This window comes from Urocitellus parryii, chromosome 11 (assembly GCF_045843805.1).
Source record: "Urocitellus parryii isolate mUroPar1 chromosome 11, mUroPar1.hap1, whole genome shotgun sequence".
Taxonomy (NCBI): domain Eukaryota; kingdom Metazoa; phylum Chordata; class Mammalia; order Rodentia; family Sciuridae; genus Urocitellus; species Urocitellus parryii.
In genome coordinates, this window is record NC_135541.1 from 83,853,817 (window position 1) to 83,914,764 (window position 60,948).

The 60,948-nt window shown below is 43.6% G+C and overlaps 1 protein-coding gene and 1 non-coding gene across 2 annotated transcripts; both read left to right on the top strand.

The window, feature by feature from the left end:
• Window positions 1-27,056: 27,056 nt before the first annotated feature.
• Window positions 27,057-53,517, top strand: LOC144249320 (PRAME family member 12-like). The gene is made up of 7 exons (XM_077791576.1): window positions 27,057-27,115; window positions 27,698-27,821; window positions 27,935-28,053; window positions 50,956-51,252; window positions 51,513-51,849; window positions 51,955-52,088; window positions 52,947-53,517. The coding sequence occupies exons 1-7, from the start codon at window positions 27,057-27,059 to the stop codon at window positions 53,515-53,517; spliced, it is 1,641 nt and encodes a 546-aa protein (XP_077647702.1).
• On the top strand, window positions 48,650-48,843 carry LOC144249435 (U2 spliceosomal RNA). Its single transcript, XR_013342232.1, has one exon. It is a non-coding gene; the product is annotated as a U2 spliceosomal RNA (small nuclear RNA).
• Window positions 53,518-60,948: the final 7,431 nt, after the last annotated feature.

Consider the following 60,948-nt stretch of genomic DNA (forward strand, 5'->3'; position numbering starts at 1 on the left):
TGGGACTCCCGCTATGGCTGGGGTGCTATAGCTATGACAAAAGTATAACGGAAGGCTGGGGCCTTCCCCCATCCCCAGAGGGGGATGAGACTGGGCGGAGCACAACCCGCGGCTGCAGGAGCATCAGGTCCAGGACTAGCAGGGTGCCTTGGATGCCAGCACCTTGGGATGGGAGAACGCTCCATGGCAAGGTGCTGAGAGGGGCCTGTGTGGGGCTTCGGGGCCTGGGCATGGCGGGCCAAGGCGATGTGGCTGGGTGTGGCGGCTTCACACATGCTGGACATTCCCAGGGTCATGTGGTGCCTGGAGGCAGACTGGATGGTGGCAGAGTGGCCAGCAAGGACCTTGCTAGCAGAGTGCCACACCCCACCCTCACCCCCACCCATACCCCCACTTCACCAGAAGCTACTGAAGCCCAGGCACCAGGGCTCCGCAGGAAGGTGGAGGCCCCATAAACTGGGTTGAGGGGGAGAAATTTTTTCCATTTGCAGCAATGTAGATAAACCTGGAGGATATTATGCCAAGTGAAATAACCCAGACACAGACAAATACTGCTTGATCTCACTTATATAGGGTCTAAAAGTCAAACTCATTGAAGAAAGTAAATTCATTTGGCTAGAGCTATACAAATTCATCAATTCCACACTTTCTAGAAAGAACAATACAGACGCAGAAGACACAATAAAAAATGAAACAAAAATTGCTAGATTAATCCAAGGAAAGACCTCATAATGAAATTTTGAGAACACACACCCAGTCTAGAAAATCAAACAAAACACCCCAATTTCAGTAAGATTAAAAATCCTGCATGTCCAGAGCCACAGTTTAGTCGGAATGACTCCTGGCATTTTGCCAGAAGGAATGGTAGAAAGGTGACCCTGCCCCGAGAATAGGGCCACTCTGGGGCTCTGTGATTAGGGCAGATCCTGCTGCCTCTGGCACCCTCTACTTTGGAGTGCCCCTGGAGTTCTCTTGGTTCCAGGAGAATTGGCACAAGGACCCCTGTGGAGGGAGTGTGTTCCTAGGAAGTGTGTGTAGAGTGCTGGTGAGAGTTCCAAAATAAAGAGTTGCTGTTTGAACTTACAAGGCTGTGTGGCGGCTCGGTTATTTTGTGCCCAGCCAGACTTCAGCACCCTGGAGGACATAGGAAATTAAAATCAGTTTATGAACTGTGACCTACTGAAAAAGGTAAAACTAAAAAGAAAGTGAAAGGAACTGGGGTTGGAGTAGAGGAAGGAAGACAAGATGGTACATAGTGGATTTTTAGGGCAATGGAACTATTCTACCTGGCACTACATAGTAGTACTGGATGGTGGATACATTCTGCATGGTACTGTAAGATGGATACATCTCATCACACTTGTTAAAAGAGTTGGGAATGCAGCTTTGTGAATGAAGGACAACTAAGCATGAGATTCAATCCCAGTCCTGCAATTATAAAAAAATGGAGAAAGCAACAAGGGAATAGGAACTCAGAAGTTGATGTGAACTGTGGCATCTATACCTAGTCCAAACTATGCCTTTCAGAAGAAGGTAAAAATGTTTCTCAGAGATGCATAAAACTAACACCTTTCTGAATAATACAAAGAAATATACAATAACATGAAAAAAATAAATAAAAAGTTAGCTCTTAAAAATTAAGAAAAACTGAGGTTATCTGTTATTTAAAAAGTGCTGTATATTTGGAGAAAAAGTCTTTTTGCCCTTTGTGAATATTCTAAAAACACAGGTGAAAATAATAGCTATGAACAGTTTCTATAGTCACATATTTTATAATTTTATGGGCAGTTTCCTCAAGAAACTTGTGGCTCTTAGTATATATACCACTGTGTTAACTGAGGCATTGCTTGCAATAGCCAAGATACAGAAATAACCTGTGTCCCCCCACACATGAAGGGATTCTTTCAAAAGGTGATATGGTGGTATACATCCACAATGAAATACTATTCACCCTACGGAAACAGGAAATTCTGCATTTATAACAATATGGATGACAGTATGTTAAGTGAGGAGATTATGTTAAGTGAAATAAGCCAAGTAGTGGGAGAAAAAAACCTATGCTCTCACTTAACATGTGGAATCTAAGAGTCAAAATCATAGAAGTGGAGAGTACAATGGTGTTTACCAAGTCTCATGTGTGTGGCAGGGAGGCAGGAGGCAGCCAGGAGGGTAGATGGGGAAAGGGGAGACTTTGGTAAACAGGCATGAGGTTAAGTTAGATAGGAGGAGGGCTATAATTAGCAATAATGTGTGTTTCAAAATAGCTAAGACAGAATTTTTAAATGCTCTCATCACAAAGAAATGACAAATACTGAGGTGATGCATATGCTAATTTATCTGAAACATCACATGGTACCCCATAAACATATGTGAGTAGTTTCTTATTAAAAATAAAACTATAAGAAGGAATATTTACTGTTTTTTTAGATACACATAAAGCATTACATAAACCACAAAATTTTATGATTTAAGACTTCACTCCAAAGCTTTTCTTATGTCCCTGCTTAACATATTTCTCTTGTCCTGCTAAACTCCTGGAGTCTTCTACATGTAGGTCTGTAGTAGTTTCATTGTAAAGAAAAGATACAAGAGCAAGGGATAAGAGTTTAATGTAATTTTGATGTGTATTATGAAAGTATTTTGCTGGTATTACCACAAAAGTTCTTACAAAAGAGAAGTACATAATTCTAGAGGAGTAAAATGTATGGGGGTTTTCTGTAACAGGAATATTAAGTAGTGGTGTGAGAAAAGCCTGTATAGGCCACCAAGACATTCTTGGAGAGACAGTTAAGGAGAAGAATGCAAAATGTTTACATTATTGAGATTAAAATGAAAGAGCAAATATGACACAGTTGGAGCATGACAAAAACAGCACCAAAAAAATGCTGCAAACTTTAGTGTGAAGCTCCATTCTGGCTGTCTGGGTTATCCTTACAATAATGATATCACAAACATACAAACTCCTGCAGCTGAAGTAAATTACCATCAAAGAAACAGCAACACTAGTAGCTAGCTTTACTTTGAAGGAAGGTCTGGGGAGGAGCCTGGAAGGGCTGTATCTACACATCTGTGAAAGGATGAGATTCCATGGAGGCTGTATATAAAAGGCCTGTACTGAGCACACATGCTGGGGTATTTCTTTAGTGGAATAGTTTTTCTTTTCCTTTTTGTGTCATGAATTTTATTTTCAATATTTTTATTGGTGTATCATAGTTATACACATTGATGGGATTTTTGTTACATATTCATACACGCACACATTGTAAGAATATAATTTGGCCAATATCATTCCTTAGCACTGTTCCCTCACTCCCCTTCTCCCACTCACTGGTCCCTTTCCTCTTTTTGACCTCCCACTGATTTTTAGGAGATTCACCCCAACTTTTGTTTTCCTTTTTCTCTCTAGCCTCTACATATCAGAGAAAAACATAACAACACTTGATCTTCTGACTTTGGTTTATTTTGCTTAACATAATTGTCTCTGTTTCCATTCATTTTCTTTCAAATGACATAATTTTATTTTTATTTATGGCTCAATAAAGTTTCATCATGTATGTACACCACATTTTTTAATCCATTCATCTGTCAGTGAACACCAAGGCTACTTCCATAGATTGGTTATTGTGAATTGTTTTGCTATGAACATGGATATACATGTAACCTTATAATATGATGACTTTAATTCTTTAGGATAAACACTGAGGATTGGTATAGCTGAGTCATATGGTGGTTCCATTTAAGGAACCTCCATACTGATTTCCATAGTGCTTGTACTAATGTACAATCCCAACAACACTGTAAAAGTGTCCCTTTCTCTCCACATCCTCTCCAGCATTTATTATTATTAGTATTCTTAATGACTGCCATTTTGACTGTTGTGAGATTTGCATTTCCCTAATTGCTAATGATGTTGAACATTTTTTCATATATTTGTGGCCATTTGTATTTTTTCTTTTAAGAAGTGTCTGTTTAATACATTAGTATGTTTATATTTATTAATTGGGTCATTTGATTTTTTTGAGTTCTTTATATATTCTAGATATTAATCCTCTCTCAATACAGTAGCTAGGCAAAGATTTTCTCCCATTCTTTAGGTTCTCTCTTTCCATTCTTAATTATTGCCTTTGCTGTGCAGAAGCCTTTTAATTTGGTGCCATCTCATTTATTAACTCTTAGCATTATTTCTTGAGCTTTTGGGGTCCTATTGAGAAAGTCATTTTCTATGCCTGTATGCTGGAATGTTGATCCTATATTTTCTTCTTGGAGTTGCATTGTTTCTGGTGCAATGATGGTACAGTTTTACTGTGGAATTTCCTGCTATAATGATCACAATTGGTACAAATAAGCTTTATATTTATGCATTACATTGCATTACTTGACCTGTCTGACACCACCTCTCACATCTAGAAAACCTAGAATGAACAGGTAGCTGAGTTAGAGAAACTGCAAAAAAAAAAAAAAATTTAAAACATCTTCTTAATTATTTTTAATACTAAACAGATGTTTCTTTGAAGGCAATATAATACAGCAGAGAGTTATATAGCAGCTAGGTTTTATACAAGTTAGAGTAGCAAAAAGAGTTTTCAAATTCATTTTGACTTGTTACCAGCTGATATATTAGTTTTCTCAAATGAGGAAATGCTAAGTGCTAATGTTGCAGTTATTACTGAGTTCCTGGTTGCTGGAGGAAGCCTGGCACTTTATTAGTATAATGAATTTACAATTCTTAACTTATTTAATTGCAAATACATATTATCTGTATTATTAGCCTAATGATTATTTTTCCATTAGTAGAAATTGTAAGTGTCATTTATAGTGGCTCATTTACAGTTGCTTATAAAAGATTCTTTATTAATTTAGTCTAAAGCAAAATTTTAGGACCAATTACCTTCTTTTGCAAGCTCTATGAACAATCTTTTGTATGGAAAATAAAATGGCTCTGGCACTTTGTGGATACATTGGGTGGTGTTAGAGCTGCTGTCTTTATTTGACAAGAACAGTCCAAGCAAGATAGTCAGGTGAGCTTGCTAGAAGTCATTTATTAACAATAAGGAATGACCAAAATGCACAGATAAGACATAAAGTGATATTTTAAAAATATAAAACATACTGGGAACCTGAACAGGTCAAAAAAGATTAACAATAGAAGATAAAATGTTAATAATTTGTTTAGACATCAGCACTAGAGAATTCCCAGAAACTGCTATTGAAATGTGGTTGCAGTCTGTGGACAAGGAAATATATAAAATTTTATATATTTTATATATTTAAATATATAAAATATATTTAAATATATAAAATTTCAGAGAGGATGTTACTAAATGAGCTTATTCTAATGCTATGCTACTATGACACATATGAAACAAAAACAAACATGCAATGTCTAAAATCAACATTATGTGTAGTTCCTCATTTCATTAGGCTAAAATAGGTCTTGAGTGTAGGTTAGATTCTAAGCCACAATGCATGGAAATACCAAATGATTATGAGGAGTCTGAAAGTTTCTTCTGAAACTAACTACCAGGGTTAAGACAAAAAAGAAAAAAATGTAAAACAGCAAATGGACTTCCAATCTTTAGTTTGTTTTTGATACTCGTATCCCTATTTTTTTTTTCTCTCTCTCTTTTTAGTTATTAATAGTCCTTTATATATTTATTTATACGCGATACTGAGAATCAAACCCAGTGCCTCACACATTCCAGGCAAGTGCGCTACCGCTGTGCCACAATCCCAACCCCCTATTTTCTCTTATGCTATACCTTGGCCCTAACAATGTTCCAGTCTCTATCTTTAAAAATAAACACATAAAATAAAAATGCTACTTGTTCTTGTTTTATCCCTTTTACCTCATTCCATTTTTCTCCTTCTCTTCATCAACAAACCTCCCAAAAATACAGTTACACTCCATGTTTCTGAGCTTCACCACTTTCTCACTCACTTAGTCCTGGAAACCTGGTTGTTGCTCCTAGGACTCAATGAAAGGTCTCCTTCAGAGCTCGATAATATATTGTCAAATAAAGGCAGCAGCTCTAACCCCACCCCATGTATCCACACAGTGCCAGAGCCATTTTATTTTTCATATTTTTATTCGTGTATCATGCCCCTCATTTTCCTGAAACAGGTCTCTTTCTACCAAAATTCCATCCTCTGGCCCGTGGGTATTGTTTTATTTGCTATCCCTCAACCATCTACATACCTTCATACACCTTACTTGCACCTTACATTCAGAGATCCAAAAGAAATATGTATAAAAAATAAAGGCAGTAGATTGTAAACAATAGGGATATCTAAAACGAACAATCCTTAATTACACTGCAATCCTGAAAGAATATTATGTATGGCACTATTAAAATAACATATGCTAAAGTTCTTAACAACATGGAAAATGCTTATTTTATAATGTCAGTTTTAAACAAAACAAGTTAAAATACGTGTATGCAATTTAGTTTCAACTATGTAAAGAAATGAATCAGAGGAAACTAGAAAGCTATACTCCAAAATGTTAATAGTGATAACCACTGATGGGTAACATTTTTCCTTCTTGGTAATTTTATGCATTTTCCAAATTTTCTATACTGATCTTGTTATAATTTTAAACTCAGTAAAAAGTGAGTTCAACATCATATTGCTGGGATGGGATTATGGCTCAATGGTAGAGAGTGCTTGCCTAGCATGTGTAAGGCACTGGGTTAGGATCCTCAGCACAACAGATAAGTAAATAAATTAAATTGAGGTATTGTGTCCATCTACATCTAAAAAAAAATTTAAAAGTTCATATTGGCTACAGAAGTTGAAAGGAAAGTGACCACAACACTCAGAGCAACCAAGAGATCTTTATTACAGCAGTGCAACAGAGGAGAAAAGAGAAAGAAAGAGAGAGAGAGGGAGAGAGAGAGAGAGAGAGAGGGAGAGAGAGAGAGAACACAAGAGAGAAACAGAGAGAGCAAGAGAGGGGGGGGGCCGGCAGTAGGGAGTTTTTATAGCCAGAATCTAATGGGGTCTCTGGGTCTGCAAGCTGCCTTGTTGGCACAAGGGGGTTAAGTGTTCAGCCTTGAGTGGCAGGCTGAGTGTTCAGCCTTGAGCAGGGGGGCAAAGCGCTCAGCCTTGAGCAGGGACTTGAGCATTTGGGCTTGAAGCAAACAGGTGATAAAGAACCAGACAGAGGGTTTGAGAGACAAGGTCATCCTGCAGCTACCTTTGTTTGGCATGCCCTGCAGACAGCTTACTCAGCCTGCCCTGCACCTAACATTCCTCCCTTTTTGCTTTTCTAAGTGACATGGCAGATGGTGTAGAGTCCTCTGGCTATTTCCTGCTTAATGGTGGGTGGAGTTGGGCTTAGAAGGGGAAGTGGAGGAATGTTGGGGGTGGGGACAGGTCTGAGAACACCAGGGCAACCAAAAATTGCTGCAGTCTCGCTGGGCACAAATCACAAGCTACTCAAGCAGGAGCAAACTTTATTTATTTTCTGAACTCCTGAGAAGGGAACGCCGCCCACGCGGCCCTTCTAGGCACACCACACACCAACCGGAACTCCCACCACTAGAACTTTACCAACCAAGGCGAACTCCCCAGGAATCCCCAGGAGAACTTCAAAGTAGCAGGCTTCCCAGGCGGACAGCAGGGGTCTATATACAATTGAATACACAACCTGTTTCAATCCAGCATCATCTTAATGGCTTGCCTCTCAACCAATACTTCTGGCAAAATGCCAGGGGCCATTCCGACTAGGCTGTGGCTCTCAACAAAAAATAACACTCAGTGGCTATAGATAACTACTTTGGTAGGGGTAAAGTCCATAAAAGTTCCTTGAAGCCATAGGTTGTCAATGGCATCAAACTATTTCTGATCAAAGGAAATCTTTGGCATCAGTCATTGGTCTTGTTGTAGGGACTCTAGGAAGTATTGAAGTGGCTTGATTGAATCCAGTAATGTTAATGGTGACAGCCTGATTACAGCCAGTGGAAGAGCAATTGCCTTGACCCATAAAGTGAGAGTGGGTGGTGTCATCCTGGTGGCTTGGTTGTAGAAGCAGCATCTGTGGTTTGAGATAAAAACTTGAGAAAGAATAATGATTAGTAAAAGAAGAGGGTTGGTGAGAAATTTTGAGTTTGGTGGGTATGGTGGAAGTCCAGGACTGGACATTTGAAACAGGTGCCTTTTAAGGTGGGAGACATGGTACCAGGGGGAATGGCCCAAAAGCTTGGTCACCATTGGGGTAGTAAGTATGACCGTACGAGGTCCCGTCCATTAAGGCTCCAATGATTGAGAATGCAGTTCCTGAAGTAAGACTGAGTCACCCAGTTGAAGAGGGTCCAATTCAGTTTGTGGTTGTGTTGGGATTGAGGCAATGAATGTCACAGGAAGGCACTGGTCTGCATGTTCCCTTAGGAGTTTGCGTAGAAGTGTGAGATAGGACAGGTAGGACACAAGGGGAGGAGGAGTGATTGGAAAGCTTTGAGTGGTTAAGAAAGGGCACCCATATAGTTGCTCTAAGGGGCTAAGGCCTGAGGGGGCTCTTGGGGCTATCTGAATTCAGGTGAGAGCCAACAGTAGGAAATTGGGCCAGAAGAGCCTGAGTTCAAGCAAGTTTAGTGAGGTGATCCTTGAGAATGCTGTTAGGCCTCTCAACCTTACCCAAGGACTGGGGTTGGTGGGCGATGTGGAGCCTCTAAGTGATGTTGAGGCCTTTGGAGACTAGTTGAAAAACCTGAGAAGTGAAGGCGGGACTGTTGTCTGACTGGATGGAGGTGGGAAGTCTTAACCTGGGAATGATCCCCTCAATGAGGATGGAGACAAGTGTCAGCAATTCCCCTGGATGTAGGGAAGGCATATATCCAACCTGAAAAAGTATCAACCAAAGTAAGTTGGTAGGGAAGCTATTTGTGCCTAGGCATGTGAGTGAAGTTGATCTACCAGTCTTTGCATGGCTAGTGGCTCCTCATCTGACGTGTGGGGAGTTTAGCTTTGTTGCTTCCTTGTGGGATACTGTAGAGCAGACAGAACAAGCAGAGTGGGCCTGCTGGACAGTAGTTCTCATTCCTAGCACGTGAAAGAGGGGTTGTGAAAACTGGAAAAAGGGGTTAGAGAGAGTTTTAGATAGGCACAGAGTCTCTGGAGTTAGAGGAGTTGGTCATGAGTCCCAGGTCTCTGTCTTGGGCATCAGGGGCTGGTAGTTGATTGACTGACTGGTTGGTGAATTTATGTATCTGATCTTGCAGGAACTTCTGTAGGCAATTCAATTGTCATGGTCCTATTAGGAGAAACGTAAAGAGAACTAATAGGGGTCCTGCGAGGGGGAGGAGCCAAGGCCATATTTGACTGAACATTCCCCATGGAGACTGTTGGCCTGGTTGCTGTCTCCTCTTTTCTAGCTGTTCTTTTCCTTCATTACTCCTAGGAATGTCTGTGTTTTGGCTTAACTGTTTGGTAGGTGTTTAAGATCAAGCTGGTCAAAATTGACTTTGTTTCTATCTATTGTGAAGAATCAGCCGAGTTCCCATAGGGGTCACTCGTGGGGGAACTTGAGAACAGCTTCTTAGTTCTGCAAGCTTGACCATGTGGCTTCCCTTGAAAGCATCAGGGATGTCTCTTGTCTCTAATGAACCTCCTCTTCATAGCAAATGCACTGATTGGCTTTTCATTCTCCAGTGGTCTCAATAGTCTCCCTGATCAGAAGGTTATGTGACCTAGAGTTGCAAAGCGCTTTAGAAAAATTCCCTGTTCCCTAGATTTCAGACTGACTCAGAGGGCAAGAGCCAAATATTGGTTTTCTTGGCCATTTTAATTTAAGTTTAAGTCTTGATCATAAACATCCAGCAATGTTAGTTTCACCTTAAATTAAGAGAGTTGGGCTTTAGCTGAAGTTTGGCCTAGTTTGGAATCATTCTGACATGTAGTAAGATGCAAGGCATAGCCTTATCTCAGGTAAGCCAGGGCTCTTTATAAATCTTAGGTAAAGTGTTCTAGTATTGAAGTTGATCTTTTTTTTTAATATATTATTTTATAAAGTTTACATATATTGTTGCTTGATGTCACATGAATATTAGCTAACACAATATGATATTACATTTAAATTGTACCCAGTGTATAGAACTTTATATTAATCTTATTCATAACAGGTCCAGTTATAGAACATTAAATGATATAAATACATCTCCAATATGTTATTTTTATAAGCCTAAAATTACCATTCAACCTTTTGGAGAACATCAGCTCAATATAATTTTTTTAAAGCTCCTATCTTAAAGACTTATATACCTGGAAAATATGAACACATTTAATATACAAAGAAGAGTAATAGTACCACAATTACATTGATGTTTTCATAGTAATCAAGTTTAGCTCTTAAAGAAATTCTTTAACATATTACAATATTGCAAAATAACAGTTGTTTAACCATAGTTGTATAATCCTTAATTCCTTCAAGATTACTTGCTCAAAAAACTTACATACATAACCAATGTACATAGACCTTCTTTATCACTTGCTTAAACTTATATAGCCAATGTACACAGACCTTCTTTATCATTTGCTTAAACCCTCTTATTTACTTAATAGACTCTCTTATCCAGAAACACATTTTCCTCCTATTAAATCCATACTTAGAACCTTTTAATTTCTCTTTCCCATCTGTTAACTCTTTCTTTATTCACACTTTGAAATAATCCTTGTAAATTTCTGAATTTAGGCAAATTATTCCAATTTAATAAGAGATATTTTGTTATTTGCAGTACACAATTAATCACATCTGTTTACCATTTCATGAAAACATAAAAATTGTTTAAATGTATATAATTATATTGTTCTAGGGACGGACAAGGCAAGGCACCTAAGATAGCAGTGAAGATAGGGAAACAGTTTTATTTGGTTGCAGCCAGATTCAGAGGGCACAGCTTCTGCTGTAATCAATTAATCCCCTGAACTCCAAGTTTAGGTAGTTTCAGAATGTTGCACCCAGCATGTAAGGGAAGGAGCTCAGAAGTTCACAGTCTGCAGAAGTTCAAAAAAGCAGTTTTTTTTTTTTCTTTTCTGTTCTGGGAAAGTTAACCCTTCAAGGACACCTGGGAAGGGGAGAGGTTTTTCTTCCCTTTCTTTCCTCCCCCTGCCAGCTGTTACCATGGAGCCCAGTTAGTAACTCCCTTATCTTAGAAATGTAGTCAGCACTTGTAAAAAACTAGTAAGGGGGTGTCCAGCACCTGGAGTGCTGATTTTTCCCAGACAGTAGCCAAGTAAAACAGGGCAACATGAAAATAGGAAGTTTATCTACACTGAACTCTTTTGTAGAGATTCTTTTGCTGAAAGTCCTAAAATCAGCCATGATGAATATTGCTGGAGAAGGTCAGTTAAGACTTTTCTGTGGGCCTGGGTAGGGAAGGGGAAGACGGGAAGGCGGGGCTGAGAGCAGCTCAGGTGGATCTAAGAATGAAGAAGAAGATGTAAAAGAATAATGGAAAAGGGGTTTGGGATTTTCCCTAGCAAGGAAAACTTGAGCAGTAGAACAGGCAGAGCAGAGGGGAAGACAGGAGTGAATATCTCAAAAAGCCTGTAAGGGACTTTAATTCTTAGTAACCTGTTTTTAATGATGACAAAGCAACTTTCAGGGCCATTTTCACCAGATCTTGGATAGAGGTCTGAGGGCTCTCCTCAGCTGGTTTGAGCTTTGGGTTAGCTGGTAAGAGGACCTGGTGGGTCTGAGTGTGGGCACTGACAGGAGAAGAGAGGAGTGAGTGGGTGGAGGGATTCCTTCAGTAACTGCTACTAAGCAAGGGGGCAAGAGTCTGAGGAAGGGTGGTGATGTACATTTTTGATCTAGTATTTGGAGGGGAGAAAGCAGGTTACTGAGGTGGGAGTGAAGGCAGAGAGTCTGGGGCAGATGGCTGAGGGTGAAGACTTACTCGAGCCAGGCGATAGGATGGAGGTTCATTAGCAGGGTCAAAAGTAGTGGATGAGTGCAGAGGAGGAGAAAGTTGGGGATCGATGGTTGGGGGAGTTGATTTGCAAGCTGGAAGAATTTGTAGAGGTTTGCAAGAGGTGCAGAGAGCAGAATTGGAACGGAGCAAGAAGAAAGTGATCTTTACCTATTTTTTCGAACGCTCACAGTAATTGTAGAGATCCCTTAGAATGGAGGGATCCAGGGACCCAAAAGGGAGTCATCTGCTTTGGTTGTTAAAGGGATAAGTGGGCCAGGCCTGGGTGCTATATTTGATCAATTTTGGGGGTTTGATGTCTGGTGTCAAGGAGAGGGTTTTGAGGTTATCCAAGAGGCATTGTAGGGGAGAGTCGACCGGCAGAGAGGACACATTACCCATGTCACAAACGTAGTATAAGGAGAAGGGAAGAGGACGCAAAGTAGTATAGGGGAGAAGGAAGGAGACGCAAACATAGTATAAGGGAGAGGGAAGAAGACACAAAGATAGTATAAGAGAGGAGGAGGAAACTGATTTATTGGCAAAAGGGGCATCCCCACTAGAGCCAAAAATTAGGAGTGCCTTAGTGACAGGTTTGAGCTGCAGAGATTGGTCATCACCAAAACCTGATAGTGGAAGCTCTCCTCCTGGATGGAGCCAGAGCCATGGGAGACCTTGGCCAAGGCTTTTTGGGACCCCTCCTGGAGAGGCCAGATAATCCCAGGGCCATAAAGAGGGGAAAGAGAGAGACAGGGGAAGAGAGAGGAAGGGGAGAATAAGCATCTCTCTAGCACCCAAGTCTTGAAGGTGAGGACTAGGACTTTATGAGAGCCACTGAAACCGTGAAGGTCTGGGTGGGGTGTGATGTTTGGTTCTCTGTTATGTGTCCCTGGAGGTTACACAGTCCTTTGAGGGAGACCTACAAAGCCTATGCTGGTAAACTACCAGCTGGGAAGGGGAATAATTTTGAACCCAAGAGTCTAATCTGCCCAAGGAAAGAGTCCCTGAGGGCCACTGTGGCCTTAAAGGCTGTGGTGGGGTGTTTTCCTCCCCACAGGTGGGCAAAGAGGTTTGCTGGATTGTCAATGGTCAAATCCTCCTGCCACCACCATTGGGTTTAGGACTCCAGGAAGGGGAAACTCACCAATCGAAGGCCGGTGGTGGATGGAGTTCTGGTGGTCGAGCAAATGGGTTCAGGCTGTCCAGTGAGTGGCACTTCTGAAGGAAGAGGGACCCAAAAGTGGGTTTTAACCCTCTCCTGGGATTCGACACCAATGAAAGGAAAGTGACCACAACACTCAGATCAACCAAGAGATCTTTATTACAGCAGTGCAACAGAGGAGAAAAGAAAGAGAAGAGAGAGAGAGAGAAAGCGCAAGAGAGAGAGAGACAGAGAAAGCAAGAGAGATAGCAAGAGACAGAGAGGGGCCCAGCAGGAGGGAGTTTTTATAGCCCAAATCTAATGGGGTCTCTGGGTCTGCAAGCTGCCTTGTTGGCACAAGGGGGTTAAGTGCTCAGCCTTGAGTGGTGGGCTGAGTGTTCAGCCTTGAGCAGGGGGGCAAAGTGCTCAGCCTTGAGCGGGGGCTTGGGCATTTGGGCTTGAAGCAAACAGGTGATAAAGAACCAGACAGAGGGTTTGAGAGGCCAGGTCATCCTGCAGCTAACTTTGTTTGGCATGCCCTGAAGACAGCTTACTCAGCCTGTCCTGCACCTAACAGAAGTAAGCCCAATTTTTATGTTGGCATTCACACAAAATCTAATACTCAATACACTTTGAATTCTTGTCCCTCACTATATCCCAAAACATTCTCTGCTCTCTTGCTGGACACTATGTTTTCCACATTCCTTCATGGTTCTGTCCATGTCTTAGCAAATCTGTCAAAAGTGGGAAATGTCAACCTTGAAGAACTCTGTTCCCTAAACCCTAAGACAGAGGCTGGAGGACAATATTCAGAATCACCTAAGAAAAAAAGAAATTCTTTTATTCAATCCATAATGGATATATTGGTTGGAATAATAAACATAAAACTCACTGGCTAACATGACACATGATAACATTTGCTCTTGAGTATAAACTGCCATACAAGTTAAAAATTTCTAATAGAATTTAGATACATAATCTGATCCTAAAAAACTAAACTTAATAAAAATAATAGCCACTATACAGATTATGGAAATCAAGATAAATCAGAATAATTAAATCTTTATACATTGTACAGATAAGAGAATAAACACCAAGAAAAATAATTTCATAGTATTAAAAAAAGCAAAAAATAACAAGTAGTTTAATTCCTGAAATAGTATCTAGTAGATATTCAACAAGTATTTGTTAAATAAAAGAATGCACTTGTCCAAGGAATTAGATTATGCCTGATGGGAATTAATCAGAAAACACTTGTTTTTTAAAACAACTTTTTTGATATAATTCACATAATATTCAATTTATCTATTTGAAAGATGTTTTTAATGGTTTTTAGTATATTCAGTATGTGAAATCACCATAATCAATTTTAGAACATTTTTGTTACCTCCAAAAGAAAGCTTGTACTCATTAGTAGTCATTCTGTACCTCCCTCCCTCCCACCCCTCAGACTCAAGTGACAACAATTTATCTACCATTTGTTTGAAGAAAGCCCGATGGGCCCATGTAGAAAAGTTTCTGCCCTCAAGTTGGCAGGATATTGGACCTGGGCTGAGTTGAAGAAACATTAATCAGTAAATGTAGGGTAACACCAGTCCCATCCACCTCCTGAAAACAGAACAACCTCTCAATTATCATCCCCTTCACCTCCCACCTGTAAAAGCCCTTGACCTAGGAATGTGGGCCTTTACAACTGCTCTTCGTCCCAAGGGGTTAGTACTACCATTGAACAAAGATGATTCCCAGAAGGGATTCTGGAAGGATTCTGATGCCTGTCTATTGTAGTTTATTCAGCAATCACTCTGAAAATTTAGCAGGGTCTCACTTTATGCTAGACGGACTCCCTGTAGAACTTTTCCATTTAATGAGTGGCAGAATACAATAATCAATTTTCAATGAAGGGAATGAAAAGGCATTTTTCAAGAAGTGATATTTTTATGTGAGCTTGAAAGTAAAGGCTAAATATAATAAGAAAAGAAGGGGGGGGCTTCTTGCACAGAATTGTTGGTTGTTTCTAATGTCTACCAGGATCTCACTGCTTTGACAGTGCAGCCATGTGCTCAGAGCCACTGAGGAATCTGAACAAGAGCTGTGCAGGTGGCCAGAATGTGCAGGTGTCTCAAATCAAGGCAGAACCACTTGATTTGAGACAACAAGTTACGGACAACAGCTCTGCTTTGAAGCTTTGATGGCTATTTAGTTTGCTGTTTCTTTTTAATTTCAATTCACTTCCATCATGGTGATGAGCCACACACATAAAGACAATTCATGTGTGTAAAGAAATCAGGGGATTGATAAAGGTTGGGAGCACATTCTGGTCATTTCTGTGGAAAGTGATATGTGGTTTATTAATTGTCTTTATTATTACATGATAAGGAAATGAGCCACCTTGTACATAGAGCAGATATTTTGCAATAATGCCTCCCTTGATAAGAGTTTTATTTTTCTTGAAGAAAGTTTCAGGGTGTGTTGCTGAGAAAGTTTCAAATGTCACAGTCTTCCTTTTTATTTTATTTTTTTGTGGTGCTACATATTGAACCAGGTCTTCAGGCATGCTAGGCAAACACTCTACCACTGAACTACACTCTAGTTCCACAGTCTTCTTTGAAAGGAAGAGGTAGGAGCTAATTAACATGTTTATAGAAGTATTAGGGAAGGGTAAGTTCAGTTTCAACTTCAGGGTGTATGCAGACAGAACCTCCCATAATTTTACTTATAATATATTTCTCTAATATTCATTTGATGTCACATTTGTGCTTAGCATGTTACATTGGTTTGTAATTGGCTGGCTTACACAGAACATTCAGGGGACTCCAGGATTGGTTGAGCCCTGAGTCACATATGTACTTTACTGGAGAGAAATGGGAAGGAGAGTGATGGAGCTTATGGGGATGACCTTGAGATAGCGCAGAGTAGATATGAAGGTAGACTAAAAAACAAAAATAAGTTTTAATTATGGGAAATTTCAAACAGGCATGAAAGTAGACCCAACAGTATTTGAATTCTGTGTATACCTCAGTTTCAAAAATTATCAACTCATGAACAGTCTTTTACCACTACTACCATTATAAATAATAATTTTAAAAACAATTACACACAATACACTAACATGGCTGTGTTCCTAAAACATTCTTTATTTATAAAAATTGGTAGCTGCCTTTTATAACCCTGAATTCAAGGATGGATAGTGTTAGGTTGTATGTTTAGGTGTGTGGTTCCTGTTCATTTTAGAATTGACTGAAATAAGGGTTGAGGTTCATCCTTCACAAGATGGATATCTGTTACTTCATTATCATTTGTTTAAAGACCACAGAATTACTTTGGTATCTCTGTCAGAAAGGGCACCTACTATGTGCCAGCCACTGACACTCTCATGGTGAACAAGACACTGGAATGTAAATATCCCATTGCCGCAGTCTGGCTGCAGCAAAATAACCGGGGTGTGACCAGCAACTTGCATAGATTGATACAGCAGGAGTAGGAGCCGTTTATTGTAGGACAGGAGGGGTATTTATACATTCCACATAGCTTATCTTAATTAGCATAAACTAGATACAGCAGTCAACCAATAAGAAATCTCCACACTTAATGGCTCGCTGGCATTACTTCACAAACCGCTCCCTCTGGCATTTTGCCAGGCGCCATCCAGACTTGTTTACAGACTCTAACATTTCTCTGGCAAAATTCCAGGTGCCATCCTGACTTGTTTACAGACTCTAACATCCCATCATCTCTTCCTATTGTATCCTGAAGCTCCATCTCCTAACCTGTGTTAGAGCAAAGAGCTAAACCAGGGTCCATGGTCTGGGAAGCATAACTATGCTGGGAAGCCAGCTGTGGGGGACAGGAGCTAGTGAGTGGGTGTGAGGTTTCTACCCTGGAAGGCCTGTCCAGCTAAGGCAGTGGGAGATGAGGTAGAGGAGAGGGCGCTGAAGGAGGGAAGCCCCCACATCTGCATCTTGCAAGAGGGAAGCTCTGTGCTCTCCAGCAGGGAGCAGAGGAGCTGCCTCCAATGCCCCCCTGGGGAAGGTTGCTCTGAGCCTCAGGTGGTGTTTCTGCAGTTAAGGGTGAGGAGCAGGGATGGAGGGTACAGCATGTGAGCCCTGTAGGTGGACAACCCTGGTGGGTTTCATTCATCTTGCCTGGGTTTGTCCTTTATATATGACTCCCCCAGACCTCCTGTGGCCAGAGCTGTGGCCTTCTGCTTGGCAGTGAGGAGGGGAGCCATAGAGATGTGGACCCATCTGGTCACAGGAGTGGTGGTGAAAGGCTCACCCTGACATGGGGTGATATGAATGACCACATTCTGCAAAAGGCAGCATCCTAAGTGTGGACCATTGTCAGATCACCAGGGTGATTTGGGGTTTGCGTCAATTTGTCTTCTCCCACGTTGACATTGCCTCAGTACTAACTGCCTGGTTTCTCCTTAGGCACCTGAAGACCCCCCTAAAGATTCTCTCAATAACCAACTGCCCACTGTCAGATTCTGACTGGAATTATCTTTCCCGATATCCAAACACCAGACAGCTCAGACACTTGGAACTGAGGGGCATCAAACTGAACAATTTCAGTCCAGAGCCCCTCAAAATTCTGCTGGACAATGCTACAGCTACACTAGAGAGCCTGGACTTGGAAGCTTGTGGGATCTCTGACTCCCAGCTTTAGGCCATCCTGCATGCACTGAGCTGCTGCGCCCAGCTCAGGGTTTTGAGCTTCCATGGGAACCGCCTCTCTACCTCAGCCCTGAGGGACCTGCTGCTTCACACTGCCAGGCTGAGCCAGTTGAGCATAGAGCTGTTCCCTGCCCCTCTGGAGAGCTATGATGCCCAGGGTGCCATCCACCCAGGGAGATGTTCCCAACTCTATGCTGAGCTCACAGCAATACTGAAGAACTTTAGGCAGCCAAATGTCCTTATTTTCAATAATGTCCCCTATCTTTAGTGTGGCTACAAATTCATCTACAACTAGGGCCTCATTCATTGCTCCTGTCCAACTGCTACCTAGTTGGGTGTGTATAAAAAGTGTACTTCTAGGCAATTGGATGTATAACCAGCATATAGAGTAATCTTAGAGGGAACACAGAGCCCACCATTTCAGACATTGCCTGAAGTGTGGAAGGGGAAAGAAAGTGCAGCAGGGGGCTATATTGGAGGGAAGCCCCGTGAGGATAGGACCTTCAGGACATGTGTCTTTATAGAGACATGAATAGGGACCTGAATTTCTAGAATGGCATTCATCCTTCATGGACACAGGAAGATGCTACTTTCTTTCATGGCTGGTCCATAAATAGTCAAAAATGAATGGAATCTCAATGTTAGTCTTCTGATGTCCTCTGTGATGGATTTACCTGGCTTTCTAATGAAACCTTGGGATTCTCCAGGTGCTGATGGAGAAAGATGGCACTGGGTACTTGGTGAACAATGAGGTTCAGCCCCAGGAAGTCAAGGGATCAAACTGAAATCTGGTCATGATGTGTGGCTACTCAGTGGCTTAACACATGCAGTTTCACACAGGTGGATTGGAACATTCCATGTAGGCATTGAACATGAGCTATTGCAAGAAAACCTCTTCTCAGTGGACCTCAGTGCCACCCAGACATTAAATGCTGGCCCTTCCTCATGGGCTCCACATAGACCCAGAAACCTCAGGTCCTGGTCTCTGGGTGTGCTGGGCAAGGGCATCTGTGCATAAGACAAGCCCCATTGTCTCACTCCCAGTGCCTGCAGGAGGTGTCCATGCTGCACATTGATCAGAGCCTGTGGGCCTCACCAAACCTTGCCTGTTATCCACCTAGGTAGTCTGTCCTCAATTCAACTATTGGTGCCCATTGAAGGTATCCAAATTCCCTTTCAGCAAAATAGTAGAATCATAAATGTAGATAACACTTGCAAATATTTCAAAATGAAACTGAATAAATTACAAACTCTGGGCGGGGGATGTGTTGCACATAACTGACAGATCTTCCCCAACTCTTCCCATCTCTCTCTACCAAGGGACACAAGGTGGCCTCTTCTGAATCAGCATATGGTCAGAAGATGAGTAAGGATGAAGTGGCTGTGAGCAAATGGGTGGCCCTGCCTGGTCCTAGACCAAGATGCCCTAAGGGACAACTCCCTGATGGGTAATCAGCTGAGGACTGGGCTGATGGGGTTGTGCAGTGACCTTAGCCTTAGCTTCCCATCCAAGGATGAGAATGAGGTCCACCCAGTCTTCATTTGAGTTATCCTACAGCTGCCTATGGATGTGTTTTTATTTGGGCCTGAAGGCTTCTCCACACATAGTGAACTGGAACCCACTTTGATGTGTAAGCAGACTGCAGCTGGCTCTTGGAACAGGTAGCAGAGTCTGGGCCATGCACAGCCAGCTCATGTGTCCCACACACAGTAAACTATGTGCCTCACCCCCCTCTTCATGAAAGTTCCTTTTCTGTGGCTCTAAGTCTAACTAGCACACATGGCGGGAGGAAGGTTCTGAGCAGGATTTGTTCTGCACTGCTGCTGGATTCTAGGTTCAAATAAAGCCAAAGATCTGCAAAATGGGATGTGTCATCATTTGTTCTTTTAAGAGTTATCATGACTAAAAAAAAAAGACTTAAAGATATTCTGGTGCCTCCAGACCCCTTGAACACTGGAAGGGTTGTGAGGGCTCTTGGTCTTCCCAGAGCCCTGGGGATAAAGCACTCACATCTCTTTGAGCTGCTCATTTTTGACTCTAGGTTCATTTGTGCTGTGAGACAGCACACAAATGTATGATGTAATGACAAACAGGACCTGGTGTGTAAGAATAGCTGGATAGGCAGATAGAAATGGGTTCCATTCCTTGTGTGATAGTCCAGCCAAAGTGACTTTATATTGTTTTGTGACTCCATCTTGTAAAACTACCATGCAAAGTAGAAGGGTCATGATGAGGGCAAGATGTTCTTTTCCCTTTGCTATAGAAACCTTTAAGAATATGGAACTACCTAATGGGGCATTTTTTCTGTAACTAGGGGAACAGGTCTCTGTTTCTGTAACTGGGGTGACTGGGCTAATTGTGATTGGCTGAGCGTCCCTCCACCTGACTGCACTCTCCCGCTTCTGTAACTTGGCTTGCTTGCATTGGCTGGACCCCCAAACACCCCTTTTGTTGTTTTCAGGCTTATAAGGAGCACCCTTGAAATTTTGGGGGGCTGATCAGGGGAATAGCTTTATGTCGTGGTCAATCGCCACCTCTGTGCTTCAATAAAGGCTTGATTCAATTATACATGAGTAGTCTAGAAGCCAATCTATGAAACCCCAGGATGATGCTTTAACTATAACACTTGGAGCAGCTACAGAAAGATGCAGAGTCCTTTGTGCATCTGGATCAAAACAGTGTAGAACCCTTCTGGAACACTGGCCAATTTCACCTGTACAGTCTAGAAACACAGAACCCATGCTTTTCTAGAGAAATGAGTGAATTTCATCAAAACTAACTCAGGGAGCTAGGGAATCACTCAGTGGTAGAGCATTTGCCTAGCATGTGGATGGGCCTGGGTTCCATCCAAGGCATCACAGAAATAAGTAAATAAATAATTCTAAAAATGATGTGACCATATTGGGAAGGTTTAATTGGAATAGAGCTGTCTGTTAGAAATATTTGAAAAGAAAGAACCAGAACCCACATGAAAACAATGGAATACATTCTTTAATTGGTCTGGACAGGTATGTAAAACTGATGTCCTGAAAGATTCTTTTCCAAAAACAACTGCAAAAGCCAGATTGGTGATACTCAGCTATAGTTCCAGAAGTTCAGGAGGCTGAGACAGGAGGATGGTGAGTTCAAAGGCAGCCTCATCAATTTAGTGAGGCTGTAAGCAAGGTTACAAGACCCTGTCTCAAAATCCTCCCTAAGGGTGTGGCTCAGTGGCAAAGCACCCTTGGCTGCAATGCCTGGTCCCCAAGACAATAAGAAGTAGAAAAATCTGATTGGAGTGGCACATGTCTGGAATCCAGCTACTTGAAAAGTTTAATTAATTCACATCTTCTCCCAATTTTACTAATTGGGGGCATAGTCCATGCTTATTTTTTCCAATCCCTTGACATGTAGTATTGGGCCACTTATTTGAGATTTTTTCCTAATATACATATTTCTTGCTGGAAAATTCCCACTTAGAATTACTTTTGCTGTATCCACAGGTTTGAATATCTTGTGTGGCCCTGTTCATTGGTCTGCAGGCATTTTGCACTTTCATTTTGATTTCTTCAATGACCCATTGGTTGTTGGGGAACATGCTGAAGAATTCTCATGCTTTGTAACTGCCTGGGGGTTCCTCCTGATATGGACATAACCTATGTACATGCTCCTGTGTGCTTTAAATCACCTCAATATTCCTTAGTCACTGCATACAATTGGAATAATACATAGTGGTTTACATTACGCTGTTTAGAAAATAATGACAAGAAAAAGTCTCTACACATTCAGCATAGATACACTCATTTTCAACCATGTTCAAGGCTGATTAAGTCCAAAGATGCAGACCCTACAGCCTCAGAGCCCAGATGAGAGATGCAGTAGCACGGAAGTGTGAGCAGAGGCAGAAGCAAACAGAGACATCAGTTACAGAAGATGACCAAAGAACCAGGAGGAGCAGCCTTGAGAATTAGAAGCACCGCAGCTATGACATCTGCTTGGTGTCAGCACAGAGAGACCTACACCTCTGGGAACACTAAGGGCATTTCTGAGAAATAAGTTAGTAAGAGTGAAGCTGGTGAAGTTCCTTAGATGCCTAGGTTTCAGTAATTCAGGGAATTGTGTCTCTATTATTTTTTTTCAATGGATCAGTCCAATGTTTTATCTTACTTCAAAGCAATAAGCTTCAGAAATCAGGGAACTGAATAATAGGAGAGGCCTAATTGCCTAACATGCTCTATAATTAAACTATTTTTTTCCTTAAGGTTGTATTTATTGAATAAAAAGAAAGAAAGGGGGAAAAAAGGCTGGAAATGTGACTCAGCAGTTCACTGTTTCTGGGTTCATCACCTGGTGCCCCCCCCAAAAAATAATAATAATAAAAAGAAAGAAAGAAAGAAAAGGTAATTTCTGGTATTTTGTTCTTTTATTGAACACAATTTATGGGGGGTTAAAAAATGTGGATTGTAGTGGACATGGTGACACACACCCAAAGTCCACCAACTCAGGAGCTGAGGCAGGAGGATTGCAAGTTCAAAGACAGCCTGGGCAAGTTAGTGAGACACTGTCTGAAAGTAAAACATGAAAAGGGCTGGGAATGTGGCTCAGTGGTCCAACATCCCTGCATTCAACCCCCAGTTTCTCCAAAATATGGGGTTTGGGGATGTGGTTCAGTGCATAACAGGAGTTCCCTTGATGCTTTGCCTATATTCCTTGTGGCTTTGAAACTTACACATTTTGTTTCTTTTTCTCAAATCTTCTCCCTAACCTTCTCCTCCCTGATCTTCTTTTCCCTGATCTCCTTCCTGGTTTCTCTCTAATCTCATTTTCTCTAAACACCCCTTTAAAAACAACCTGTTCCTGTTGATGGGAAGAATCACAATCTTTGGGACAGGAGTCCCCTGTGTTTCTCTTTTGTGAGCAAAGTAATAAGCATTCTTTTTCTCAAAACTGTGTCCTTGTTATTGAATTGTCATCAGGGTCAAGGACAGAGCTTTTGGCATCCAGTGGTATAGCGCCCCTGGGTTCAATCATTGATACAAAAAATAAATAAATAAGCAAGAAAGCAGGATGAGCATACTTATCCCTAGGCCAGTGGCCAGTGGACCTTTTATAGTCCCCATGATTCTTTCCTGGTTTTAAAGAGTTTTAAATACTTTCCTACAACCACATGCACTCCAAACTACTGCCATCAGTTTCAGACAACTCAAGGAAACTAACACTGGTTGTGTCCTTGCTAAGGATGTCTATCAGCCAGGAACTCCTGTGTACTTACAGGTGAAGCTAATGGTGAAAGTTTTCCATCAAAATGACACCACTCCAACACAACAGGGCTGGCAGGATGCTAGGAAGTGGACATCCTGGACCACAACTGCCTGCTAACAGGAGCCATCATGCTGCAGTCCGGCTACAGCAAAACTACACGGGGGGTGACGAACAACTTGTATACATTGATACAGCAGGAGTGGGAGCCATTTATTGTAGGACAGGAGAGGTATTTATACATTCCACACAGCTTATCTTAATTAACATAAACTAGATATAGCAGTCAACCAATAAGGTATCTCCACACTTAATGGCTCCCTGGCGTTACTTCACAAACCACTCCCTCTGGCAAAATGCCAGAAGCCATCCAGACTTGTTTACAGACTCTAACATTTGCCAGGCGCCATCCTGACTTGTTTACAGACCCTAACACCATCACAAAAGACTCACAGAACCACAGCCTTATGCAAAATCTTAGGGCCTCACTAAGATTCTCAGGCTGACTTTGAACTTCAAATCCTCCTGCCTCTGCCTCCCAAGTATTTGAGATTATAGACATACACCACTGCATCCTGCTCACAATTATTTTTTTTCTGAGAAGATATCCATGTAGTAGGTCCCTGTCATCCTGGACCAAGGCCACCCTTGTTACTGTATCCTTGCAGCCAATGATAATGGTTTCAAAGCACCTTATGCAGCCTCTGAAAACCTGTCTCCCTTTGCCTCCTGGAGGGGCCAGACTTTACTTGGGGTCCTGCATTTTCTGTCCCTTCTAAAGTCAGTTTTTGGAGAGACACTCTATTGTTATTTGGGTGGCAGAAACATCTACCTGTCTCTAGTCCCAAGCACCAAGACAAGGGTGGCGGCCGAGAGTGACACCTTGTCATTTCAACCCTCTTGCTCAGCTGCCTCAAGAGATGCCCCAAAGCAAGAAAGAGGTAAAGACACGTCAAATTTGAAGGCTGGGCTTCGAACATTTCTCATCAAAAACCCCCATTTATGTCTTAAAAGTAATGCTAAGCATGCTTCAACTGCAAACATAAGTGAAATGAACATGGGTAATTTCTGCTAAACACTTAAGAAAAAGGCCTAACCCAAACCAACAAAGACAAAAAAAAAAAAAAAGCAAATCTCTGTGTTTGGTGGTGCCCACTTGTAATCCCTGCAACTCAGAAGGCTGAGGCAGGAGAATCACAAGTTCCAGGTCACCTTGGCAACTTATCCAGGGCTATCTCAAATTTTAAAAAGGGCTGTAGACATATATGACTGCAACATACATTTGTACAACCAGAGAAATAAAAAGATGTGCTGCAATTGTGTACAATGAATCAAAATGAATTCTGGTGTCATAAAGGCCTAATAAGAATAAGTAAATAAATATGTAGATACTTAAAGAAAGTTCTAATTAGTTGAGGTTCATTATAGAGACTGTCATTTAACTGAGACAACAGAGAGTGGAGATATGGGGAACGGGAAAGAATGTTTTGGTGATTTGAGTTCTACAATATGATATGGTTTGTCAATTTTCAAAGAATTAGAATAAAATTTCACTGAAGGTGAAATAAATAAATAAGTTAGATAAATAAATAAATAAGTCACCAAACCCCACAGAGACCCCATTCAGGCTGCTTAGTGGCATATACCTTTAGTCCCAGCTACTCGGGAGGCTGAGGCAGAAGGATTGCTTGAGCCCACGAGTTCAAGATGAGCTTGGACAACTGGACTCAAAACAGAACCTCTATGAGGTCTACTCTCAGTCTTACCCAGTGACCTACAGCCTAGGAGAGGTAGCACATGTGTGTAAACCCAGCAACTCTGGAGGCTGAGGCAGGAGAAGCACAAGTTGAAGGCCAGCCTCAGCAATTAAGCAAGATCCTGTCTCAAAATAAAAAATAAAAGGAGCTGGAGATGTAGCTTGGTGTTAGAGCACCACTGGGTTTATCCCCCAATACCAAAAAAGTAACAAAAAATGGTGACACGTAGTTTGTGATGGCAAAGAGGATATCATATTCTGTTTCTCCAAAGGACCAGATGTCTGCATTTTGTGTCTCTGAATGCAGTTTTGCCTCTATCCCAATAATTTTGATTTCTGCTTTGGTTTAGGTCATATTCAATTTCTTTTCTTCTGATTTTCTTTTTTTAATGAATTTCCACCTATTTATCAACTTTAATTTCAAAATACTTCTTCCTTTGCATCTTCATGGTAATTTTGATTCCAGTTAGAGAAACAGACTCAAAAAAGTAAATGGGACTCAGAGAAATGGCTACTGCAGTTTTCCAAACATAGTTGTCCTTCCTTCTCTCTGGGTCTGATACTCTTAAGACAAGTCTCTTCTTAAATAATTTGACAAATCTTTAATGGTTGCAGGACTGGAGAAGGCATTTCAGTAAATATCTGTTGAATGAATGAAGAGTAAGGAAACCCTTATTCAGAGCAAAGCACTGATGTTCTTATTTAACATTCAGCCACTCAGTACCTCAAAGTTTCTTAACACTCTCATGCTTGGGCTTAGTTGCCTTCATTTAGAATGTTTTTTTTTCTTTTTCTATTTTTTGTTTTGTTTGTTTTTATTTTGTCTCTGGGGGTTGAATCCAGGGGCACTATACCCCTGAGCTACATCTCCAACCCTTTTTATTCATATATTTTTATTTTAAAACAGGGTCTCACTGAGTTGCTTAGGGTCTCACTAGATTGCTGAACCTGGCCTTGAACTTGTAATCCTCCTGCCTCAGCCTCCCAGGTAGCTGGGATTACAACTTCAGGTCACCAAACCTGGAACTACAGAATATTTTTCATAGGCTGCACTCTATTCTGATCTATTTCTTTCCTGGGACTGCACTACAAAGTGGCACACTGTCGCATGTACAAGATATACTGACAATTGAGCCTCATCTCAGAGTTAGCATTTTCCATCTCTTACTTCTAAAAGCTCTCAAATACTATATGTGGCTTTTAGCACTGGTTATATTTAAACTGTTCATGGTGGTACCTGTCTGTAATCCAGCTATTCAAGAAGCTGAGGCAGGAAGATCATGAGTTTGAGACTTATCTGGACAACTTAGTGAGATCCTGTCTCAAAATAAAACAGGGTTGGGAGCCGAGTGTGGTGAGTGAAGGGTGTCTGTAATCCCAGTGGCTTGGGAGGCTGAGGCAGAAGGATCACAAGTTCAAAGCCAGCCACAGCAAATAGCAAGGCCCTAAGCAGCCTCAATATAAAAAATAAAAAGAGCTGAGGATGTGGTTCAGTGGTTAAGTACCCTGAGATCAATCTTTGGTCATCAAAAACAAACAGAGCTTAGGATGTAGCTCAGAGGTAAAGCACACTGAGTTTAATCCTGTGCCACAAAATGAATAAATAAGTAGATAAATACAAACCAAAAGGGGTAAGGGTGTAGCTCAGTAGTAAGCTACCCTTTGCTTTAATCCCTAGTATCACCAAAAAAAAAAGAAAAGTATAAGTAAGTAAATTAATTTAAAAATTTCTCTAAAAATGAAAACCGATAACACCCACTTTAGTTATTTATTTACTGAAGCTAGAGATTGAACTCAGGGGCACTCTATTACTGAGCTACATCCCCAACCCTATTTTATTTTTCATTTTGATACATGGTATCACTAAGTTCTAGGCTGGCCTGGAATTTGTGATCCTCCTGCCTCAGTCTCTCAAGCCATGGGGTTATAGGCCTCAACCACCAGGCCTGGTTTGGCACCCAGTGAGTGAAACTGGATCAATAGATTGCCAAATCAGCCACTTTAGCTGAGTTGTTTCCTCTGTATGGGTATAAGGTAGAGCTGTGGAGCTTGGCTGTGAATGATGTGTTTGGATGGGGCATTCCCCCAGGATCCTTTCCATGCAGACTCCAGAGGATGAGCAGCTGACCCCATCTATGCTCCAGGAGTGGGCAGGGCACAGCCTCCTGAAGGCCAAGTCCAGGGCCATCCTAGCTCTGGAGGACCTGCCCATATAGCTCTTCCCACCACTCTTCATGGAGGTCTTCAGCGGGGGACACACTGAGATCCTGAAGAAAATGGTGCAGACCTGGCCCTTCACCTGCCTGCCTTTGGGGTCCCTGATGAGAAGGCACAGCTGGATATGATCCGAGTGGCACTGGATGGGCTGGATATGCTGGCTGCCCAGCAGGATCGCCCCAGGTGAGGGGGACCCTGGAAGGGAGTGCCTTGGGCGGCAGGGTGTGGGCAGGGAGAGTAGGAGCTGAAGTGTGTCCAACAGGCTTCCTGTGCTGCCAGCAAGGAGGGTTGGAGAGGCCTTGGCCATGCTGAGCCCCAACTGGGAGTGGCTTCCCGATGTGGAGGGTGCATGTGGCAGCTGCCATGACTCCTGAAGGAGGTTGTGCCTGCCTCTCCCTCAGCTGGTACAGGTGGGGGCACCAGGCTGGATTGGAGGGGCAAGGAGTAGAAAAAAGTGAGACAGAAGGAAGATGTGGAGCAGGGGGCAGCAGCTGAGAGGTGAAGGAAGGGGCCTCAGGGCTGAGACTCTGCTGTGGTCCCCGCAGGAGGTGGAAACTGCAGGTGCTGGGTGTGCGGAAGGTTCATGTGAACTTCTGGAGAATGTGGTCTGGAGCTGAGGTCCATGCCTGGTCACCAGGAGTCATGAAGGAGAGGCAAACAGTGATGGCCTCTCTAGACACAGGGCCCACTCTGCCCTTGAAGGTGTTAGTAAACCTGTGCTTTCAGCAAAGACCCCTGAATGCATTCCTCTCCTTCCTCTTTCAGTGGGTGGATGAGAGGAAGGGTCTTACAGCTGTGCTGCAAGAAGCTGCAGATGTGCTCTTTGCCCATTTATAACATCAAGAGGATCTTGGAGAGATTGGACCTGGACTTTATCCAGCAAGTGGATGTGCAGTGTTCCTGGAGACTGTCTACTTTGTCTACTTTTGCTACCTATTGGGGGCAGATGAGCAACCTGAGGAAGCTCTTTTTCTCCCCTATGTGTCTGCCTATGCTTCCCAGGAGGAGAAAGATCAGTTGATGGATGATATTACCTCACAGTTTGCCAAGATGGACAGCCTCCGGAGGCTGTACCTGGATGGTTTCTTTCTCCTAGATGGCCAGCTGTGCCAGGTGGTCAGGTGAGAAAACAGAGGGAACTTTCCTAGGAGATCAGAGAAAACTCTTTGTTACATGAAACTTCAGTAGGCACCTGCTGTGTGCCAGCCATGGTGACTTAACATTGATGGAGAAGTTAGAAAGTCAATGAAATGTTTGTTTCTACTCTGTCCTGAAGCCAGGTCTCAAATAAACCCCCACAGAGAAACAGAGTCCTAAACAGGGGTCCATGGTCTGGGGAGCAGAACTCTGCTGAGGAGCCAGGTGGGGGGAGAGGAGCTAGTGAGTGGATGTGAGGTTCCTTCCCTGGGATGCCTGTCCAGTGAAGGTGGTGAGAAGCAGGGTAGAGGGCAGGGCGCTGGAGAAGGGAAGCCCACATAACTTCACTTTTCAACAGGGAAGCTCTGTGCTCTCCAGCAGGGAGCAGAGGAGCTGCCTCCAATGCCCCCCTGGGGAAGGCTGCTCTGAGCTCTGGGTGGTGATTCTGGACTGGAGGGTGAAGAGCAGAGGTGGAGGGTACAGGGTCTGAGCCCCGCAGGAGGGCAACCCCAGTTTGTGTTTCTCCATGTTGCCTGGGTTTGTTATTTGTGCATGTCTCACCCTGACCCCCTCTGGCTACAGCTGTGGCTTTCTGCTTGGTAGTGAGGAGGGGCACCTTAGAGATGATGGACCCACCTGGTCACTCAAGTGGGGGTGAAAGGCTCAGCATGAAACAGGGTGACATGAACAAGCAGATTCTGCAGCAGGCAGAGTCCTGGGTGGAGACCATCATCTGAAGGTCAGAGTGACTTGGACTTGGGCCAATTTGTCTTCTCCCACCTTGACATTACTCCTCAGAACTAACTGCTTGATCTTTGCTTACACTCCTGAAGACCCCCCTGGAGACCTGCTCAATAACCAACTGCCAGCTCTCAGATCCAGACTGGAATGATCTGTCGGGGTCTCCAAACCTTGATCAGCTAATACACCTGACACTGTGGGACAGCAAATTGACAAATTTCAGTCCTGAGCCTCTTATAATTCTGCTAGAGAATGCTGCAGCCACCCTTGAGACCCTAAACTTGCAGAACTGTGGGATCACACACTCCCAGCTCCAGGCCATCCTACCTGTCCTCAGGTGCTTCTCCCAGCTCAGGGTCTTGAGCTTCAATGGGAATGACATCTCCATGTCAGTCCTGAGCAATCTGCTGCTTCACACTTCCAGGCTGACCCTGTTGAGCCTAGAGAAGTATCCTGCCCCTCTGGAGAGCTATGATGCCCAGGGTGCCATCCACCCAGGGAGACTTTTCCAACTCATCGATGAGCTGATGGAGATACTGAGGGATGTGAGAGAGCCAAAGAACGTCCTTTTCTATACTAAACCCTGCCATAGATGTGGCAACTGGTTTATCTATAACCTGCCCTCCAGTCCATGTTGCTGTTGGCTGCCTGCCTAGTGGGATGCATATATCAGAAAAGTTCTCCTGTGCACTTGAAAATAAAGGTAAGACACGAGTGTCTCTCCAAGGGTAACTAGAAACAGGATGCCAGGGCACTGCTTAACACAAATGGGAAGAGAAAAGCTGATGCAGGAGGCCTGAGTCACAGGGGCTTGGTTCCCGTCAGGAGATGAGAGACTTGGGACCAATGGGGACTTGTGCCTTAGGAGTCAGAAACAGGAATCTGAGTTTCTGGAAGTACATTTGTGCTGAGAGGTACACAGGGCATTACCCCTGCATGGATGGTTGCAAACGAGCGACTTGGGGAATTTGCGGCAGAGCCTCTGCTGTCCTCCAAGGTTTTCAAATTAAAGTTCAGGAAGCTGACCCAGTGGCTGATCAGTGCTGATAAGTGACACTGGAGCCGAGGACCTCTTGGCATAAAAATAATGCAGGGCCATTCTGAGTATACCCTCCATTCTTTACTTCTCTCTGGGTGCCATTCCTTCCGATGCATGTTGCTGTTTACTGGGGTTATGCACCTGTGGTTGCCCACAGAATTGAGAACACTAACCTGCTCTCCAAAGGAGTTTATCTGGGGATAATAGGAGACTTCCATCTGAATTACTCAGGTCATAGTGGACCACAGCTGTATTCACAAGAGCTGAGGTTCAGGGAAAAATAGTCTGAGTTTCTCTCTCTCTCTCTCTCTCTCTCTCTCTCTCTCTCTCTCTCTGTGTGTGTGTGTGTGTGTGTGTGTGTGTGTGTGTGTGTGTGTTGGGGATTGAACCCAAGGGTGCCCTACTGTTGTAGAGAACTTCATAGAATACGACTTACGAATCCTTGTAAAATTTAACAACCCATCAGTCAAGAAACCTAAAGCGAGGTTGGACATGTACCCAAGAGTTAGGTGCAATAGATACAATTATAAAAGCAAGATTTCCTGCAATTCCAAACCCCAGCACCTGTCATCTAATGGGCCTGCAGACTCCAAATGGTTCATAGCAGACAAGTTCACTCTGCTGTCTCTGGTACCCAGGTGATAAGCAGAGCCAACAGTGTTGCCCTCTGAAAAATCAGCAATAAACCCAGTCTGGGAATCTACAAGTGTGCCCTGAAACCCTACATCACCCCTCTCTTGCATCATGCCAAGACCTCTCAACCATACAATGTCCTAGAAATGCCTCTCACTCAATTTGCAAATGATTTGTTTTATGGTCTCCTATGGCACAGGATTCTAAAATAGTTTTCCTTCACCTTTAATGGCAGGTGGCGAATGAGAGCCATAAGACCTCCTTGGATAAACTTGAGTTCTCTGCAGATGAAGTCTATTACTGCCTGGAGTGGTGGCAAATGCCTGTAATCCCAGCAGCTCAGGAGGCTGAGGCAGAGGGATTGCAGGTTCAAAGCCAGTCTCAGCAAAAAGTGAGGCGCTAAGCAACTCAGTGAGACCCTGTCTCTAAATAAAATACAAAATAAGGCTGGGGATGTGACTGAGTCATCCAGTAGCCCTGAGTGAAATCCTGGTACCCCCCCCCACAAAAAAGAGAAAGAAAGAAAAAGTCTATTACCTATGTTATGCTCTGATTATGCAGAAAATTTCTCTCTTACCTGAAGAAGGAAAGACATCCCAGGTCTCCCTATACCCAGAACTGAGATAAGAGTTTTCCCTTCCATCTCTAAGATCCAAATCCTCTGATACTGTAACCCAGCTTTTATAATTTCTCTCTAAAAGTTTTTTTCAGTACTTGAGATAGAACCCTGAGGCTCTCTAGCACTGAAATACAACCTCAGTCCTTTTAATAAATTTATTTTGAGGTAGGGTCAGTTGCCTCAGCTGCTCAACACACAGAACTAAAATCCCAGCAACTCAAAAGGCTGAGGCAAGAGGATCATAAGTTCAAGGCCAGCTGCAACAATTTAGGGAGAACCTGCCTCAAAAAATAAAAAGGGCTAAGAATGTGACTCAGTGGTAGTGCACCCCTGGGTTCCATTCCCAGCACCATAAATAAACAAATAAATTGCAGTTGCTGTACTCCAGCCACTGGAGATGTCAGAGAAGGAGATGCTGGAGAGTGACCGAGTGACCTCAGAGTCTGGTCCCCTGTTCATTCCAGAAGGATGGACTCATCACCACAAACACAGAAGTAGAGGGCTAAACAGGGGTCTGTGGTCTGGGAAGTGGAACGCTGCTGGGAAGCCAGGTGGTGGGGAGAGGAGCTAGTGAGGTGGGTATGAGGTTCCTTCCCTGGGAGGCCTGTCCAGCAAAGGTGGTGAGCAGCAGGGTATAGGGGAAGGCACTGGAGGAGGGAAGCCCCCACACCTGCACCTTGCAACAGGGAAGCTCTGTGCTCTCCAGCAGGGAGCAGAGGAGCCACCTCCAATGCCCCCCTGGGGAAGGCTGCTCTGAGCCTCAGGTGGTGATTCAGAGTTGAGGGTGAGGAGCAGGGATGGAGGCCTTGCAGATGGTGGACCTACCTGGTGTAAGGCTCACTCTGAAATGGGTGATGTGAAGGAGCAGATTCTGCAACAAGCAGAATCCTGGGTGTTGACCATCATCAGAGCGTCAGGGTGATCTTGGGCTTGGGCCAATTTGTTTTCTCCCACCTTGACATCGCTCCTCAGAACTAACTGCCTGGTGTCTCCTTAGGCAACCCTTCCCACCAGACCCTCTCAATTACCACCTCCCTGTACTTGGAATCAGAGTTGAAGCATATGTCCCTGTGCCTGGGTATCAGTCAGCTGAATCACATGAATCTTGATGGCATCAAAATTTAAATCCAGGTGTGGTAGTGAACAGCTCTAATCCTAGTGGCTCGGGAGGCTGAGGCAGGAGGATCAAAAGTTCCAAACCAGCCCCAATGACTTAGATCCTCAGCAACTTGGCAAGAGCCTGTCTCAAAATAAAAAAAAAGGAAGTGGACTGGGGATGTAGGTCTGTGTTAGAGCACCCCTGGGTTCAATTCCCAGTCCCTCTTCCTCCAAGAAAACATCCAGTTGAAGTCCGGTGCCCCTCCAAGTTCTACAGAAAGTTGTAGCTACTCTGCAGACCTTGGAATTGCAGGACTGTGAGGTCATGGACTCACAGCTCCATGCCATCCTCCTTCCCTGAACCGATGCTCCCAGCTCACCATGTTCAGCTTCTATGGTGCCTCCCCACATCAGTCCTGGAGAACCACCTGCTGCACTCTGCCAGGCTGAGCCATTTAAGCCTGAAGCGTGTGTGCCGCCCCTCTGTAGACCAATCGGTGTCCTACTCTCCACGTTGGAGGTTTGTCCAGCTTTGTGCTAAGCTGATGGGGATACTGAGGGACATTAGGCCTGTGCCCTCTCCTGTGCTTACTGGGCAGACAGGTTCCTTTTAACGTGGTGGAACTGGATGTTTTATGGCCCAGGTACCTGTGCTGCTACTGTGTGCTTCCCAGTCGGGTACATAGGAAAAGCTTTCCTCTGGGCACTTAGAAATGAAATTTAGCATGTAGCTGCAAATGTAGAGGACACAGAACCCTGGCTTCAGGGTAGCTGGGAAAAGACTGAGGTGAAGGATTCCCCCCTTCCTGGGGTGGGGAATAGGACTTGGGCTTCTTGCCCGCCAGGTAAACACATTACCCCTGAGCTACATTCACAGCTCAGCAAGTTAGTCAGGTCCTCAGAAACTTAGTGAGAACCTGTCTGAAGAAAAATTGAAGGCTAGGGATATGACTCAGTGGTAGAGCACTCCTGGGTTTCATCCCTAGTACCAAAAATTTGTTTAAAATAAAAATAAAAGGGCTGGGGATATAGATCAGTAGTAGAGAGCCTCTGGGTTCATTCCCCTGGACCACAAAAATGAATGAAAGATGAATAAATGGACTGGGCATGGTGACACATGACTGTAATCCCAGAAGCTCAGGAAGCTGAGGCAGGAGGACTCAAAGTTCAGGTCCAGCCTCAGCAATTCAATGAGGCCCTAACAATTTAGCAAGACCTTGTCTCAAAATAAAAAATACAGAGGGCTAGGGATGTGGCTGAGTGATTAACCATCCTTGGGTTCAGTCCCCAAAACCGAAAAGGAATTAAAAAATGAAGTTTTAAGGAAAATTAGCGTTCAGCAGCCAGAAGAGGATGGATTTGAGGAGCCCAAGACTGTTTACCTGCAGTGATCTCAAGATAAACTTTTCCAAGTAATAGATTTCACACGCCACCTGCTGTAGCTCAGAACTCGTGGCATGAGTTTTTATAAGCATAACTACCATTGACTAATTTTGAGTGGTATTTTTCAAAACCCAGTACTGTAAAATGATGTTTGAGTATAAATATCTGTGCTGTGATTTTTTAAATAATGTTAATATTAATTGGTTTCAAAACTGTAAGGGAAATTTAGTACTGGGTTAGCTTTTGTTATTGTAACCAAAATGCCTGACAAAAAGAACTTAAAACAGAGAGCTGGGCAGGGTGGCACAGGCCTGTAATCCCAGTGGTTCAGGAGGCTAAGACAGGAGGATCGATACTTCAAAGCCAACCTCAGTAAAAGTGGGGCACTAAGCAATTCAGTGAGGTGCTGTCTCTAAAATACAAAATAGGGCTGTGGATGTGACTTGGTGGCTGAGTACCCCTGACTTGAATCCCTGGAACCCCACCACCTAAAAAAAAAAGAAAAAATTAAATGGGCATGAAAGTGCTCACCTGTAAACACAGGAGGTTGAGGCAGGAGGATCACAAGTTCCAGGCCAGCTTGGAACCTTAGTGAAATCCTGTCTCAAAATTTAAAAAATAAAATAAAAATGGAATGGGGAGTAGCTCAATGGTAAAGGAATCCCTGGGTTCAATCTTTAGGAAAGAAAAAAGGCAGAAGATTGCCGCAGTCTGGCTGGGCACAATTCAGGAGCCACTTGTCAAAAGAAACTAACTTTATTTTTAGAACTACAAACGCCAAACAAAACAGCTCCTCAGGAAAAAACCCTCAGAGCCCAACTGCCGCCACCGGCTTCCACAAGCCTCTCACCCACACAAGCCTCTCCACCTCCCACAATCCTCCTGCTCTTGAGGCCAATTGGCTGGGTCGCGTGGGCGGAGCCAAAGAAGTCCCCCAATGAGCAGCTCCGTGGTCTGAAAAGGCAGGGAAACAGCCCAATGAATATCAACGCAGAGAAGCCAATCAGTAGATGATGCTGGGGCCGCTGTGAGCCAATCATCAGGCAGCAGCTGGAAGTTTGCTGGCAGCTGGAAGTTTGCTGGGGCCCCTTTGGCTGTGGCTCTCAACATCTCCCCCTCTCTGTTTAAACAACAAGCATGTGGCTTAGGGACCGTGCCTGCCTTAGGTTGTCCAATATTACATATGGTCCTTACCCGTCTTCGGATGAGCTGACCTCAGGGCGTCAGCCTCCTGTCTTAGGTTGGTACCACTGTAATTGGATCTTACCCATCATTGACTACTGGTCCAGTATACAGCCACATCTGTGGAGAGGTCTTTGTCATGACAAGCAGAAGGGAGGAAGATACACCAAGCCAATTGACGGCTCTTGTTGGAAAAATTGTACCACCGATGACATCATCAGCAAAAATACCCCAACACTACCACAAGTCGCTGCACCAACAGATAGTTCACAGAAGATTTCTTTTGGCTCACAAGTGGAGAGCCTCAGCCAGGGTTAGCCAGCTCCACTGTTCTGGACCCTGAGTGAGGCAGAACAACATGGCCCAAAGGCCTAGTGGAGCAGAGCTGCTCAGCTCCTGGGAACCAGAAAGCAGAGAAAGCAAGAAAGAGTCAGCAACAAGGCACAATCCCCCATGGGCCAGCTACCCAGTGACCTACCTGCTCCAGGCACGCCCTCCCCCTTACAGTTACAGCTCAGTAACTCACTCAAATTGTTAGCCCATCCAGTAGATTAAACAATGAGGCACTAGGGCTCTAATCACTGCCTTAGCCCCACCTCCGACCTTGCTGCACTGGGGAATCACATTTTTTTTTCAAAATGTGAGCTTTTAGGGGAACATTTCTAGATCCAAAACATAACGAGTACTTTCAAATACTACATTTAAAATAAATGTCTAGCTTGATTTGCTCTCTCAAAGCAAACAAGACATAAAAAAATAATCTTAGACATAAATGAGTGAGATTTATTTCTTTAAATAAAGCATTCAGAATAGTAAAATGTTAGCTGGGCATAGTGGCTCATGCCTGTCATCCCAGCAACTCCGGAGGCTGAGGCAAAGAAGACCCCCAACTCCAATTTTATATCAAATTAAAGCAAGCTTGTATTCTGGCCAGCCAGCACTGTCTCTCCTGAAACCCGTGGGTTAGAGGACAGTCCCCCAGCTCTCTAGAAACAAGGTTTTATAGCACAAAATGTTACAAAGGGGCAGGGTCTTGGAAACTCACAGATTACAGGATTTTCACAAGCATAATACAAAGGCAAGTAGTAGGTAAATGATCTACATGGCTCAACATTTCAAGTTAGGGAGTAAATTTAGATCCCAATTTATGAGGCACCAGAATTTATGAGGCACCACTAAGGTTTAAGAGAGGGTTGTTATCTAGTCAGGGAAAGCCAGGCATGGGTGAGTTCCAGGCATGGGCAGGCATTCCAAGCAAGTTTAGAAATCACAGTAATATATAGTAAAACAGAAATTACCTTTTCATGTCTTTGTGACAAGATGGCTCCCAATCTTAAGATGGAGTTAGGCTGGGCTCATCACCTTCCACTGTCCCCTCTAGCCTTGCCTGGATGTGCCTCTCTGGCATTATACTTTGGCATTTGGGGAAGCAAAGATTCCCAGGTAAACAGAAGGAGAGATCAACATTAGATCTGGAACCCTACTCCCTCCCCTTTTTTTAACATAGGCTGGATTTTGTTTGTTTGTTTGTTTTGTTTTAGAGTAGTTTTTAAACCACCTCAAAACTGAGCAGAAGCTCCATGGTTCCCAAATCCCTCTGCCTTCCCAAACTCCCCCAGGACCAGCATCTCACACCAGAGTGGTACTTATGCTACAATTCATGCCTCTGAGAAACCGATGTGACTCCATTTTTGAAAACAGCTTCTACCTCAAGGCCTGTCCAGAGGGAGGGGGCATGACCCTTGTGCTTGGAAAAACCCACTGAGCATTCCTAAGCACATACCTACCCTGCTAAGTTGTTTGTCTGCAAGTAACAGGAGAGATCTGCAGCACCAGGTGTCCCTGACTCAGTTAGGCTAGGTGAGGACCCATAGCAACCCCCTAGCAACCACAAATTAGCATGAGAGAGGGGAAAATACTTGGAATGCCAGAAGAACCCCCAGTAGTCTTGGTGGTTGATAACATGTTGGGAAACCATGTAGTTTAGCACATACACCCTTCATGAATTAAACCAGTCAGTTCAAAGGAATCACCCTCTTGAACTAACCAATCACCCCTACCCAACTTGTTCCTGCCAGTGTTAAGAGTTAAGAGTTAAGTGTTAAGAGTTGTTTGATTTTCCCACGGTGTGTGATGATTTGCTGTGTGATGTTGTAACACATAGAGTATCTCCCAAAACTTATAAAATCTCATTGAACAAAGGACCAGGACTCACTCCTTGGGACAACTGCATTGGAAACGGTTGTGAGTCCAGGCTCAAGCTTGCAATAAAGACTCTTGTTTGACTGTATCTGATTCAGCTCCTGGAGGTCTATTGGGGTTCCTCGTATCTGGCATTACACCTCTACTATGACACATCAGTGTTATGCGAAGTCCGTAGTTGAATTCAGTTCTAGAGTCTACACTTCTGGGGTTAGAAATGCCCAATGACATTGTATCCACCATTATAGAGTCACGCAGAATAATTCACAGCTTACAGTCCCTTGGTGCTCCAGCTGTTCAGCCCTCTCTCCCACCCAAACCTGGCAACCACTGGGCTTTATCCTGTGCCCCTGGTTTTCTGTCTTCAGGAATGTCTACAGTACACTGCCCTCGATTGTCTTCCCTCCCTGGTGACTGCACTTCAGGTCCCCTGCATCTTTTCACAGCTGTGTGGACCACTGTGTGTGTTTCCATTCCCCAACTGCAGGACATCTTGTGCCACTGAACAGAGCAGCTGGGGTCCCCACCCGACCCCCTGGGGCAGCTTCACTCATGTGGTTAATACCTGGAGCTCCAGGACTGGATCATGGGCTAAGGATGTTTTCCTATTGTTTACTGGACAATCTCACCTGATAGATGGAGCTGCCCCTTGAAGGGCGGGGGCTGTGTCTCCATCTCCCTTGGAGCTGAGCATGGAACCTGAGGCTATGATCACTATGTATGTGCGTGTGTGTGTGTGTGTGTGTGTGTGTGTGTGTGTGCATGTGTGAGTGTGTATGAAAGTCCAGCAATCCTAAGGGGCCCATGTGGGCAAACTTCACTCGGTTTTCATAATTCTTTCCCCACGTAATGCACAACCACATTCTCCCTGTAAAAGATACAGTAATGCAGACACCTTCCCTGGCCTTGCCCTTCATCCTGTATCAAGCATGGGTACCTCTTGGCTTCTCAATGCCTTCTCCCTGTTTTTAGCTTATCTCTCTTGAATCTTGTTTCATCTTCTCTCATAGATCATTTTTGCCAATTTAGAAACAATTTTCCATTGAAAACAAGAAAGAAAATAATAAGAAAGAAAAACCTTTCTCGCTCTCCACACCTCCCCCCACCCAGCCACCTATTTATTCCTGCCTAGCGGACATTCTTAGCATTCCCTTCTCGCTCTCTGAATCTCCCATATATTTTTTGTGGGGTGGGCGGATACTTGGGATTTAATCCAGGGGCAGTTAACCACTGAGCCATGTACCCAGCCCATTTTATGTTTTATTTTGAGACAGGGTCTCACTAAATGGCTGAGGCTGATTTTGAACCTGTGGTCCTCCTGCCTCAGTCTCCTGTAGCTGGGGTTAACAGGCATGCACCATCATACCTGGCAGACAAATATTTTTCCCTGGGTCAATTGAGATGATTTTTTTTGCTTTATTCCATTGATATGGTTAATCAATGAAATTGTTATTCAGATATCACAGGAGATTTGCATTCCAGGTTTATTCCAAAGGTTAAACCAATCTTGCATTCCTGATGGATTTTCAACCCTAACCAATCTTGCTTGGTCTTGGTCCATATACTGCCAGAAGCAATTTCTTTCTTCCCCTTCCTTCCTTCCTTCCTTTTTTCCTTCCTTCCTTCCTTCCTTCCTTCCTTCCTTCCTTCCTTCTTCTCACCTACCCTCCATTTCTTTCTTTTTTCCTCCTTTTTCTCCTTTCTTTTCCTCCCCCTCTTTTTCTTTCTTCCTTCCTTCCCTCTCTCCCTCCCTCTATCCCTCCTTTTCTTCCTTCCTTCCTTTTCCCAGCTGTATGAATAGAGTTCTCTGTCACCAAGCTACATCTCTAACCTTTTTATCTTTTTTTTTTTTTATTCTGAGACAGAGTCTCACTAAGCTGCTGAGGCTAGCCTGGATCTTGCCATCTCCTGGCAGCTTCTCTGAGTTGCTGGGGTTACAGGGGTGAGATACTTTGCCTGACTGTCAGAGGCAAATTTACCCAGACCTCAAAGTCAGAAAAAAATGTCAACTTGACTTAGGAGGTTCTGCTAACACCAGAAACCTGCACTGGGACACCCAGGCTTATCTCAAGGCTGGCAGGCTCCCAGCAAGAAATACAAATGTGAATCTGAAGATTCTTCCAGAATCTGTAAAGCCCCCTAACTCACCACTTTCCCCAGAACTAACACAAGTGAAAGATTTAATGCTTGAACCTAGCTTTCTTCTTCACTGATAAATAAAACTAGTTCCAGAGATTTTCTCTCCCTCTGGAGACAGCCTGCACTCTGCCTTGAGTGAGTATTCCTTGCTTTAACCCCAAAGGCATATTCCTTGAGATTGCACCACTATCCCTAGAATTTGTTTCTACTTTACCAAATAAACCTCTCTCTGTGGATTAGGGGGAAAAAAAGTGCCAGAGCCAAGTGTCGTGGCAGATACCTATAACACTGGCCACATCGGAGACTGAGGAAGGAGGACTGCAAATTCAAGGCTGACCTCACCAATTTATCATGGCCCTTAGCAATTTGGCCAGAACTTGTATCAAAATAAAAGAAAGAACTGGGGAGGTAGTTAAGTGTTAAAGCATCACTGGGTTCCATCACCAGCATTTAAAAAGGGTGGGGAGAATGAAGATGGCAGGCCAGAGGAAGGCAGAATTCTCTGTGGGTCCATGATCCAGATCTCACTTAGTTGGAATACTGCATTTCAGAGAGTGTTTGAGGACTCCTAAACAGCTGCTTTCCACAGAAATCACCAGGGCTGTGACCCCGCAAAGGGCTCCTGGCCTCAGCATTGGAGCAGGAATGAATGAAAAAAAGAAGTGGCCTAATACACAATGAAATTTTACTCAGCAATAAAAGAGAATAAAATTATGGCATTTGCAGGTAAATGGATGGCATTGGAGAAGATAATGCTAAGTGAAGTCAGCCAATCCCCAAAAAACAAATGCCATTCTAATGTTTTCTCTGATATAAGGTGACTGACTTATAGTGGGGTAGGGAGGGGGAGCTTGGGAGGAATAGATGAACTCTAGATAGGGCAAAGGGGCAGGAGGGGAAGGGAAGGGGCAGAGGATTAGCAAGGATGGTGGAATGAGATGGACTTCATTATCCAAAGTACATATATAAAGACACGAATTGGCATGAACATAATTTATATACAACCAGAGATATGAAAAAATGTGCTATATATGTGTAATAAGAATTGTAATGCATTCTACTGTCATTTATTTTTTAAAAGTCAATTAAAATAAAAGAAGAAAAAAAGGGTGGGGCCTGGGGAGGCAGAGCCAAACTAAAAAAGCCTGGTTTCAAATGCCAGTACCATAAGTAAGTAAATCAATGAATCTAGTTATCATAGAGTTTTAAAAAGTAGTGACTATCATATAATATATATTAAAAACAGTTTTTGCCAGGTGCTGTGTCTTATGCCTATAATCCCATCAATTTGGGAGACTGAGGCAGGAAGATCACAAAAAAGATCATCATTACCTCAGTAATTTATCAGGGCTCTCAGCAACTTAGTGAGACCCTGTCACAAAATAAAAAATAAAAAGGGCTATGGATGTAGCTCAGTGGTAAAGCGCCCTGGGTTCAAACTCTGGTACCAAAAATAAATAAATAAATAAACAATGGTTTGTGTGGGTCTTGGTGGCAAATGCCTATAATCCCAGCTACAGAGGCTAGGGCAGGAGGATCGCAAGTCCAAAGCCAGCCTCAACAAAAGTGAGGCACTAAGCAACTCAGTGAGACCCTGTCTCTAATAAAATACAAAATAGGGCTGGGGATGGGGCTCAGTGGTTGAGTGTCCCTGAGTTTAATCCTCTGTAGCCCCACACCTTCAAAAGAAAAAAACAGGCCAGTTTGGGCAACTCAATGAGATCTTCTCTCAAAATAAAAACTGAGAAGAGCTGGGGATGTGACTCAGTGTTAGAACAACCTGGGGTTCAGTCCCTGGTAGTACAAACAACCAATCAGAACCAAACAAAGATGAAACCAATTTGTTTTTATATTGTATTTTATGAAGTTGTTTTTAAAAACTCAAACAGAAGTGAATTTGTGAGAGAAGGCTTGAGACTCTCGGGAGCAATTATCATAGACCTTTCTCACTGTTTTATTACTTAGAGCCAGTACCGCTGGTTGGGGAGGGTTTTTTCCTTTTTTCTTTCTTTTTGCTAAAATGTTTCATATTCAATGTACCTGAGCATGCCTCCTGCTTGCCCTGCTTCCAGAATGTTCTCATCCAAAGTCTTCAATCTCCCCTAACAAGGGCAAAACCTGCGAGGGAGATCTAGATGAGCTGCACAGGGGAAGCCACCGTGATCTCAGCATCTGGGGACATGGCACCCTTTGTGTGAAGTCGAGTCCACTGTGGAAAGACATTGGTCTTCAAAAGCAGGCCAGGAAGGGGAGGGAGGGGAGAGAGGGGGCCAGGGGTAGGAATGATGGTGGAATGAGTCAGACACCATTACCCCAAGTACATGTATAAGACATGAATGTTGTGAAAATACTCTGTGTACAGTCAGTGTCTTGAAAAATTGTGCTCTATATGTGTAATATGAAATGACTGTCATTGTGTATAACAAAATAGAATAAAAATAATAATAAATAAATGAACTAGGAATTCCCTCAATATTTTCAAAAATTGTTTATAACATTAGCTTATTTAGAGAGTCTGCTGGGATTATGAGAGTCTGTACCTCAAGGTACAATTGATTGATATTTCTTTATGATTAGACTCAGGTTAAGTATGTACAAACAAACAAAACGGTGGATCCAGGAGAAAACAGCAGGAGAAGCAGAGGCTGCGGCTCTTCAGAGGAAAATAAATGCTTAAAAGGAACGTGCAGCAGGAGCTCTGTGCCACCTGGCAGGATACAGCTGTGGATATGCCTCTGGTGGACAATGTGGGCTGGCACTGTGAAGGTCCACACGGGTTGCCTGGGGACTGGGGTGCACTAGAGATTCCCAGAACTGGCAGTAAAGTGGATGCCAGCCCCAGAGGCCAACCGGAGCACCCCGGTATTTTCTGTAGTTCACTCAGAACATAAATTATGACCCATAGTTCCTGAACTCCTCCCAGGTCCCCTGAGCATTTTAATAATACTCTGGATTCTCTTCCAGCAATGTGATCTGAGGTGAATAACTTGGGCTCAATAGTAGTTCTTGCTTTCTTTTATTTTATTCGATTCAACAGAAAGAAACTTGTACCCTAATTGATGAAAATTGATGTTTTCCTGTTAACAAAGCACTACCACCCTCAACTTTCTTTCTTTCTTTCTTTCTTTCTTTCTTTCTTTCTTTCTTTCTTTCTTTCTTTCTTTCTTTCTTTCTTTCTTTCTCTTTCTTTCTTTCTTTCTCTTTCTTTCTTTCTTTCTCTTTCTTTCTTTCTTTCTTTCTTTTATTTTCTTTTTTTTTGTACCAGGAATTGAACTCAGGGGCACTCAACAACTGAGCCACATTCCCAGTCCTTTTTGTGTTTTATTTAGAGACAGGGTCTCACTGAGTTGCTTATCCCAACAGAATTCTTGCTGTTGCTGAAGATGGCTTTGAACACACTATCCTCCTGCCTCAGCCTCCTGAGCCGCTGGGATTACAGGTGTGTGCCACCATGTTCAGCTTTTATTTTTTTATTTTAAGACAGGGTCTTGCTAAGTTGCTGAGGGCCTCGTTAAGTTGCTGAGGCTTCCCCTGAACTTGTGATCCTCTTGCCTCAGCCTCTCCTGTCTCTGTAATAAAAGGGGTGTGCCACCATGCCTGGCATCACCCCAAATTTAAACACCTTGAAGAACAAACACAAGGTTTTGATCAGATAAGCAGGCCTCTACCATTGATTTATTAGTTGGTTAAATCGTGTCATTTTTTAAAAAAAAAATTATAAAATTGTATTTACTTCGGATATATTTTTTTCTTTTTTGGTATTATGGATTGAACCTAGGGTGCTTGACTACTCAGCCACCTTCCCAGCCCTTTTTGTTTTATTTTGAGACAGGCTCTCACTAAGTTGCTTAGGGCTTTGCTAAATTGCCCAGGCTGTGATCCTCCTGCTCAACTTCCCCAGTTGCTGGGATTATGAGTATGCGCCATCGCACCTGGCCAGAAAATATCTTTCAATATGGAGTTCCCCAGGTCATGGATTGCTTTTTAGTTGAATAAATTTTCATCTTGTAAATGCATTAGATTTAATATTTAACATTATGGCTTTAGGAATGTTTCTTTCTTGAAACAAGAAAAGAGTGTTCATTAGATTAAAAGAAAATACCCATATTGGGTAGGGATGTAGCTCTATGGTAGAGGAGTTGCTCACTGCAAATTACTGGGCCTGATGGTGCACACCTCCCTGTAGTCCCGGCCACTTCGCAGGCTGAGGCAGGAGGATCACACACTCAATGCTAGCCTGGGCAACTTAGTGAGAGCTTTTCTCAAATAAAATTAAAAAGGGTTGGGGATATAGCTCAGAGGTAGAGCACCCCTAGATTCCACAAAAAAAAAAAAACAGTACCACAAAAACCCCCAAAGGCAGCAAGAGGAGAGCTTGAAGTAGATTGAGAGTTTCAAAGTTATTTTCCCTGTAAGGAGGGGCAAGAGGTGGAGCAAGAGAAAAATCATGGATTGGTTAACCCCAGACTACTTCAAGTCACTTTTTTGGGATTAAAAGATGAAGTCTCATATTCTCATGCCCTAGACACCTCTTTTTCCTATAGTTAAAGGGAATTAAAGGTGTAAGGGTTTTCATACTTCTGTTTTTCTTAAAGCAATGGAGGTTTTCTAATTTTGTTTTATTGTTTTCTGTTTATTTAGTTACAGTGCTGGAGATTCAATCGAGGAGTGCCCCACCATTGAGCTCTCTATATCCAAGCTTTAAAAATAAAATTGTTGTTGTGAGACAGGGTCTCCCTACATTGCCCAGGCTGGCCTCAAACTTGATATGCCCCTGTCGCAGTCCTCGTCCTGGACACCAATCTAATAACAAGACAAGGTCTTGAGAAAAAAGAAAAAGAAGGTGTATTGCTGTGATTTTACCTATTCACAGGAAAGGGGTAGGGGATAGAGGTGATTCAGAGAAAAGGAGATTAAATAGGAGATATCAGGAAGAAGAAGATCAGGGAGAAGTTTAGGGCAAAAGAAAAAAAAAATATATATATATATATACATGTTTCAAAGCCCCATGGGCCATATATAGTCAAAACATCAAGTGAACCCGTGTTGCGCTCTTTATAATTATATAATTAATGTGGCTACTTTGTGTCCTTCCCATATTTTCAAATAGAGACAGATGCAGTGGTGCTCATCTCTAATCCCAGCAAATTGGGAGACTGAGGTAGGAGAATTGCAAATTCAAAGTCAGCAATTTAGGAAAACCCTGTCTCAAAAGAAAACAAAAAAACAAACAAAGGGCTGGGGATGTACCTCAGTGGTACAGCACCTATGGATTCAATCCCCAGTACCAAAAATAAAAACAAAACAAACAAACAACAAAAAAGAATGAAAGGAAGGAAGGAAGGAAGGCAGGAAGGAAGGCAGGAAGGAAGGCAGGAAGGAAGGAAGGAAGGGAGGAAGGAAGGAAGGAAGGGGTATAACATTAAACTGAAGTCAGGCATGGTAGCCCAGTCCTATAATTCCAACTGCTCCCCCATGGCTAAGCAGAAGGATTCCAAGAACACTGCAGCCTAAGCAACATTGTGAGGCCCCTATCTCAAAACAAATTAAACTTAATAATAATTGAATTATTTAAATGTGTCCATACACATATACTCCATTTTTTGTGAATCTAAACAGAGTTTTCAGAAATTTTTTTTAATTTTAAATATCTTTACATCTAGAATCAAGTGAAACATAATTTAAATACTGGACTTAGTTTTCTTCCATCTGATAGGGCTTCATGAAACAAGTTAATCTAGTTAAAATAAACATTAAATATTTCTGAGTGAGGTAGGACATGGTAAAAAGAGTAGTTTGTTGGTCAGGCACAACGGCACATACCTATAATCCTAGTAACTTGGGAGACTGAGGCAGGAGGATGGCAGGTTTGAGGCCAGCCTGGGCAAGTTAGACTCTGTCTCAAAATAAAAAATAAAAAGGGCTATGAATGTAGCTCAGTGGTAGAGCATCCCTGAATTAAACTCTAATAAAACACACACACACACACAAAAAAAAAATTATTTATTTATCCATATTCTTCAGTTTCTGCCCTGCAATAGGTGGATTCAACCCCCAGTACCAAAAATAAAAACAAACAAACAAACAAGAAAAAAGAATGAAAGAAAGAAAGGAAGGAAGGAAAGAAGGAAGGAAGGAAGGAAGGAAGGAAGGAAGGAAGGAAGGAAGGAAAAAAATCTGTATATTAATGGGGCAGGACACTAAATGTTCCCAGGAAGCTGTGTTTCCAAAATGAGTGTGGAGGACCAGAGGGCTGCTGCTCTCCAAGTTTGGGCAACGCAAGAGTGGTCATCAGTTTTTAAGAGTAGCCCTCACAATTCACAGAATTCTATCACAGAATAAATCATAAAGTTATGTGGCTTTGGGGGAGGCACGGGGGATCAAAACCAGGACACCACACTTGCAAAGCACATGCTCTACCACTGAGCTATACCCACAGCACAAAACACTTCATGATTTTTGTCAAAACTTATGAGACAAAGCCGAGCATGGTATCACACACCTATAATCCCAGATTCTTAGGGGACTGAGGCAGGAGGATCATAGGTTCAAGGCCAGCCCCAGCAATTTAGCAAGACCCTAAGCAACGTTCTGAGACCATGTCTCAAAATAAAAAAGAACTGGGAACATGGCTCATTGGTAAGGCACCCCTGGGTTCAATCCCCAGGATACATTAAAAAAAAAAAAAAAAAAGATAGTATTTTTGCTAGCATTTTTTTTTTTTTTTTTTTGTACCAGGGATTGAACCCAAGGTTTTACATGCGCTAGGCAAACACTGTTCCACTGAGCTTATTTCCTATCCCTGTTATTGTTCTTTTTTTTTTTTTTTTTTTTTTTTTTTTTTTTTTTTTTTTTTTTTTTTGTACTGGGAATTGAACTCACGGGCACGTAATCACTGAGCCACATCCCCAGCCCTTTTGATTTTTTTTATTTTTAAAACAGGGTCTCACTGAGTTGCTTAGGGCCTCTCTAAATGGCTGATGCTGGTTTTGTACTCTCTATCCTCTTGCCTCAGCCTCCTAAACCGCTGAGATTACACGCATGTGCCACTATGCCTGGTTCCTGTTGTTGCATTTTTGATTGCACAAAAAGACATAAGGATTCAAACTTGTCATGCCATTGACACAGGCCTGTTTGGGAATTCAGGTTTTGTCTTCTTTCTCTCCTAATTTTTACAAAGGTCATATATCAACTTAATTTCTGTTTGAGTGTTAATATGGGTTACTGCATTTTGATTTTCAGTCTAGTCTGTTAGAGCCTAGAGCATAAAATAGTCCAAAATAGCCATCTCATATAACTCTTATCTGACATGCTTTTATTTATACCAAGAATTTAAACCAGGGGTCCTTGACAACCGATCTTCATCCCCAGTCCTTTTTTATTGGGGGAGGGGGTACCATGGATTGAACTCAGGGGCATTCAACCACTGAGCCACATCCCCAGCCCTATTTTTGTATCTTATTTACAGATATGGTCACACTGATTGCTAAGTGCCTCACCATTGCTGAGGCTGGTTTGAACTCAAGATACTCCTGTCCTAGCCTCCTGAGCCGATGAAATCATAGGCATGCACCACTGTGCCTGGCTTCCCCAGTCCTTTTTATTTTTAAACAGGGACTTGATATGCTGCTGTTGGTCTTACTAAATTCAAGTACTGAGGCAGGCTCAAACTTGCAATCCTCCTGCTTCAGCCTCCTCAGTTTCTTGGACTACAGACCTGTACCACCATGCCTCACTATTATCTAACACTCTTTAAAATGTCATTGTTCCTTATACTTTGCTTTTCTAGGATAAAGGACCCTGGCACTGTGTGGGGCTCAGCATTGCCTGGGAAATGCCCCTGTCAGAAGAACCCTGACCCTGAAAGGCTCCAGGTGGTGGCTACCATGATGAGAGAGACCCACACTTTGACCTACATTTCTTGCTCCCCAACATTCTGAGAGGTACCCACAGCTTCCACCCTCAGTTGCTGGTAGCAGGCCCACACTGGCCCCTGGGGACTCAACCCCCACTTCTTTGTTCTGCATGTCAATGTGGCCAGCTCACAAGGCCAGGACGCAGGCTTGCGGTTTCCTGTTTATCTGCCTCAAGCATATGTGTCTCCCGGGAACATTTTGACCTGTTGGGAGCCTTCTGATAGGGGACGGTGGTGTAACCCAAGGACGCAGTTACTACTCTTCCCTCCTCACTTTTGAGTAATTTCCCGCAGCTGTTAAAAAACATATATAAGGGGAACAAATTTGGCAATAAAGCAAGCGCTAGCTTCCTCCTGGATGAAGAACCTTGGTGACCTGTGTATTTCTTAACCTAGCCGCCCCTCGCCGGACTCAGCCCCGTTAGCCGGACTCGGCACTCAGTGGCTTCAGACATGGAAAAGTGGCCTTCCTAGGGCTGGTAGTCAAAGCTGCTCTCTGGTCTCAAGCCCCAGCTCATATTTGGTGAAAATATTCTCAAGCCAGTTTGCTGAACCGATCACCCTGAAACATCCTATGCCTTGTAAGGGAGCAAAAGACTGCTTCTCCCTCCCTGTCCTCAAGTGTAGTGAGAGGTTGCAGGAGTCTCTGTTGTGTCTCTAGCAACTCCTTTCCAATTTCTTTTCTACTGAGCCACTTTTTGTATTTTATTTTGAGACAGAGTCTTGTTGAGTTGCTCAGGGCCTTGCTAAATTGCTGAGGTCAGCCTTGAACTTGCAATCCTCCTGCCTCAGCCTCTGGAGCTACTGGGATTAGAGGTGTGTGCTACCACACCCGGCTTCATAAAGCATTTTTGTTTTTATTTTTGAGATGGGTTCTCACCCTGCTGACCAGGCTAGCCTGGAGCTCCTCACTTTAGGGATTGACCTCTTTCAGCCTCTGGGGCTTCTGGCATAGTAGATGGGATTAAAGAAGTGAGCCATCACACATAAGAGATTTTAACTCTAGAACATGTTCACAATATTAGTGTGGCCACGGAACCCTAAACAATGAGCTTTCAGGTGTTTCTCTCTGTCCATTATCAGATTAAGTCCATTGATGTCTCGTGCTCAGAACTGAGGGTGACCCTGTGAATGAAACTGTGAAAGAAATCCATGAGAGGATCTCCACCCCACCCAAAATCCCTTCCCCTTCCTGCCTGGAGACCTGCTAAAACCAATTAATAAGCTGAAAATCCAACCAGGATTAATTGGATGAGATTCAATAATCTAGTCAGATATGAGCTTTCAATTAGAAGGGAGGGGTTTGGAGAGGAGGAATAAAAGCTTCAGACCAGGCAGAGAAGGTTCCAGAGAATCCTGGACCAAGAGTCAGTGCCTGGATCTGTTGACACTTGGAGAGCCATACCATTCCATCCAGACGTGCAGATAGGGTAAGTGACAGCCCTCCCTAAGGATGTGCCACCCTGTCTACCCACAGCCAGTCTGCCCTGGTGACTGCAGCTCAGGTTGCCTCCATTGCTGCTGCTGCTGCTTCTTTAGGGATTGAACCCAAGGATACTTTACCACTGAGCCTCATCTCCATAGACCTGTTTTTTATTTTGAATCAGGATCTAAGTTGGTCAACTTCTCATCGCTTCTCGGCCTTTTGGCTAAGATCAAGTGTAGTTGGTCAACTTCTTGCTAAGGTTCTGTGGCTGACCTGCAACTTGACTTTTTTTACAAATGAGCTATATCTCCAGCACATTTTACATTTTTTTTTGACACAGGGCCTCAGTAAGTTGCCTAGAATCTCCCTAAATTGCTAAGGCTGGCCTTAAACTTTTGATGCTCCTGCCTCAGCCTCCTAAATTTCTAGGATTACCAGCATGCACCACTGGACCCATTTTTTTTTCTTTTTTGGGCACCAGGGTTTGAACTCAGGGGCACTCGGCCATTTGAGCCACAACCCCAGCCCTGTTTTTGTATTTTATTTAGAGACAGGGTCTCACTAAGTTGCTTAGACAGGGTCTCACTGAGTTGCTTAGTGCCTCACCATTGTTGAGGCTGGCTTTCAAGATCCTCCTGTCTTAGCCTCCCAAGCTGCTGGGATTACAGGCATGTGTCACTGCACCTGGCCCAGTCCAAAATTTTTAAGTGAGAGCTATCTATTTGATTTTGAATTGTCTTGACAATTTGCATATGTAGTCTATATTCCTTTAAATGACAGTTCATGGAATTTGCGGTATTGTGATTTTACAAGTTATTTTATATTAGAGCTTAAAACAGGGTGAGGGTGTGCTTAGTGTTAGAAGACTTGCCTAGTAGGAGGACCTGGGTTCAAACCCCATCACCTTAAAACAAAAGAATATGTGTGCATGTACGTGATGTATACATTTTTATATCAGTGTTTTATTATGGGATTTTGGTGTCACAGTTTGGATAGAATGTATTCTCCCAAAGGTTCAAGGGGTGCAAGGAGTGAGAGGATTGGGTTATAAGATCCATAATCAGTACATTCATCTATTTAATAGATTTGATAGGACTACATACTGGGTGATAAACTCTAGGCAGGTGAGGTGTGGCTGGAGGAAATAGGGCCCTGTGGGTATGTCATTGGGTTTATATTTTTGCCACCAAAGGCTTGGTCCCCATCCTCCATGCCGATCCAATAGCAATGACAAGATATTGAGAAAAAGGAAAAAGGTTTGTTGTTTGCTAGCAAAGAAGAAACACAGGGACTAGTGTCCCAAAGCCTATGCTTCTGCCTATCCTCAGGAACAGGGGGCTTTTATAGAGGTGATTCAAGAAAATGGGATTAGGAAGGAGAGATCAAGAAGGACATCAGGGAGATCATGAAAGAGAAGATTAGAGAAAAGAAGATGCAGGGGGTGGGGGGAGAAACATATAAGTTTCAAAGCCACAAGGGATATAGTGAAAGCATCCCGTGAACCCCTGTTAAAGTTTCTTGGCACCATGCCCACCACCTCCAGGCTGCCCTGTACTGATCAGCTTTTCTGAGGCTCTGTTTGGTCATGTTCTTCTGCCTCTTGAGCAATGGAGCTGGCTGTCCATGGAATGAACCTCTGAAACCAGGAACCCCAAATAAACTTCCTAGCAACAAAAGGTTCTGATTTTCATTTTTGTGGTTCAATGGGGATCTAACCCAAGGCTATATGTGGGCTCAGTAACCTCCTATATAACTGAGCTACCACCCTCAGCACAGCCCTAAGCTATAGCTATATCTAGATTTACATCTGTACATGTCCACATATGTATATGGTTTTATGTGTGTATGTGTGGTACAGGGAATTGAACCCAGGGCCTCACATGCTTGGCAAGCTCAATACCACTGAACCACATCTTGAGCTTCAAACAAGGTCTTGCTCAGTTTCCCAGTCTGCCCTTGAACTTGAGGTTCTCATTTTTTAAAAAAATATTTTTTGGTAATGGGGATTAAACTCAGGGTGCTTTACCACTTAGCCACATTCCAGCCCTTTTAATTTTTTATTCTGATTGGTTCTCTCATGAGGGCCTTGGGTCTTGTTAAGTTGCTGAGGCTGGACTTGAACTTGTAGTCCTCCTCAGTGTCCCAAGTTGCTAGAATTACAAGCTTGTGCCACCAAGCTGGGCATTGGCCCTGTGACATTTCTATTCTCTTTAAGGGGGTCCTAAGTGAGGTTTAGGTTTGGGATCAGTGATAAGGCATGCATTCAGCCCTTGGTTCACTCCCCAGGATCTCAAAAGTGACGATGAGTCACCTGTACATAATGGGACTGGTGAGCCTTCAGACTGCTTGATAACCAGAGGGATTAGAGTTGGGAGGACCAGAAGTGGAAACTGGATAGTGGGGATTTGTTCCCCACCACCAGAGCTGTGGCTTACCAGGATTTGGACCTCAACTGGTTGAGGAGAGGTTTTTTTGGCTTGGCCTGAAAGGGTACCTCTGTTTCCTGCAGATTCAACAGGATGAGCATCAGGACCATACCCACACTCCAGGACCTGGTGATACAGAATGTACTGCGCAACGAAGCCTTGCCCATCCCCAATCTGGAGTACCTGCCCAGGGTGCTCACCCTGCAGTTGTACAAGGAGGCTATAATGGGGGGTCACATGGAGATGGTAAAGAAAATGGTGCTGTCCTGCCCCTTGGCCTGTCTGCCTGTGGAGTACCTGCTGAAGACAAGAGATGTGAAGGCCTTAAAAACCCTACTCAATGGGCTAGACTTGCTGATTTCCCAGAACGTTTACCCCAGGTGAGGGGGGCCCAGGAAGAGACAGCTGGGGGAGGCAGGACAGGGTGAAGGGTGGACCAGGTGGTGCCAGGGAGGAGGCTGCCCTGCCCCTTCCACAGGAAGGGTCCCTGGCTGGATTCAAGGGGAAAGGGCATGGAGAAACATAGGAGAGCAGAAGAGTAGCCACCCAGAACAAGGGGTTCACTGGGGTCTAATGCACAGGTTGGAAGTTGGGTGAGTCTTTGTCTATTTTTCGAACCTCCTTCCCATTTTCTCCATAGGAAATGGAAACTGAAAGCAATCGATTTTCGGGAAGTGAATCAGGACAGCTGCAATGAGTGGTCCAGAGCCCCACTGGGTGCCTGCTCACAAGAGGCCATGTCTCCAAAGGAAAGAGAGAAATATAGCCAAAGAGCAGCGAAGCCACACTTGAAGATCTTCATAGATTTCGATCTGGACAAAGTCTTCCAAAGATTCCTTGGCAGCCTCAGGGAGTGGGTGGAGGAGAGAAAGGGGGTGGTCCGTATATACTGCGAGAAGCTGCAGATCGGGGGTTTCTACTTGAAACTCTCTAAATTCCTGAGGACTCTGCCATTGTACTACGTGCAGGAACTGGAGGTGAATGCTCAGCATTGGACTCGAGAAACAATGGAACATTTTTGTTTTTGCCTGATTGAGATGAGAAACCTTCGCGTCCTCCATCTCTCCGACTTGAGCCCACAGGTCTTCACCAGCCGGTCTTTAAACAGGTGGTTTTCCCATAGATTCAGCCTTCAACTGCGGAAGGTGAAAAAACTCCACGAGCTCTATGTGAACAACGTCTTCTTCCTCTACGGAGCGCTGCACAAAATCCTCCTGTAAGCATGAGGGGTGCGCCTTGCCGCAAAAGCCATTTTTGCTTACCGAGCATTAAAAGGGCTTGTGCCCTGGCCACTGGCCATGTCAGGGAAGGAGATGCTGGAGAGTGACCGAGTGACCTCCGGGTCTGGTCCCCTGCTCAGTCCTGAAGGAGGGTCTCATCACCACCCACACAGAAGCAGAGGGCTAAACCGTGGTGCATGGTCTGGGAAGTGCCACCATGCTTGGAAACCAGCTGGGGGGAAAGGAGCTAGTGAGGGTGGGTGAGGTTCCTTCCCTGGGAGGCCTGGCCAGCAAAGGAGGTGGGAGACGGGGCAGAGGAGAGGGCTTGGAGGAGGGAAGCCCCCACACCTGCACCTTGCAACAGGAAAGCTCTGTGCTCTCCAGAGGGGAGCAGAGGAGCCGCCCCCAATGCCCCCCTGGGGAAGGCTGCTCTGAGCCTCAGGTGGTGATTCTGGAGTTCAGGGTGAGGAGGAGGGATGGAGGGTACAAGGTGTGAGCTTTGCAGGTGGATAACCCTGGTTGGTTTTCTTCATCTTGCCTGGGTTTGTCCTTCATACATGACTCCCCCTGACCTCCTGTCGCCAGAGCTGTGGCCTTGGGCTTGGATCCTCCTTGGGGAGGAGCCTTAGAGATGATGGACTCACCTGATCACTCAAGTGGTGGTGAAAGGCTCACCCTGAAATTGGGTGATGTTTAGGAGCAGATTCTGCAACCCGCAGTGTCCTAGGGATCCACCATCATCAGAAGGACAGGGCGACCTTGGGTTTGAGATTAAACAGTTCTCTTCTACCATTTCCCACTATATCCATTTGGTGCCTTTATTGACCAGAAGTAACTCTTTCCATTCTCTCCAGGAGTCAGACCCCCTTGAAAACACTCTCGCTGAGAGGTTGTCCGCTCAAGGAGAAGGATTTAAAGCATCTGTCCATGTGTCCGAGCACTGATCAACTGAAGTTTCTGGATCTCAGCTCTTTTTCCATGAAAGATATGAGTCCTGAGCCCCTCCGGGTCCTGCTGGAGAAGGTGGCACACACCCTTGAGACCCTGGTCTTAGAGTTTTGTGAGATAACAGAGTCCCAGCTAAATGCCATCTCACCAGCCCTGGGTCACTGTTCCAAGCTCAAAACCTTCAGTTTCTGTGGGAACCAAATCCCCCTGACTGCTCTTAAGAACCTGCTGAGCCACACTGCTAGCCTGCCGCTGGAACAAGCGAAGTACCCTGCCCCTCTGGAGAGCTTTGATGAAATCCTCTGGGGTTTTTGGACTGAGATCAACCCCATGAAATTTGACCAGGTTACGAAGGAGTTGATGCAGCTGGTGAAGGACATCAGGCCTGTCCACGACATCCAGATTTATTCTTATGATTGTGTTCTTCACCTCAAACATACGGATTTTATTGCCGGAAACCCAGTGGCCATTCAGTAGGCAGGGGATTATTGACATGCACAACACATTAGCTTTCTTGGGCTGGGGGTGAGGCTCAGGTAGAGTGCGCCCTGCAGGCATGAGGCCGTGAGTTTGATCTCCAGAACCTCAAGAAATGTTTCTTATAAATGTCTAATGGGGTTCATGTGTTCATATGGCCTCAAATTTGAGTCTTGACAACTCAGGAAGACCATCTCAAAATAAGGGCTGGGGAAGTAGCTCTGGGCATATGCCCTGGCTTCAATCCCCAGTACCCCTGAAAAATGGGCCTTCAGGAAGATAGGTATCAAGGCCTTCATTTTATTATGCTACTTGGTTTTTGGATCTATTATTCCATAATAAAAATGTACTAAATTTTCACTGCTGTGATTATATTTTTTTTTGTGTGGGTATTGAATCATAAGGTGCTCAACAATTAGGCCACATCCCCAACCCTTTTTAAGACAGGTTCCAAGTTGTCCAGGACATATTTAAGTTGCTGAGGCTAGCCTTGAACTTGGTCCTCCTGCCTCAGTCTCCCAAGCTGATGGGACTACAGGTGTGTGCTACCACACCTGGATGCTAATTTGTAATCCTTTGGAAGCATGTAACATAACTGCCATACCCACCTTGCTGGGTTTGAAGCCCTGCTTTTTTGTGTGTGCCTCTGTTCAGGGCAAAGAAGCAAATCTGAGCTACAAAGACAGACCAGCAGTCCTGCAAGCCTGGTGCTACTAGCAGATTTGTTCGGGGAAGTGAAGCGGGAGGTTAACTCTGAAAGATCAGACAACCATAGCCAAGGTCAGAGGATAGAAACCATAGGTACTTTAAATTTTTAGTCTGCAGTATGTGACCAGGCTATTTTTAAAAAGTTCCAGTTGCCTAATTCAGACACCACTGGAGGTTCAAGGCTATCTTCTGGCATAACTGAGGAACAGGATTCGAGACTAGGATTGTTTTCTGTTTGGTGAGAGCTCAAAATGGATTTTTTTTAATTTGGTCATTTGCTGACAATCTGCCCAGTGTGATCAATAAAGCAGGGACACTCCTGGACCCCATTCTTGTGGATTTAACCAAAGCATTTCTCAACTATTCTTTTTGCGATCAAATAACTCTCCTTGCTCCAAGCATCTGCAGCTTCCAGAACAAGTGGACGAGAGTTCCGAAGGGGCTCAGATATGTAGAATTGTGGCCAGGCCGAAATTTGGGAGGAGTGTCAAGAAAGATCAAAGTGCTGTCACCTTCTGCAGCCACAGGATGTTGCCGAAGTCACTCTCCTTCATGCAGACTGGCTCTCTCTCTCCCTCTTGGGGTGAAAATCTGCTACTTGCCAGGTAGGGGCAGCAGCTGGAGTAGGGGTTCAACGGCTGTGGTGACTGGCTCTGGCTGTGGAAGGAGCAGACAGGGGGGCTTTCTGCTGTCCCCATATGCACCCTACTCCCCAATACTAGACTGGCTCCTCCAGGTCTCAGTTGGCATCACCTCAGAGGCCCTCCCTGAACACCCCGACGTCCACTCATGGTTGTTCCATAGAAGGAATGGATCACAGTTGGCCATATTGCACATTCTTGCTTCTTATAGGTGGCCAGTCCCAGAGACTGACTCACCTGCCATCGTCATCCAAGTGGACCCTACCTGACCCCCCTGATTAGCTACACAGGTGCTTAATACATAGTGTTATGACTAAGCTACATTCCAGTCCTTATTGTTTATTTTGACACAGTGTCTCAAGTAACTAAGATTGGCCTCCAACCTGTGATCCTCCCTCCTCAGCCTCCTGAGTTGCTGGGAATACAGCTATGTACCACAGTGCCCTCTGGTCTTCTCTGTATTTGGCTTGTTGCCCACCAGGGCCTCCCCCTGTTGGGTGCACTTCTCAACCTGGTGGTCTCAGGAGGGCTGAGATTCCTGCATGATAGTGGCTTCCAAGGGGCAGGAAGCACAGCCTGCCAGATGTGTTAGGTTCCCCTCCAGGGCCCAGTTCAGCAGCACTCCAGCATATTCATATTCTATTCCTCAGAGCAGGGCTGAGGATGTAGCTCATTGGCAAATTCCCCAGTCTCAATCCCTTATACCAAGCTCAATCCCATATAAATAAATAAATAATAAAGAGCGCTGGGTATGGTTGCACATGCCTGTAATCCCAGTGACTGCGGAGGCCAAGACAGGAGAATCTCAAGATCAAGGCCAGCCCCAGCAATTAGCAAGGCCTTAAGCAACTTAGGGAGACCCTATCTCAATAAAAAATTAAAAGGCCTGGAGATGTGGCTCAGTGGTAGGCAACTCCTGGGTTCAATCCCCATTACAAAAAAAGAAAAAAGAAAACTCAATGTCCTGCAGATGCCAGGGAACCACTGTGAAGCTTCCTGCCCCTCCCATCCAGAGCCCTTGGACTGGCTGTGTCTCGCTGGGCACATGGCTTCCCTTGTGAGCACCAGTGTCCATGAGGGAAAAGCAGCTAGCAGGACCAGCCTGACGTGGAGATTTGAAAACTATGGAAAGTACTAGGCCTGTGCTAGGAGCGCACCGGGTCATCATTAGCATGACTCTCTTCATCCTCCATCCTCTCCAAGGATGGAAAGACCCCAGGGCACATCTGTAGTCACTTTCCTTGAAGAAGCCTAGGGTTATGGGTGACACAAGTGCAGAATCCAGGACCCTACCCCCACTCTATGTGGACTTCTAATACTGAGCCCAGGGACCCTGCTGCCTTGCAAACCAAGGCTGGGGTGCTCTTGCAGGAACCAGAACTCATGGCTGATCACAAGTGGCTACACCCCTTGCCTGGGGAAACTCAGTCCACTTACTTCCAATGGTTAGAAATACCTAGAATCAGTCTGCACCACTTTGTGGGTAGGGAGGGGGAAGGGCTGAAGATGGAGCCCAGGCCTCATGCAGGCTAGGCAGGTGCAGCACCCCTGTGCTCTCCCTGCAGCCTGGAGCCATCATCTGCTACTTTGGGTTGTATTTTAATTCCTCTGCTATGTCAATATGTCTTTTTTTTTCTTTTAAATGCTAGGGCATGCATGTCTCTGCTGGACTGTGTGTGTGTGTGTGTGTTTAACAGTAGGAATTATGTACCTAGGGCACATTACTACTTAGCTACACCCCCCAACACCTTTTATATTTTTATTTGAGACAGGGTCTGACTACATCACCCAGGCTGGCTTGGAACCTTCAATCCTCCTGCCTCAGCCTCCCAAGTTACTGGGATTGTAAGTGTGCACCTAGGTACCTGGCCATAGAGCATTTAAAACCCTCAAGAGATTACATTGCACCTGGGAGCAAGTGGCATAACTAATGAGAATAATAGCCTCAGACTGCAAAATCCCTCTGGATGAATGTTATACCAATGCCGAGTCCCTTAAATAACTCTCAGACCACACATTGCCATTCCAATTAAGCCTTTATTGGTGGTCAGCAGTAGACACTTAACTCTCTAAAAACGAGATGGTCAGAGAAGCATACCACCTTCAGTTATTCCTCATATTTAAGCAAAAACACCACAAAAGGGAGATTTGGGGGTATAGCCAAAGTAAGCAAGCACATTGAATATGTAAAGAAGAGTAGTGTACTACAATTTTATTGATGTTTTTATATTAACCAAGTTTTAGACTCTGTAATGTGGAACAATACTCTAAAATAACAGTTGCTGTTTCACCATAGGTGTAGAAACCTTCATTTGTACAGTTAGTTGCTCTAGAGAATAAAACTTAACAGAGGCAATGTAATTAATATTTTAAGAAGTGTTTGTCACTTTAATATGTGAGTCAAACTTTGATTTATATCAGTAAATTAATATTTGCTCTTGGGGAATAACCTTGAGTACTTTTAACCATTTGTGTTACATGTATAAACAACTTAGGTATAAAGAAACATGTTAATATTTATCCTTTATTTAAGATGTTTATATTACTTACTTAGACTCTATTGTTTAATTGGATGTATAAAAATTATGTTTTACCACACAAAGACTTTCTTACCTAGAAACATGTTTTTTACTAAATATATTTTTATATTTAGAAGCTTTTAATAATTTTTGATCCATGGATCCCTCTTTTTGTTTATACCTTAAAATAACCCGTATCAATTTCTGAATTTAGATAAATTAATCTATGTTAATAAGAGGAAATATATTTATAGTACTCTAATTGAAATGCAGTTGAAACCTCTTGACTATTTGTATATAGAATAATACCCGCTGGGACTTTTAACTTTTAGTAACCTTCTTTTTGTGATAACGTAAAATAATTTTAAATTTTTTAAATTTACCAATATATGAAAACACCGACAGTGCTTAAATATTTTACCTTACGGAATTTAAGAAGTTTGATTATTTCATATTACATTTAACAGTTAACATTTAAATTTTGTAAACCAATCAGATGTGTCTAACAAACACATCCATGATTAATTTCATATAGGTCAAATCTAATTTACATTTTTTTAAAAAAAGGTATAAGACAAGTGCATTGAATAGCATTTGTAATTTTTCACATTGAAGAAAAATCCTAAAGACAATGGATATTAGACACTTAAGAGCCATTAACATTTTATTTACTGTTTGACCACCTAGAAACAAAACTGTGCATTAGTAACTTTAAAGACATTTTTACTTTTATTTATTCACCCAATTTCAATTGAATCTTTTAAATCATATGAAGCAAAGGTATTTGTATCCATTTTTTAAATTTTAATTTATGAGCTCATATGTCAAATTTTAGTACTAAATATATGTAGACATGGCAATATAAGTAGACGACAGTACACTGGTGTCCCTACACAAAACAGACGAACAAAAGCCTTGTCAGTATTTGGTAAAACCTATTATACTGAGAATTAACCCTTGTAAATTGGCCTTAGAACAAATCAGAATGTAATCAGTAAAACATATTAACCTATGTGTATCAGATAAAAATTATAAATTTAATGAATATTGACTTTCAAAATCCTTCCTGGCCCTCTTCCTGAGGTGGTCCTGCTCATTAAAGGTGAAAAGAATTAATTGAATATAGACAAATGACAGAGCCTTATTCTTCCCTGAAGGAAATTCCCAAAGAGGAACTCCCTTGGTCTCCTCAGGACCTCAACACCCAGGTTGGGGTCCAATTGTATGTTAAATATGAGAGTCCAGTCTCCATAATCCCCTGAGGTGGAAACTGTGGGTTCTTTGGGAAGTCGGGGAGCAGAAGATATATGTCAAAGGCAAGTGTCTCTCACATGGTTTGGATATAACTTGTCCTCCAAAGCCTCTGTGTTAATGCAAGAGGTGAAATGATCAGATCATGAGAACTATAATCCAATCAGTGGATTAATCCATCAAATATATATATTTCTGTGTGTGTGTCTGTGTGTGTGTGTATTCTGATAATTAACATGTTTTCAATCCTAAATAACCATTGACAAAATACAGATTCAGAACAACTCTCTGGCTGCTAAGGTCCTCTGACAGTGACTGGTTTTAGCAGGGTTTCCGTAACCCAGGTAGGTGCCATCCCAACCAGAACACAATTCAACTTTCCTCCTCAGGAGTCTTCCTGGGTCTTCTACAAAGTTTTTGTTTGTCCAAGTCTTTTTCCAAATCCATAGAGTCCTGTCCTTTCTATCCTACACTCTTTCATTCTGATACCTTGTCAGGACTCTCCAGATAATCTTATGACCCAAGCCACTGGAGTCAAAGAAGGTGTGGGGGGATGACCAGAATGTTTGGCTGGGAGGTTCCCACAGAAGGCAATAGGAGTCCACTCATCACCTGGAACAAAGGGAGATCAGGGAGTTGGAGCTGGAGAGGTGGCCCCAGGCAGGGCTCCCTAAGTGGCAATAGACAGGCTTAGGCAGGGTTGGAACATGGCCTGAGGTCTGTTTCCATTTCCAGAAGGCTGTTGAGAGGACCATGCTCCCTAGAGGGAATTAACAAGAAACAGAGACAGCATCAGAGGAATCATTGCCACCAAGGTGAAGAAGACTGGCTTTGACTTGAGTGACCATGGCAGCTTGGCAGACCCTGGACGTGGCCCTGGGGAACTTGACCCTAGGTTGCTCTTTTGCATCACAAAAAGGAGTAAAGCTTCTCCTGGGCAGGGAAGAAACCTACAGTGGCAATGGTAGTAAGACTGGCCTTGGGGGAGTTGGGGAGTTGAGGCCCTCAGTTCCCAGAGGTCACATGCAGCCAGGTTCTGCCTGCACCAGGGGTCACGGGAGCTCTAGTCCAGGAAGAAACAACACCCAGCAGGAAAGCTAGATTCACAAACAACCAAGGTCTGGTTTCTAGTTTCGTCTCCCCAGGGGCCTCCAAGTTGCCTCTACCCAGGTGCACCACCAGCCCCTACACTGTCCAATAACAAAAACAAACAAACAGAAAATCACTTTTGGGGCTGGGGGAGATTGGTTTTGAATTAATTTTCATGCCTGTTTTCTCCACAGTCAGTGCCAATCACAGAAAAGTATAATCTGAAGCAAGAGCCACCTAGAAATTAGTGTCAAATGAGCCAGTACGGGGCAGGCTTGTCCCAGTGTGTCCCTTTTCCTATCAAGTAACTTTCTACTGCTGGGTTCTAGAGCCAGATGTCATTGTGCCCAGTAGAGGGAATGGGCAGCTTGTCGGTGGACTCTGTGGTTAGTCAGGGTTGTCCATTTGCCCTTAGCTGTTTTTATTTTCTTTCTCTCATTCTCTTCCTCCTCCTCCTCCTTATTCTCCTTCTACCCCTCTTTCTCCTCTCCATTTATCATCTTCTTCTTTTTTCAGTTACTGGTGTTTTAACTAAGGGTACTTAGCCACTGAGCCACATCCCCAGCTCTTTTCAATGTTTATTGAGGCAAGATCTCACTAAGCTGCTTATGGCCTTGTTAAGTTGCTGAGGCTGGCTTTGAATTTGTGATCCTTCTGCCTCAGCCTCCTAAACCACTGGGATTACAATCATGGCCCACCACATCTGGTTCCAGGCCTGTCTTATGCTGAGAAAGGAACTCACTTTGTTCTCCATACTAGTCCCAAACTTATGATCATCCTGCTACAGCCTCTTGAATAGCTGGATTTCAGATAGGTACCGACATGCTCTGTTTAAATGTAAGCAATGCTAAAAGCCACATATAGTATTTGAGAACATTTGCAAGTATAGATGGAAAATGGTAACTCTGAGATGAGGCTCTATTGTCATGTGTTTCTTGTACACGTGACAGTGTGCCACTTTGGAGTGGAGTCACAGGAAAGAAATAGATCAGAATAGAGACCAGCCTTTAAAAAATATTGTGTCATTCCAGGTTTGGTAACCTGCACCTGTAATCCCAGCTCCCTGGGAGGCTGAGGCAGGTGGATTATGACTTCAAGCAACACCCTTGGCAATTTAACAAGACACTGTTTGAAAATACAAAATAAAAAAGCCTGGGATGTAGCTGTAACAGAGCACCCCTGGGCTTCAATACCTGGTAAAACACACCCACACATATTTGTGA

What these genes read in the sequence shown, in the direction of transcription:
- LOC144249320 (XM_077791576.1), top strand. Translation starts at nt 27,057, where the DNA reads ATGATCCGAGTGGCACTGGATGGGCTGGATATGCTGGCTGCCCAGCAG. An exon ending in ACTACGTGCAGGAACTGGAG is followed by an intron (nt 51,850 to 51,954) that starts GTGAATGCTCAG and finishes TTGAGCCCACAG; the next exon opens with GTCTTCACCAGCCGGTCTTT. An exon ending in GCGCTGCACAAAATCCTCCT is followed by an intron (nt 52,089 to 52,946) that starts GTAAGCATGAGG and finishes CATTCTCTCCAG; the next exon opens with GAGTCAGACCCCCTTGAAAA.